Here is a 72,089-nt window from a genome sequence, read left to right as displayed (position 1 = left end):
GAGACATAAAATCAGGTAGAAGGCTGACTAGTGTTCTGGGGAAGACAAAGAGGGGGCAGAGTTGTAAGGCAAAAGGTCATGAGTACAGTTCTCACTTAGGTCCTCTATGAAACTGGGTTAACTGAGATTGGTTGGATTAATATGCAAACGAGGGACTGAAGCTTGTCAAATCACCTTGGCTCCTTTCCAAGTGAAGAATGCAAAAGATTCCCATGTCAGGATGAGAAGGGAGGTAAGGCCAGGCTGAGGGCTTGCAGCTGGCAAAAAAGTTCATAGTTTTCCTGATGAGGACCTGCATAAATTCCTCCTCTCTTATGGCCTTGCCACCCTATTTTATTTTATTATTTTATTTTTTTGAGAGAGAGAGAGAGAGAGAGAGTGTGTGTGTGAGCAGGGAGAAGGGTGTGGGGGGAGAGGGGCAGAGAGAAAGAGAGAGAGAGAGAGAGAACCTTAAGCAGGCTCCACACCCAATGTGAGCCCGATGCAAGGCTTGATCCCACGACCCTGAGATTATGCCCTGAGCTGAAATCAAGAGTCGGATGCTAACCCACTGAGCCACCCAGGCGCCCCTGACCCTATTTTACTTTTTTATTTTATTTTTTTAAAGATTTTATTTACTTATTTGGTGGGGGAGGGGCCGAGGGTGAAGGAGAAACAGACTCCCTGATGAGCAGGGAGCCCGATGCGGGACTCGATCCCAGGATTCTGAGATCATGAGCTGAGCCAAAGGCAGACACTTAACCGACTGAGCCACCCAGGTGCCCCATGACTCTATTTTAAAAGAGGCTTTCCTACCTAGGCTTGCTTGCTCCATTTTGAAGTCCCTTTTACAGTGCTCATGGTAATAATCATGAACAGAACATGTATGACTGAGACTAAGCCAGTGCTGAGAGATGGAGATGACTTGGCACTGAAACCTCAGTTTTAATGAAGAGACAAACAAACGAAGCAGATGTTGACCCTCCAGTCTTGTAGGAGCCTTCTTTCTATTTGAGCTCTCTACAGCCTTTGCACTTCCTCCATTCAGCCCTCAGCCAGTGCCCCTGCATCAGATCTGCAGTGGTCAGCTTTTGGATAGAATCTGTGGATTCTAATGTCCACAGATTATCTTGTATTGCTCTTGGATGTCTCTGTTCTATCCAAATACATTGTGAGCTGCTTGAGTGTCAGAAATCTGCTATTCCATTATTCTCCCACTGCAACCACTGTGGTGCTGTCCTCACAAGAAGTCTTTAATAAATACTTGTTGACCAATTAATTATTGATGGGGGGTTATCAGGCACTGGCAAACAGTGAGACAGAACATGAGTGCTGTCAGAATGCAATTAGCCGCTGTTATGCTATCTAAAAGTACAATGCTGTGAATGCTATGTATCATTAGTTATGAAAATGTGTATTAAAAACTTCTTGCTCTATGAAATTCACTGCATTTGATGAAGATTATCTGCATTTTTATTTTCTACTTATGTTTTATGATCTAATCAGTTTTCGACTTGCACCAAAGAGTATTTATGAAATATTGTCCTCAGTTGAAAACGTTTGATGAGAAAAATAAGTTCCTTAACATTCTGAGATACATTAAATTTAAAGTCTGCTGAGAGGCCTGTTCTTTGTCCAAAAGTTTGCTTTTCTTTGCAACACTTTCTTGCCAACCCAGATCCTATTAGTTCAATACCCATTATTGAGCACCAGCTATCAGTCAGCAACTGTGCAAGCTAGCAGGGATCCAGAGATAAATATGACACAGTTTCTGTCCTCAAGGAATTTACTGTCTGGCAACGGGAACGTCATTTCAGTAGTTACCATAAAGTATTGTGGTAGGGGGCAGTGATAGTGCTCTGCACACCGTATGGTGGGTTCCGCCATGAAGGCTTCCTAACCCCGCCTGGGAGGAATCAAGGAAGGTATGGAATGGAACAAGGAGAAGCAGAGGACACCCCCATGGAGGGCACTGATGCTTTATGAGGCAGTGGAATGTAAATCCATGCCCTATGGGGAACATCGAGGGTGTAAAATTCGAGGGAAAGATCACTGTCAGCTCGTTCTGGTGGCCGTATGTGCATGGGGTTTGAGGGAAACAAGGAAGAATGGAGAGAAGGAGCCTAGGCAAAAAGCTAGAGCAGTAGTTTGGGAAAGAGAGGGTGAGTTCTACGTGTAGTTATTTTTCATGGAACTGTAGACTCTCAGGTGTTGGAAGCACTTCTTTCATTCTTTGAATAGTTAATAGGTAATAAATATGTACTGATGCCGATCACTGGGTAAAAGGGACAAAGAGAACATTTAGTCTCTGTCAAAACAGCAAAATGCACAAGTATGACGTATGCTATGAGGTGGATATAATTAGGTGTCAGGGCAATACCAGCCAGGGACTTCTAACTCACCTTGGGAATCAGGAAATAGAGTACTGCAAGTCAGCACAGGAAAGAATGTTCAGGTACAAAGTCACCCGGGGACTGGAAATAATATATGACCAACATGGTCTCTTTAGGCGAATGTGAATAATTCTGCATGGCTGGAGTATAGGCCCTTGGGGGGCAGAGTGTGAAGGATACTATGTCATTGAGAGGAAAGTATGTTTTGCTTGAAATGTGTTTAGGAATTACAAAAGGATTTTTTTTCCAGTTTTTATTTAAATTCCAGTTAGTTAACATAGAGTGTAACATTCGTTTCAGCTGTACAATATAGTGAATCAACATTTCCATACAACACTTGGTGCTCATCACAAGTGCACTCCTTAATCTCCATCACTTATTTAACACATTCCCCCTCTCACCTCCCCTCTGATAACCATCAGTTTGTTCTTTATAGTTAAGAGTCTGTTGGTTTGCCTCTCTCTCTCTTTTCCCATTTGCTCATTTGTTTTGTTTCTTAAATTCCACATATGAGTGAAATTATATGGTATATATGTTTTTTTGACTAACTTATTTCACTTAGCATAATACTCACTTAGCATAATACTCTAACTCCATCCATGTCCTTGCAACTGGTAAGATTTCATTCTTTTCTATGGCTGAGTAGTATTCCATTTATATCTGTCATCTATCTGTCTATCTGTCACCTTTCTTTCTTTCTTTCTTTCTTTCTTTCTTTCTTTCTTTCTTTCTTTCTTTCTTTCTTTCTTTCTTTCTCTTTCTTTCTTTCTTTCTTTCTTTCTTTCTTTCTTTCTTTCTTTCTTTCTCTTTCTTCTTCTTTCTTTCTTTCTTTCTTTCTTTCTTTCTTTCTTTCTTTCTTTCTTTCTTTCTTCTTTCTTTCTTTCTTTCATCTTTCTTTCTCTTTCTCTCTTTCTCTCTTTCTTTCTTATCTATCATCTATCAGTGGAAGTGTATTCCAGTTCTTCTTTATCCATTCATCAGTCAATGGACACTTGTGCTGTTTCCATATTTTGGGTATTGCAGATAATGCTGCTATATACATCGAAGTGCATGTAACCCTTTGAATTAGTATTTTTTTTTTCTTTGGGTGAATACCTAGTGGTGCAATTGTTGGATTTTGGGTAGTTCTATTTTTAGCTTTTTGAGGAATCTCCATACTGTGTTCTAGAGTGGCTGCCCCAGTTTCCATTCCCACCAACAGTGCAAGAATGTTCCCCTTTCTCCACATCCTTGCCAAAACCTGTTGCTTCTTTTTGTTTTATTATTGATTTTAGCCATTCTGGTAGGTGTGAAGTGATATTTCATTGTAGTTTTGATTTGTATTTCCCTGATGATGGGTGACATTGAGCATCTTTTCATGTCTGTTGGCCATCTGGATGTCTTTTTTTGGAAAGATGTCTATTCATGTCTTCGGCCCATTTTTTAATTGGATTATTTGTTTTTTGGGTGTAGTAAAATTCTTTATATATTTTGGATACTAACCCTTTATTGGATACGTATTTGCAAATATCATCTTCATTCTATAGGTTGCCTTTTAGTTTTGTTGATTGTTTCCTTCAATGTGCAGAAGCTTTTTATTTTGATGAAGTCCAATAGTTCATTTTTGCTTTTGTTTCCCTTGCCTCAGAAGACATACCTAAAAAGATATTGCTATGGCCAAAGTCAAAGAAGTTACTGCCAGTGCTCTTTTGTAGGATTTTTATAGTTTCCTGTCTACATTTAAACCTTTAATCCATTTCCAATTTATTTTTGTGTATGGTAAAAGAAAGTGATCCAGTTTCCTTCTTTTGTATGTTGCTGCCCAATTTTCCTAACACCATTTGTTGAAGGGACTGTCTTTTTCCCACTGGATATTTTTTCCTGATTTGTCCAAGACTAACTGGCCATATTGTTGTGGGTTACAAAAGGATTTTAAGCAAGGATGCAACGTATTGCATTATGTTCAGAAAGATGGATGGAGTTCTTGAAGGAAAGAATACAGCTAAGGATAGGCAGAAGCAGGGATAAGGGTCTGAAAAAAGGTGGCAGTTGGAGAATAAATAACAGAGGTCAAGTTCAAGAACTGCTTAAGAGGTGAAAATTCTACTGATGAGTCCAGGGTACTCAGAGCATATGTGAGTGCATGTCCCCACGTGAGAGGGCTGCGGGCAAAAACAAGATTCACGTAAAACCAGGAGGTGAGGCATAAGTCTGTGAAAAGAGGGAAGGTGGGTTGATGAGGATTAGGATGACCTGAGCCATGGGGTAGAAGTTCTAGGAGCCTAGATGGTAGGGATGTTTGGGGATGTGAGGATGAGAGCAACAGCGAAGGGGTATGATTGAAAGGATATGAATAAAGCGGATGGGAGAGAATAGATGAGTAAAGTGGCTGCCACTTAGAGCATCATCCACGAATAACCAACCAAGTAAGTCATTCATTCGCTCGACAAATGTGTATTAATCTCCAACAATATACGAGGTACTCTGCTAGGTGTTAGGAATACAATAATGAACCTTTTGTACTGGGAGGGAGTGACTGGTCTGGTGGTTTCAGACGAGTTTGATGTCAAGTTGATCTGGTGCCCATGCTGGCTTCCGACAGTGAGAGATAGGTTGCCATTACCGTTTATGGCATTGCCTATGAGAGGCAGCATAGCGATGTCTATATTGGACTATTCATGTCTTGGACTCAGCCAAGCCTGAGTCTGCTTTGATGTGTGGGGTGTGTAGCCTTGAGGAAATAATTCAACCTGAGTCTCAGTTTTTTCATTTGTAAAATTAGGATGATGACAACCATCTCATAAGTCTACTGTGAGTATGCAAATGAGGTGCATTTAAGAGCTGAGTAAGGTACCTGGCTCAGGGAGTAAAAATAATTGTTTCATCATCATTATCTAGTGCATATATCTATAGGCACAGGTAAATCAAAGACCTGGCTACCTCAGGAAATGGAGACCTGTTCTGAATTCTCTGGGACCAGTGTGGGCTGAAACAGCACATAATCTAAGAAGCAGCTTCCTTAGTGGCCATAGAGATGGGTTTCATGCAGAAGGACCTCAAAATTGCCACTATTCTGGAACTTTGTTTACTTTTCCACTTTCAACGAGTGAGATCTTTATAATGCCTAATAAAACTAGAACACGATATTCTTTCTTAGATTAGGTGTCCATATTTCCTTTCATTACAGTTAATGAAAAATAATGTATGTGTCTATTGAATTGGTTGTAACTACCAAATGCCAGCGATCAGTTTGGTTTATGATGCAGGAAACATGCCCACTCTAAAATAACACTGGAAGAAAGCCTCATGGGATGAGGTGGGTTGGAGATTTGAGGTTCACGCAACACGTTTCTGCTAACAGACAGGGTATTCTAGGGTTTAATCAGCTGAGGAGAACAGTGGTTCTTATTGAGCTTACAGATTCTCCAGGCAGAAAGCTTCCCAGAAGACATACGGCTAGAGAATTAAGACTGTGACTCTGTGTGGAGAGCCAAAACAGTAGCAGAGGCTGGGGGACGAAGCAAAGGCATTAATTTGTCAGTTGTCAGAGCAATTCTGCTTACTTGGGTTAGATTGATTTTATGGAATTGAGGGTTTATTATGTAGGAAACATTTTTCAAAGGTAGACAACAAGTGTTATTGTAACTGCAGGAGATATTAAATCTGTTTCTGATTTTATTATGATGGGTAAGGCTTACGATAACAATGAAAAAGTAGCGTAGCAACATTATGATTTTCAGACCACTTGTCTGCTTTTTGGACCTCCAACAATGTTCCCCGTTGCTACCTCTTCCCTCAAGGGCATATGTAAACTATTGGAGTAGGTGAATCATTTCTTCATTTTGCGCAACATTCGTCTATGGAGCTATAAAATATCAAGTGTAAACACTTTATCTCTCTTTGCTCTCAGTGGAAACCCTTGACTCCAGGTTGACAGAGCAGAGAAAAACTGGGCTTTGAAAATAGCCAGACTTGGGTTCAAAATCCACTTCCACCAAATGGGTGAGCTTGGGCAAGTTACCTTGTATTTCAGACACCTTTGAAGCCATCTATAAAATGTCAGGAAACAAGCCTGTCTAGAATAGCTAGCTGCAGTCAGTAAACAGGAAAGCCTGCTCAAGCACAGAGGGCAAGGCCCAAACCTTCCTCTCCCTTGGCCGTCTAGCGCACTGCACAGCGAACTGGGAGAAACATCACCAAGAGCCTGGAATTCCAGACCCGGCTCTGCCACTAACGCATGGGGTGTCCTTGAGTAGGTCATGTATCTCAGTGGGTCCCAGCTCCCTATTGGTAAGATGTAAGTATTGGTTTCACAATCCCCAAGATCTCAGGTCCTGGGTGAACATCCTCACTGCATAGGTTTGCTCACTCCTGCCTTGAAACTTGGTCTTCTTGTAGCTGTCTTACAGTCTTCTGTTTCATCAGCCCATGGTGATCCTCCTATCTCTGCAATAGTCCTAAGATTTCCTGCATCACTCATTGTGCCCTTGATTATAAGCAGCCTTATTTTGTTTATGGACCTTTCCAGATTTTAGTTCTTGTTTCCCTATCCAGAACACAAATCTCCCTGCGTAAGGGAGTGTGCTTTGTACCCCTGGCTTCTTTCAGTTTGTGCCGGGAACAACATAGGTGATTAATGACACCTTGTTGAAGCAACAGTCCACATGATGTATACAAAAGCGCAGACGTGTTAGGTTTTGAATTTAGAACAAGGACTGGTACCATTCTGGGAAGAGCTGAGTCTGCTTCCTCTGCACCAATAATCTACTTGTTCACCTCTTTCCTTCTTCTTCTTTTTTTTTACAGCCCTCTGCAGAGACCTGCAAATTTTATCAAGGCTAACCTACACGTGTAAGTGAACTAAAAGCCTGCCTTCACTCTGAATTTCTGTGGAGTGAAGTCCTTCTCCAACTGAAGCTGTGCTGTTTCATGCTATGAGAGATTTTTAGTTCCTTTCTCCTGGAAGCCTGTGGGCAGAACCAATCTGCATGACATTATACAGTCTCTGTAGGGGACAGGCAGATGTGACTCAGAGTGAGTTTGATTTCCAAGAACATCTTTCCTGGGGGTATGGCTAATGAGCTCACCTTTGAGTCTGCCAACAAAAGAGGCCCACGGAGACACCCAGATCAGTGGAAATCCACCAGCCACAGACAAGGAAGATGCAGGACACCAGCATGGGCTATGAATGGCTGCCAGGCTACCATATAAACAGGAAACCACCTAACTCTGAGAAACAAATTTTACTGCTTGGGTCCAGCTAAATAGCAGCGAATTCCACAAGTAAACTCTTAGTGGGACTAACAACAAAAAGCAAGGGTCATACAATCTATATTCATGACGTCATAATCTATGTTAGGGTTTGTCTTAGGGCTCTGTTTTTATTTATTCATTAAATATTTGTTGTGCAGGAGGTACATCAAACAAAAATCACTACTCTACCTCCCCTGGACTCATATGCTGTCATTAGACTTAAAAACAGCATCTAAATTCATACAGGGCTGCACCTATTTAACCAACATGAACCTCTTTTTCCCTCAGTGTTCCAGTCGCCTTAGGGGTGTTAGCAAGGCTCTATGTCATGCTCACCAAATGCCCAGTCAGGTGCTGACTGCTCAGGTGTTGATTTCAGTGAAGTTTAGAGGTCATAACAATAACAAAATTGACATTCACGTCCTTAGGATGGAGACATACACTTTCTGAACATGTAAGTGACAATTGTGACTGATTGGTGTATTTTCCAACACACCCATCATTAGTGAGTAGCTCTTTAAAAGGATAAAATTTATGGTCACCTAATGATGCTGGAGAAAGGGAGTGGGAGATGGCATTAACCCTCATCAAAACCATCATCATCATTCCATGCCTTCTAATAGAATTTCATAATTTTCAAAGTGCTTTTACACATAGTTTCAATTATCCATTGCTCAGAGCTTCGATAGAGGTCTTCCCAGTAAAAACTGAAAATCAACCAGAAATCCAGATTAATTTTAAAATATATGTCTTGGAGGTCCACTATGTGTAAAACACCTCACTAGGCATTAGAAACCTACCAGTGAACAAGAGAGACAGGAGAGAGAAGGAAGACAGTACTGAGGGAGCAAGGAAGGGACCCTGGGCAGGTCTTAGAAGGCGTAGGCAGTTTTCTGAGGAAGCTGAGTGTCTGCTTGGCCCTGAAGTATACCAAGGACTTCGGTGAGTGGAGGACTTTTAAAGGATAGTTTCCTATTGGCCATCTGACAGACTGAACATCTGTTCCATTGTCTCTGGGGTTGGTGAGCAGCACTGGAAAGAGCAGGTACTTCTGCATATTAAATTATAAGCCACCAGGCAGCTGGTTAGATGAAATGGTTTGGTTTTATAATCTCTTTTCATGAAGTCACCATATGCTCACCTTTTGGCTGGAACGAGGTTCTAGGGCTCAACTGTTTGACAGTTGGTGACTGTTTTTGTTGTTGTTGTTGTTCTTTTTTTTTTAAAGATTTTATTTATTTATTTGACAAAGAGAGACACACAGCGAGAGAGGGAACACAAGCAGGGGGAGTGGGAGAGGGAGAAGCAGGCTTCCCACGGAGCAGGGAGCCCGATGCGGGGCTCGATCCCAGGACCCTGGGATCATGACCTGAACCGAAGGCAGACGCTTAACAACTGAGCCACCCAGGCGCCCCTGTTTTTGTTTTTCAGTGATACAGATACATAGTCATTCACACTGATAACTGACTCCTTGTGGATGCATCAGGGAGGGAAGAAGGAGGTCACACAGTGGTAGATTTCCAGCATTAGCAAGGCACCTCAGGCTCTAATAAATAGGTTTAAAGGACATGAGGAGTTTTGGTTGGTTTTTAGTTTTAAGGAGACAATGGACATTCCATTCTGTTCAAAAGTTGTAAATTCCATGAAATCTGAGCTATGTGTGACTATATTATTATTAGTCATTAAAAATGACTTTTGAGGTAGGCGTGTTTCTTATCCTTGCTTTACAAAAAGGAATAAACTGATAAAAAGAAATTCAGCAGTTCAATAAGTAAAGGGTAACACACCCACGTAGGCTTAGGCACGGTTTTGCAAAGGTTTCACTTACCTCACTGACTCTGGATCCCAGAATGGTAACCAGGTTCAGCTATCACTTCTTAACAAAGTGTTTTAATTTAACAGAACTAAACAGAAGTGGTTTAGGGCGCCTGGGTGGCTCAGTCGTTAAGCGTCTGCCTTCAGCTGGGGTCATGATTCCAGGTCCTGGGATCGAGCCCTGCATCGGGCTCCCTGCTCGGTGGGAAGCCTGCTTCTCCCTCTCCCACTCCCACTGCTTGTGTTCCCTCTCTCGCTGTGTCTCTGTCAAATAAATAAATAAAATCTTTAAAAAAAATAAACAGAAGTGGTTTAATTGAAATTGATTTGAGGTTTTGTAAGGAGAGTGGATGCTATTGACTATATATGACCTTGGTTGTGTTGGCCCACCTGTTTGGGTGTGGGCTGCTCAAAGCAACATTTTCCCTTGTTAATAGGGGGAGAAAGATTGGGAGGGTGAGGAGAGAGCCTAGCTGGCTGGGGGCTAGACGGAGACCAGCTAGAGAGAGGAAAACCCCTGCATAGCAAGGGTTTGCATGCAAGTAAGAAAAAACCATAGAAGAAGGGTATGTCTAGGTTTACCTTTTTGAGTTTGTCCATTCACTAATGCATTTGTAAGAATACATTCTTCTGAAGGAACTAAAAAAAATGTTGTTTCATGTCTGGGTCAAAACAGTTGATCATAAACACAGTATGTATGGATGAAGACCCAGCATGGAGAAAGGACTTCCCCAGGCCATGGCACAGTGTGTGGGGAAGGAATGGGGGGTGAGGAGGAAGCACTTGATGAATTCCCACTCCCTAGATTTGTAGGAAGCCCCAGCTGAAAACTGAGTTCCAGACAGAGACAATATATTGCAATTCATATGCCCAAACAGTAGAATCCATTATGGTGCTCATGTGAGCTACCAATCCCTCCTTAGGTCATTATGACTGTGTGTTGGGCCTTCTAGACTCCGTTGATGTCAGGGTTTCCTGGGGATTCTTTTCCCAAGCCCATCCCTCCTTTTGTGCCTTCTATCATATTGTTTCCATTGCCTGAAATTCCACAATCCCCTCTCTACCCCAACCCCTGTCCACTCTCTATTGAAACGCTGCTTATCCTTGATTTCTGAACCTGGACTTGAATGGTCTGTTTGCTTGTCTGGCTTTCTTAGTCTATAATCTCCTGGAATGCAGGAACAGTGCCTGGAACAGTGGTTGGTATATGATAAGCACTTAAAAATTTATTGATTCAGTGACTAAGTAAATGAAGAAATGATTGAGAGCAAAAAGGAAGTTCTACTTCTTTGGTAAACCGTTTCTATTGTTGACCTCTACTAATGTCCATGCACCTGCGGAAGGTTATTTCTAATACATACTAATAATATTTCCATTCCCCTTACTATATTTACTGGGTCCTTATGTGCAAGACACTATGAAATCTCATGTAATCCTTACAATAAGCTGCAGGTCCAATGATTATCTCTACTGGTAAGAAAATCAACTGGGAAAGGTAGGTGACTGGGCCAAGGCCATTAAGCTGGTAAGTGTCCAGGATTTGTGCCTGGACAGTCTGAACAAAATCCCACGTGCTCTTCTACTTACCTCTACTTTCTCTTCATCTCTTGGGACCATGACTTGGTTCCCTTAGTAAACTTTCCTACACCTGTGTCTTCATTGTCCATTTTCTTACCTCTCCCTATTAGGACTGTAGTCCCTGGGAGGCGGGAATCCTGTCTCTCTTCTTCCTTCTTTGTGTGGCCACCATCTTGTGAGATTGTCAGGAGAGGGGCTCCTGTCTGTTCCAGGAAGATGAGGAAATGGTGGCCTGGGGGTTTGTCTAATCGGACAAGGCCACCTTCTGTCAGAGTCAGAGGTCAGATTTCACTTTTCAACTCTCATCCCAGGCTTCTAATCTGGAAGAAAATGCCTTAGCAAGGGTCCTTCTAAACAATCTGGGGCCAGCGATAGAGTTCACAGAATTGCAAGAAACCACAATGGTTACCTGAATAAATGTCCTCATAGAATGGGGAGGTGGCTTATCCAAGGCTATGGAGCAAGTGAGTAGAAAGATTGGAGCAATGAGAACACGGAGTTAGCTCCAGGCTGACTCTTAGTTCTTTCTGATTGACATATGATATAAAGTATAAATTACTCAGATTTGAACCAAGGTGATAATATCTTTACTATCATTGTCCTTGGCCTATATGCAAAGAATAGTTTTTTTCTTAGTAAAAACCTATTTATTCTACTTGGTGCAGGCACTTACTGGATGGCTTTATCAGGTGTTTTTTTTTTCTTTTTCTTTTGGGCTTTGCTCTCTTGCAGGCCCCTGGACTGCCCCTCCCAGCTGCAGCCCTCCAGCTGGCACCCCCCTCCCTTGTGGACCCTCTCACCGGCCCTTTGTTTTCCTCATGGCTGCCTTCCAGCTGTGCTCCACACGCCCAGTTAAGGCCATTTCCTGGCTGCCATCCTGCACCAGTGCTGCAACTGCTAAAATATTAATGGATCCTTTTGTGAAAAATAACACAGTAAACCTTGCTGTAAATTAAAATTGCCAGGGAGGTGGAAAACAATGAAATGGAGGGAGTAAAGCAAAGCCATATTGTGAAAAATTGCCTTATAGGGCAAAAAGGAGGCACAGGAGGACATCTTAGCTCTGCCTTCCCCTTCAAGGTCCCAGGATGTCACCGTGGGAAATGCACCTGCACTGGCCTGGATTCACCATCTTGGCCACCTGGATTGGGTGCATGACAAGGGTGATAACCCCTGTGGTTTTGCCCGGCTACCTGCTCTCCTGGGTCCACTGGAGGAGAGGAGGGGGGGAGGGGCAGCACAGATTTGAAAACAAAAGGTAAACTGTGTGGATAAAGGGAACAGGGGCTCCCTGTGTCAAAAATGCGTGAGGACACTACATTAAAAACTAACGATGTACTATATGCTGGCTAATTGAACATAATAATAAAAAAAATGCACGTGGCGTGCTGGCGGGAGGAGGGCTGAAGGATGCTGATGGCAAATCAGGTTAGGTTCAACACCAAAAAATGTAGTTCTATCCTTTGTCCAGTCCTTAGTGAAAGCACTTAGCACTTTCTGTTTTAATCATTAGACCTGCTAACCATACTCTGTCATCACCGCTGTAGTCCTGGTGCCTGGCACGGCGCTTGGCGCAAATCACAATGCTAAGCTACATTTTCCGAATGGATGGGATGAATAATTGGAAAGGGAAGGGGTAGAGAGCAAAAATTGACCCTTAACATTTGCAGCATAGTGAATGTTAACATTTTTATTCCTTTTATGATGAAGAGAGTACAAAGGGCTGGGGACAGAGACATCACAGGAGGAAAGATAGTGTTACCTCTGCAAAAAACACCCCTGAACTATCAATAGAAGGGAAGTGGAGTCTCAGGGCAGCCTTTCCCAGGTGAGTTTGCCAGTAAGTCCCATGGCTGCAGGCATATGCTAGCCTTCCTGGGAGTCCTGGACACAGCTCCAGGTGCCAGTGACTCAAACTGCCCTTTCTATGCCCAAAGCAATCTGGCCACTCTTTCTTTCCCTCTAAGTTCCTAACACGAGTCCCATGCTCTCTGTCTTCTTCCTTGTTCCCGTCTGACTTGAGCCAGATTTGCATAGGTTTCTCTGAGTTCTGCATCGTTGTCATTACTGGGTATGCCTACAATCTTCCTTCAACTCAGGAAATTCTTCCAATGCTAAGGTTTTCAGCTCTGCCCAGACTCTTTTATTCCTCCATTTTACCTCCCTGTCTCCTCCCTCCTGGAGCACAGAACTCTGCACTTTGGACTTCCAGACAAGCATGGCTGATGTGGTGGGGGAGAGTGGGCACATATCCCTTCAAGGCTTGGTGAGGACCCCTGGTTTCATTCGAACACACTGACCTGCTAAGAACCTTCATTGATTGCCACTTTCTTCAGTTTCTGCCGTTCACACAACTGCACTGAACCTCTTCACAGATATTGCTCAGCCCCAGCCCTGCCTGTAGCTCACTTGGTAGCAAAAGCTGTGACAGGTGCTCTGGGAACCAGGCTTTTTTTTCTGGCTGTGAGCATGCACACTGTCTATGCAGGGTGCAAGAAAGCCATTGTCAGTCATATAAAACAGTTGCTATGGAACATGTTGAAAGTGAGAACACGATTTCATTGTGGATTTTATTATAAGTGTGATACTAGTCAGAAAGGCCCAGAAAGCTGGTGCTATAGCCACTAACCAGCTCAGGGAGAAGAAAAGAGCAACAGAAACCACATCGGAGCTCCAGCTGATGTTGATGTCTGTGGACATCCTCAGGTCTCCTGGCCCCCTTCCCCTCACCTAGATTTGGTAAGTGGCAGATCTAAGCATTTGCAAATTCACAGTCATAGTCAGTCATCCGGCACATTATGAACTTCCACTGGCGATCCCTGTGGGGAGAGAGTCAGAAAGCCAATGCCAGTGAGAAAAATCGCTGCTGAAGGAAAAGCAATGAACAACCTCTGGAGAACTTAGGAACACAAGGGGCACCTGATCTCACTTTGTTCTGTAGGAGGTCTCTGGAAAACCAACAGGAAATCATCTGTGAAGTCAGGAGTCCTAGAACCCCTCCTCCATCAGTGCAGGTGGCACCTTGCAGGTGACTGATTAGGTACCTCGCTATGTGGAGATCCTATTGGTCACTCAGGGTCAGCTGGCACTACCCTGAGTACCTCAAGGACAAATAGGTTAACAGCTTGGAATAAAAGCATTTATTTGACATTGTCTCCATTCCATTGTAAAGAATTTTCTCTTAAATAGGCCACCCATTTGCTCATTTATTCTTTTACTGAGAACTTACCATGTTCCAGGCTCCATACTATACATGATGTGTAGCCCTCCAGAAAACACTATTATAGGGAAATGAAGTGAAAGGAGACAACTCTAAAAGCCCCTAAAGTGAAAAAGAAAATGCCGGCCAACAGAAATCGAATTGCATGTTTGTTCTAGAGGTCAGGCACGTGTATGAAAGTACATAGAATTGCTCAGTCTTGGAAAATGTGGTGTAGATACATTTCAATGAATATTCTTTGCTAAGGGGAAGCCATTGTTCTTTGTTCACCCACTGAACAAAAATTTATTGAGTGCCTACTCTGCATGGTGTTCTTCCAGTGTAACATCGTTTAATGGCGATATGTTGATCGTAACCACTGTGCTCTGAGTGAGTTCAGTATATCAAGCATTGCAACCGTGTACAGAGGTATCTCCTAGATACCTCTGTACACCATTTAATCTTCACCATGATTCATGATTTGGGTGGAGAAGCAGACTCAGAGAAACATGTGACCTTCTTTAAGATAATGAGGTGACAACTTCAGATTCCAAGTGTGTTGAACTGAAATCTTGCTCTTTGTCTTATACTACAATATCCCCATAACTACTTGCCCATAACCCCATCAGAGGACATGGCTGTCACATCATTTGCAAAGTCCCAACAAAGGGCAAAAATAAAGAGTCATTCCATATATGATCATGCAAATCCTTCCAAAGCACAGCTGGGTAAGTTAATCTTTGAATTACCCTTCTCCCTTTCAACCTGCAAGGCTTCTTCCTAGGTTGGTTTATCTTAAACAACAACCAATACCTAGAAGGTCTCCATCCAGCCTCTGATCTGGAACGTGGGACTGACCCCACTTAGTTCTAGGAGATACCTCTTGCCAGCAGCTAGGGGACATGCTGGTCAGCCTAAGTCAGGCTTTGTAGTTCTGAGTCTGCTGCTCCAAGTCATTTGTTTGCAATGATTAGGAAGAGGGTCTCCTGGTACAAGTCCTGAGAGTCTTGGTGTCCAACTACGTCTTAGTATTTATTCCTACAGCTGTCAACAGAGGACAAGGCTTCCTTTAGATGGAGATTAGCAAATCGGTGGCGTGCATGTTTATCAGATGAATTTCATTACTGTAGGCAAGTCTTACTTATCTGTATACCAACAGACTGATAAGTAGGCTCTTAAGCCAGGCATTCACACTACTCTTTCAAGAGACTGTTAATTGATGCTGAGCAAATTTTAAACTTGGTCCTAAGAGAACCAAGGGACTCAATCAGGCTCAGTCTTTGATTTCTTTCCAGGACAGTGGTTCTCAAGCAGGGACACTTTGCTCCCCAGGGGGATTTTATTTGTTACAACTATGGGGGAGGGGAGGTTACTACTGCCATCTAGTGACTGGAGCCAAGGATGCCGCTAAACATCTGGCATGACAGGACAGCCTCCTGCAACGGAGAACTTGCCTGTCCCCGATGCTCAGGCTGAGCAACTCCGTTCCAGGAGGAACCCCCTCTGATTTGCATATGGAAGGAAAGTCCCTGCCCAGTAGGTCCTGCACTGATGCTATTTTCTCCGAGGCGGTGGCCTTAGCATCTTTCAGCAGAGCTGAAGGAACACATGCTGTGGATCTTTAAGCCACCGAATGTTAGTGACAACAGCAAAATCACAAGGGCATGTTCATTTTAAACAAATGCATGACATGATAGCTCAGTTTTCCAAGGTTCTGGGTTAATCTACATAACTGAAAAATTTCAAGCCACTAGGAATTGGATATTTTGATATGTATGCAGTGAAAATATCTGATTATATATATGCATATATATGTATATATATATATATATATATATATATAATTTTGGATGGTATCCTTTATTATATTCCTTCTTGCCTTCTTAACCAGGCAATACAGAACTGATTTTCTTATTGACATGGAGACATCATTAAGAATTTGAACGCCCTACTGCACTGTTTTCCAGTCTGCCCTTGGGGGTGACACACTTGCTAATTATCTCCAGGCTCCCATGGTTTTGAGTTCTTAAGTCTTTCCTTTTCTTAAATATATTTTGTGTGTGTGTTATGTCATTTAGCTATTCTCACTGGTGAAGAGTTTCATTTTATGTATTATTTTCCCTGTTCAAATTTTAGTTTTCTGCTTCTAGCAAATAGATAACTAAGCTACTTAAAAATGGATCTAAAATAAAAATGATTAATGTGTGAGACATGAGGGGCTCTCTTAGGAATAAATATAAAGGTCTTTGTGGAGCCTGCACCATGTAGTGTGCCTTTTCAGAGCTATTTAATGTTTGTTCTATTGTTTGTTTGTTTTTTAAGATTTTATTTATTTATTTGACAGAGAGGGACACACAGAGAGAGGGAACACAAACAGAGGAAAGGGAGAGGGAGAAGCAGGCTTCCCATGGAGCAGGGAGCCCAATGTGGGGCTTGATCCCAGGACCCTGGGATCATGACCTGAGCTGAAGGCAGACGTTTAACGACTGAGCCACCCAGGGCGGCCCTGTTTTTGTTTTTTTTAAATTCTGGGTCATGTTACTTTGGTTAGGTGAGATGTCATTTCACTTGAAAACATAAATATCCCTGAAAGATAAGTCACACATTCATCATAGTCCATTATTTAAGGAGTTAATGTAACTTTTGTTCTGTTTGCAAAACGTTTATTGGTGACTTTTCAGGAATTCAGGTGCTGTGTAAAGTGATTATCACCTGACTGAAAATACCTGAATTTATCGACACCTCTGTCTATACTAGTTGGGAGAAGAGTTCTCATGTTCTTATTGTTTTGTTTTGAATGTTTGGGATATGATTGGGGAGCTTATTAGGAAAGGAGATGGAAGAAGTTTGTTTTGCCTTCAGGTTATATAAATCCTCCCCTTTCCTTTCTAAGTATGGTGGAGTCCCTTCCCCTTCTCTTCTCTTCCTCCCTGCAACCCAAGATGGGGGTCATCTAGAGACCAGCATCGGCATCCGTGGGGGTCCAATTTGACAGTGGATACTCCTTCAACCATTTTTGCCCTCTCCTCCTAACATTAGGTCAGAAAAAGTGCTCTTTGAAATCGAGTGAAGGACAGAGCTTAGAACATCACGGGAGACCAAGCTGAGGCTCTTCTGCTCTGAGTGGCCTGGAGCCCATCCTCATCTCCAAGGGTGAGCTATTCCATGAAATGGGTTTATGAGAATAGCTCCATTCCCATGGCCTTTCACCACCCAGGAAACTCTCAGTGAATTCTAGACCAAGTAGAAATAAAGTAGGGACACTACATCAAAAACTAATGCTGTAATGTATGGTGATTAACATAACATAAAAAAAAAAGAAATAAAGTAGGGAAAATCCCGGATATAAATTCCTGCTGACATGGTACTTGCTCAGAGCTGATCCCTGGCTCCTTTAGCTCCTAGCCCCTGGGAAGTCTCACCTTTCCACTGCAGAGAAAGTGGTGGTTGCTCCTCGCATATAGTAGTCGTAATTGTAGGAAATCATGTCCATTTCTTCCCCATAGTGGCCTGGATATTCTGTGGTCAGCCTATGCAGGAAGAATAAAAGTTTAGAGAAAAAAGATCAAACACACTATTATTACAAAGAAGAGATGGCATTTGAACTTCACGGGAAACGCAAGCCAGAGTTAGATGGCCTCCACCAAACCATTTCAGGCTATGAAAAGATGGGTGGCTTCCTCTGGCTTCTCCTTTCTTCTTGTCATTAAACTACACACTGAAAAAGATGTAGCTAACTCCCCAGGCCTTGAGGAAATATTAATTAATATCAGTATTAGTCCATGCCATTTAAGTCTGCTGGAATCATGTTTCCAAACTATGGATTGTGATTATTAGTGGATCATGAAATCAATTTAATTGGTTCTTACCAAATGAGCTTTAAAAAAGAAAAAGTAGAGTAGAAAATATCAGAGCACACACTAAAGATAAGTTCTTGTGTATGTGTGTAAAAACTTTGTTTCAAATATACTGTATATGTGTATTTATGATGCATATATGGTGTGACAGTTTAATATGTATTTTTTACTGAGTCATGATTAAAATGTATGAAAAATATTAAAGTGATATTTAATCCCCACAAAATTCCCCTTTTCCTTGCCCACCATTGTTTTGTGGCACCTGAAATAGTTCCTGCTACGTAGTATTTGTTGAATAAATAAATGGCCTTGGGAGAGTCACTTAATCTTAGTTTGCCGGTCTACAGAAGAATGAAAGTTACCTTATAGATCTGTCCTTGAGACTAGTACCGATGTGTGTGACGTGTAAATGGTAGGTCCCCTTTAATATTAAGTCAATTCCAGGCATCTCTCTAGGTTTGCTGTGGTCCGCCTGGAATAAATCTAGAATCTCTTGGTTCTCATAAGGGGATCTTTGGGACCAAAACAGTCCTTTCAGTGTGATATGGGTCTGTCAAAGTCTTTATCTGTATCTCCAAGGCAGTTATCGAGCATCAGTAATTTCAACTGATTTGGGTTCACCAGGTCATTGTATGTTGTTGTTGTATATCTGTTGATGACAGAAAGATGTTCCGCGATGTAGACTTAATATTGCAAGGATTGTCATGAAATCTTAAAAAGACTGATTTATAAACTGGAAGTCTCCTAGGAGGATCTCAGTGCTTAGATGCAGCAAGATCAATGGTTAGCTCAGGATAACATGGAGTTAGCTAGAGCCCTGAAAGCCCATTCTCTAGGCTTACAATTGTTTCTTCACATTTTATAGCTGTCCTTGTTCTGAGACTTTTCCCAATACATAATTATGCTTTATTAGGATGTCAAGCCCAACCCAGATTGGGTTATATGTGTTTTCACTTAATGTATTCATGAAGGGAAATAAGGCTCTGCTAATTCAGAAATCTATTTTGTGCTTCTAAAGAGACCCAGAACAAGGACTTCTTCTTTCTAATAAAAGTGTTAAATGACTCATAAATGGACTTAATAGGGCCTCACTTGGATCCCATTGATTTGTGATCCCTGAAGATTCTAACAAGTGCTAGACTAAAGTTTATCCAAAGAAGAGGCATTGGTGGGAAATGTGAATAATGCAAATTAGGATTAAAAGACATAGGGTAGGAGGTGTTTTCCTTACTTCATGGAATACAAAATATTTTCCAGAACTTGGAAGCACTCTTGGGATTCAATGTATAAAAGCTAATTGCCAAACATTTTGATATGTTCTAAGGCAGAATCTACATATGGCAATACTGCACTAAACTGAATATAATTGCCAAAATTATTTGGAAATAACCAGCCTAGATATTTATTTTTTAAGTTTTTGCTGATTTGATGTCAGATTACTTGGTTAGTTAAAGAAATTTGGAATAAAGTGGAAAAGAGAAGCTTGCATTAAAAAAAAAAAGCATGAAGTTTTAAGCTTCAAAGGGGAATAATTTATCCAATACTTTAACTGGCATTCTCTATTGCTTCATTTTTGGCAGTGATCAGATACTGGCCCCCCGATTAACTGGACAGTTTGTCTGGAAGCCTCTCTGGGGGTTACTGCTATTCAGTAGATTTCTAGATTGCCCTAGAGAAGGTGTGGTGCATGCTCATTGGTACATTTCCAACTTGGTCTCAGCTGGGTTTTTGTTTTACTTGATTTTTGGTTGTTGTTGTTTTGTTACAAAACTGTGAGATAAGTTTAGCCTATCTTACAGAACCTTGGATTAAGGGGACCAGGGAAGGAATTTGGATATTGACAGAAATTATGCCTACTTTATGAAACTAAAAACAAAGAGGAAAATGGCCCAAATCATTAGTAGAAAGTGAACCTCGCAAAGACCATATATAGAGGGGACTGCTGTTTCAATATGATCTAAGATTCTGAGTTTTAGAGCCAGATAGATATGCCTCCATTCAGTTCTTGACAACATCATGCACACACAAAAGTTCTCAATAAATGAAAGCCCCAGTAATAGCACCTCTGAGAAAAAGCAGAATTTAAACGGTCAGCTAGACACCGAGACAGGGCATAGGGACTTGTCAAGAAATTAAAGGAGGCTACAAGGAAGTAGAAAATCAGGGTTTAAGAGAGAAAATAAAAGAAAATCAGGGTTTCATAAGCGGTGGCATTGGGCTTCCTGAGGGCGGGTGGGGAAGAGTTCTGTGTGGTTCCAGCTTCCTTGTGAATTACTAGGTCACTCCAGGCAGCTTTTTGGCAAAGTATACTTCGTACTAAGCATTGTCATACATTCTTAGACCAATTACAACAATTGAACAAGCCTTCAGCTTGGTAAGATGAAGGGAAGGGTCAGTCAGTAAGGCGCCTTTATTCAAAACACTGAAATGGGTATATAACTGAAGCTCTTCTTTTGGGATCCTTACATACCCTTTTCCAAAGAACTTGTGTGTGTGTGTGTGTGTGTGTGTGTGTGTGTGTGTGTGTGTGTGTGTGTGTGTGTGTGTGGTGTGTGTGTGTTCCTCCTATCACTTCTGGATGAGTGACTATTGGGGTACACTTTCTCACCCCATAATATTTTCTCTGCCAACTGCAGGCAAGACAAGACAGACAGAGAACTTGAAAAGAGCTTGAGAAAAGCTTAGCAGGAACTTGATAATGTAGAACCACTTGCACAACATCTTAGATGGGGTTGAATGAGATGGAAGAAAAGTAAATAAATCTTAGGAGCTGAAAACAACCCAATCAAACTGAAGTGATTTTTAAGACTGATAGAAGATATTCTCATCTAAGATTCTTAATGCACTGAAATTATCAACAGATCCGACTAGAATCAAAACATGGCAGCTGAGCGGTCTGTTATCAGAATCGGAGCTGCCTGCCGCTGAGAGATGACCTAGCTCCTATGCTGTGAAAATGGGACAGAGCCAGCCCAAATATATGTTCTCACACCCATTTTAAAGAAGGGAGTAGAGATACAATTTAGTTGGATAAAGAGTCCAGTTTTACTTGTTGTCAGAAGTTTGATTGAAGACCAGTCTTAATAGTTGAAAGAAGGGGTGTTAAATCTATTCCTCAGAAGAGAGCAACTCAGTGTAAAATGGCATCAAAATCCACCTCTAGGGTGCCTGGGTGGCTCAGTTGGTTAAGCGACTGCCTTCGGCTCAGGTCATGATCCTGGAGTCCTGGGATCGAGCCCCACATCGGGCTCCCTGCTCGGCAGGGAGTCTGCTTCTCCCTCTGACCCTCTTCCCTCTAGTTCTCTCTATCTCTCATGCTCTCTCTCTCAAATAAATAAATAAAATCTTTTAAAAAAATCCACCTCTATTAGTGATTAAGGGGCAGTTAAACCTAGAGTCAAATTTCACAGCAGCAGGATCTGTCTGCCACATGCCTGATCTGCTGCCAGTGAGGACAACTGGATTACAGTCAGCTAGGGTCACATCCTCCACCTTATTCTGCTTCATGGGACACCAGAGAAGCACACCCCACAGCCTCCCTACTGTAGGAATTGGAAGAACATCCATCATTTACACGTTAACAAACCAGAATGGGGGTGCCTGAGGAAGCTTCAGCTTTTCTCTAAACAAGTATAAACTGAGGATGTTTTCTGACCCATTCTTTGGTGAGCAATCCATGTTCAAATAACATTTTTGAGAAGCTTCTTCTGGTCAACCCAACCTCTAATTCTGTTTTGCCCCTATTTTCTCCACTTCCCAATCAGCACCTTATTTTAAATATCCTATTCTAATGTCCTGTTACTTATCAGCACCACGTATGTAGCATTGATTAAAAAAAAACAACAGGATTCCTCCCCCCCAAAACAAAACAACAACAAAAACCCCCAGGATCCCATAAAAGCATCTTGTTTCATGATGCTGACCAATCTGGTGAGCTCCTTAAGGGGTCAGTGGTACCTGGCAGCATATAAATCTTAACAATCTAGTTCACAGTGGCATGGACGAGAAATTCAGCCTTCGTAGAATTGATGTGTTGAGGTTGGCTCGCATTCTACTACCAGCTACAAGGAGTATGTCCCTCTCGGACAGGCAAAGCAGTGAGAAGTTCTTAAATAAACAGAATTTGTTCATGATTGATCCTCTTGCATACTGCTTTTCCAAGGAAGCTAGCAGGAATGAGCATATTTCAGGTTAGGCTAATTTGCTAATGGCCTGGCATCCCCAATAGGAGCTGCATCAGAACCTGTTTGAATTATTTTTGCAAAGGTGAGAAAGATAAGACCCAAATGCAGTTATGCATGAAGGAAAGCACCTGCAAAGGAGCAGCCACCTGGCTTCCCCCGCCAGAGAGCTGGGGAACTGACCCCGTGGGTCTGAATGACCAGGTCTCTTGTGGCCACCAAAGTGCCCTTCTCTGCACTCGGGAGAGACCCTAGACCCTGGGGGGATGAGAAAGAACCTTGCATGTTCATGTCTGTCTTCTTGCAGCATTTTGGAGATTTATATTTCAAATGGTTCAAATATGTATCACCACAGAGGAAAACATACTTCCAGAGATATCTCTGACTTAAATTAGAAGGAAGAAAACCTCTAAATATTTTCCAAATTGCTCTCTTGGAACCAAGTTTCTAGCTCACTGTCCACGCCCAGGGCTGCTCAGCAAGCACATTTGTTTCCATCCCTACTGGCTTTCATCAGCCACATTACGTCATGGTCACCTTGCTCCTAAACACTGATGGGGACAACTCAACCTCCAACATCTCTGTTCCAGCTGAAATAACGCCTTTCTTCTTTGTTTTCTCCCAGATGCCTACTGTGTTGCTACCTGATACTTCACCCGTGTGGGTCTTACTTTCTCCTCTGGATTGAGAGAGCTCAATACCGTGTGGAAGCATGCAGTTGGGAGGCAGACAGAACTGTTTGAACAGAGTTTGGAACTTTGAATGGGTCACAACTTCTGCACCTCACTTCCCTCATCTGTGTGAAAGTGCCATATTTTCTGTGTGTGAGAAGTGAATGAGCTAACACATGAGCACATGCTAGGTGCTCAATAAATTAAAGTATCACCATCATCATTACAGGGAACAAACGGAATCAAAGTCTATAAATTGTCCTATTTTATATCCATTCACATTGGCTGGCTGATTAAATATATTAATGAATGGAGGAATGAATGATTGTCTCTAGATTCCAGTAAAGGCAAGTAGCTAAAACGGAGTGTGGGTGACTTTATCTCTATAATAACAGCTTCCAACTTGCTCAGAGGAACCATCATAGAAGCTGCCCTTCTTACCAGCCTCTGGGCACAGTGCTGAGTGACACCTGACCAGGGACGGGAGGCAACAGAGACAGCCGTAGGGGTGCCTATGACATCATTCTTGTCCCTGCCATGATATCATGGGGGACTGGTCATGCAAACATCACCCATCTTGTATTAAAATCGGAGCCATGAGGTGAGGAGTTACAGATTAGCTTTGATCGAGTTTTGGGGTGGAGAGAGGAGAAGAATGTTCTAGTTAGCTGATTTTGTTGTTGTTAACTAGAGCTACCTAGGAATTAAGAAAAATATTCTCTGGTGTAGGACTTGAGCTTCAGGGAGAGAGGGGAGATAGGCAGTGGAGGAAGTGATATGCAAGAGTCATCAGATCTCAAGGTTGGTTGGGAGGAAACTGAAATGTCATCTATGTTGATTCTGAGGAATAACATTCTTTTTTCATCAAAACATAATATGTAATAAATGTAATGAAAGGCCACAGGTCTGGAGAACCATGGAAAAGGAAATCGATGCTCAATTCAAAACCGTCGGTTCCCAGAACCCAGAGCCTGTGCCTGGCCAGCCCTGCACGCCGGTGGGGGACAGTCTGGTGTGGGGCATGCAGCAGCTGCAGCTGCTTGGAAACTGGGGAGTTATTACAAAAAGGCTCTGAAGGGTTGCAGCTTCTTCAGTGACATGTGTTTGTGGTTTGTAGACGACTGGTCTAAGAATGTGAATTCTCATATATAAATAAATATGTGTAAAATTTACATATGCATCCAACCCAGTGGGGACTGTTTAGTGACAGCATGTTTGAATCTATCAGAAATTCACTCTCTGGCCAGAGTTCAGCGAGGCTGTAATATCCAACGAGAAACTTCTCAGTCTGAAGTGAGAGCCGCACCTTGGTCCCCACCAAACAAATAAATCTCGTACTCATTTGGGAGTTGGTTGGATGATTTGTATTGTTTTCCTGCCAGAGCAGTGCCATTTCTGAATCCTTAAATGTTTGCAAACACAAAGATGATTGATGCCCATTTAGCTAGTTCAAAACACGGTCAGGCTCAGTGCTACAGAATGGCTTTCGAAGTGGGAGAGAAAAATGTCCCCACCCACACGTGTCCAGTTCCCTGGGAGGTAATTCAAGCCAGTTTAAGTGACATGAGGGAAGGCTTCAAATAGGAATGTTATCAGCAGTTTTCACAGTGGGAAGCTGTGGGAAAAAAACTTCTCACTCTGACGGGCTGTTAGAAGGATCAAACAAAATAATGCTTGTGAAAGAATCCTTTTCAACTCTAAAACATCATCATATCAGTGTCAGGTTTCACCACTGTTACTGTTCCTACGGGCCTGCAACATTCATTCAAGAAATTTATTAAGGGTCTCTTTTGTGCCAGGCAGTACGCTGAGATGCTGAAGAAATGAGACTTAATTTTTGCCCTAGAGGTTTCATGTAGTTTAGAAAGACATAATATAATGTCATGACTCAGGCAATTTAAAGATGCCACTAAAACGTCTAGACACTGCAGTGGGATAGTGAGTCATGCACTGCATACCATGGTGCATACTGCAATCTCATTCTGCTGCTTCTCCAAGTTTCCCTTTGAAAAAATACCATTTCCTTAGATAACCACAGTGGCTCTCAGCTCTAACACCGTGCAGTCAGAAATAGATGCAGCTAAGCAAAGTCTTCCTCAGAGGGGACTTGCTTCCAAGTTGACTTGTTGTGTCTTTCTGAGTAATTCTCTCCTCTTTCCTCCCATGGGTTCTGCTGACTGTTAATGACATGTCTCAGTGGTGGAGTGGGCGGGGGGGAGGGCGAGGCAGGCCATTGCAGACCAAGGCTCTGGGTAAGTTGTGCCACTGGGCTCTGAATGTCTCGGGTAACTGAGGAAAAGATGCTCATCTCTAACCTCAGGACTTTGTTCCTACGTATATATTTCCATGTTCATTAAATTCTTAACATCTTAGCAATTGGTGGGCTGCATCTAAGAGAACTTGAAAAGTCATTTCTAAAGTATGTGAGCCGAAGGACATCCAGTGCTTGTGGGGAGCAGGAGGAGCCTGGAACCCACCCTGCAAATGACCAGTGGACATCTGGAGCATCATTAGAAAATCAGTGGAATTTTGAGACATAAAATTCTGGATGTCTTTTGGGTCTCAGCATTCAAAGAAACAGGGTAAACTTCAAACAACAATGCTCGGGATAGTGATGCAGATCACAGACTCCATAGAGTCTAGGGACTCTGGGAAGATGAGCTATTTCCCCTTCATCCCACCCTTACCTCCATTCATCCCCACCTCTGCTGTGAGGCAATTTCTCCAAAATGAGTGAGACTCCGTTTCTTGCCTGCCTTGTCACCAAAAACCTTGGGCCCTAAGTCCACTTCCTGTTGTTACTCTGTTTGGCCAGAAGCCAGGTGACCAGCCAGTGACTGCGTGACCAGTAGAGGGGCAGACTCTCCCACCTGTCTTGGCAGAGAAGTTGGTCCTCACAGTGATGGAATGGGCTCCCTCCTCTTCCGCCTGGGGGGCAATGAGTCAGTGGCCCCCTAGTAGACTGTCCAAGTGGACCGTCTCTTGTTTCTCTGCACTCTGTGATCCAGCCACTGGTTCTGCTTCCTGCAGGGCGATCCCACCCCTGACTGTGATGATCTTGGGTAGAATCAGCCTTTGAAAGGCCTTTCAGTGAGGAGGCTGGGTCTACCCTGGAGCTGGGAGGGCTGCAGGGGACAGGTCAGCCCTGTGTGATCATAGCCAGTGGCAATACCAGACATATACTATCTCATGTTATCCTCGCAGAATTAGGAAGTAGGCCAAAGTTATTCATTCATTCAACAAATGTTATTGAGTGCCTAATAAGTGCTTGTTACTAGTTAAGGGCTTGTAATATATCAATATAGAGATCTTTGCTTGTGTAGAGTTTACATTCTAGGGCAAGGATGGGAGAGTGGGATTTAAAAACAGAGTTAAAAAAACAACAACAACAAACTTTTAGAGTAAGTAAGTAAATTATATTTTCTGGACCTCTTCACCTTATTCTGCATGCCCTTCAGAATCATGTATTCCAGTACTCATTCAATAATTATCAAGCAGACACCACATTCCAAGTATTACACTGGGCACTGGGGATGCAAAGATCAATGAGTTCCCTGTATGCTCCAGAGGCTCCCAGTCTAGACCCAGTGCAAATGGAGTGCACTAAGAGCTGTAACACATCCATGAGGGCCAGAAGCTAGGGTCCCCAGACACCTGGTCCTCCCACTGCCCTTAGGCTGTGCATCCCCCCCACAGCAGCCCTGAGGTTTTCCTTTGGAGCCTAAGGGGAAGTCTTGCTAATGTGGTAATGGATTAACTATTAGTTTGTTGCTCTTTCAGATAATTTATTTACATTTTAACTGACTTTTAATGCCTCTCAACAAGGGAGACAGATTTCACCATGGGGGAGGCTTTCTGTTAGCAGACTGGGGACAGGAAAATTGGGGAAAGCCCTGCTTCTCAGGTCACAGTGGCAAGGCAGGCTCCTACGTTCTCTCCCCACTCAGTGGTCCCAGTCATCTTTAGGACCTTCACCCTGTCTTGGAAGTCAGTTCTGGGCATCTGGATTGCCTTTTGCAAAAGCACCTTTGGCGTCAAGGAATTTTTAGGGCTCAAAACAACCTCAAAGATCTTTTCGTGGCCTTCAAGGAGTTTGAGGGCTCCTGGAAATTCTGTGTAAACTTTTGTCTAAATACGCTGAAGTGGATTTTCTTTTTCCTGAAGACAAGAGTTCTAGCTTCCATCAGATTTTCAAAAATCTCAGAGACCCAGCAAAGTTGGCCATCATTTTAAGTGATGGACTTGAGGCCCAAAGAGAAGGAAAGTGGCATTCCAGAGACAGCACAGTTCTGTCCTAACACCCTAGCCATGCCTGCTCACCTGCCGTGGTGGGGTAAGAACTGCTTTACGAGGGCAGCTTTGGAGAGCTGGAGCAAGCCCCTGCTCTATCCTACAGCTACTGGCTTTGAGCTCTGAGTTTACTATTTATCATTACTTTAAACAGAAAACTCTTAGCTTTTGGAGTTGCCTATGCCGAGAGCCATGGTGCCCTGCTTGGGCATCCGTGAAATAATACTGTCTGGTGGCAGAAGAAAGCATAACCCACAAGGCTGTCCTTTCTAGCACCACACTGCAGAGAGATAAATCCCTTGAGTGAGCCACACTTCAAACACTTCAAAAAAGTTGACACTTAGGATCCCTTTGTCCAAGGCAGAAATGCCTGGCTTGTTTTTAGACTGAAGAACTTGGGACAAGTTGTGTTGTCAACACCCATTGGAAGTTATCTGGGTAAATAAATATATACACATTCTCCCAGTCAATTTGAAAGCTAGGTCAGGGGATATTTGGTATCAGCCCAGGGAGCAGGAAAGAGCAAAATTATACAAACTGGAATTACAAATTGATCTAGAAAACACTAGCCTCTTTCTTTGGTCTATAATTATAGAGTATGTTTGCTACCCTGACCGGTGACAAGGAAAAAATAGGTTCCCAAACAGGTCTAACAGCCTTGGATGTGACGAGAAGTTATTGTGATAGAGGGAAAGAGTACTGCAACAGGAGTCAGTAGATCTCAGCTCTAGGGGTGAAACTCCCACGAAATGGCTGCATAATTTTGGACAAGGGACTTCCTTGTTCTATAGTTCTGTTTGTTTCTTCCTGCCAAAAGAGGGGTGTAGATGCATTGGCCTGATGAACTGTGAGGTCCCTCCCAGGGAGAACATTCTTCTAGCCTTTTCATGAATTTTGTACATTCGTTTCCTTCTATCTGCTGCCTGCTGCATTCCAAACTTGTTCGTGACAGCCCAGGCTCATCTGAAGTCAGAAATGGGGACCGGAGCACCCCGCCCCCACCAAGCTGCCCTCCAGCCCCAGGAGTCTTGAGGCGTTGCTTTTGGCTGCCAGGCTCACCAGCAGGAATACGGACATCTCTTGCTGTAGCGACAGCAGTAAAATTGCCATTCCCGATCCAGCACGGACTCAAAGTAGCGGCTCTGGAACCCTGCCACCAGCCCGTTGTTGGAGCATGTCTGGTACCTGGAGAGAAGAGAACAAGTGAACTAACGGCAAGGACACCCAAGACCCCAGCTCCCACAGCTCCTGAGCCAGGCCATGCTTTGAATGACCTAGGTTCCTGACAATTTATGCCTCTTGTCTTAGAGAAGGAGGGGGAGGGGCAGAGGGAGAGGGAGAATCTTAAGCAGGTTCCATGCCCAGCACTCAGCCCCATGCGGGGCTCAAACCCAGGACCCTGAGATCATGACCTGAGCCGAAATCAAGAGTCGGACACCTAACTGACTGGGCCATGCAGGTGCCCTAGTTTCTTCCGTTTCAATGCAAATAATGAAGACTTTGCTATATTTCTGGAAATAACATATGCTCACCTTTAAAATTCAAATGATTCAGAATATTTCAGCTGAAGGAAATTGGGAAGCTCAGCTCCTGGTAGACTTCTATGAATTTATAGTTAGAAGCTAGCATAAACGGATGGATGTAGAGGCATCTAGACTTTTACAAATGCAAGATTGTATTATTTATGCTACTTAAAAGAGAATACACTTTTACTTGAATTTAAAATAAAAAGAAGACAAAGAGAAACACAATGACTTGATTCACTTCAAACAACATTTCTTTTGCTCAAGAGCAGAGCCCTGGGAATTTGCACGGGGCACTCATTCACTCAAGCCCCACGTACCCGCAAAGCCCAGGTGGGCGTGGCACTTGGTCCAGGGCACCCGCTGGGAAGCTGGGACCACATCCCCAGGTTCTCACCACTTACCCAGGAATCTTCTTATTGCCCACTTGACTGTAAGCTCTACGTGGTCGGGGCGGGTTTTGCTTGGATTTATCCTAGTGCCCACAGTGGCTCCTGGCATACGGAAGCGCTCCTTACAGGGTGGTGACGGGACAACCGACCTCCTCAAATTCCCTGTAGGGGTCTTTTTTCTGTCTTGGATGCTCTGTTCTAATTCTTCAAAGAAGGTGACCCTTCCTCTCTGGTCTACAGACCCTCCCTGTGGCCACGGGCATTGTCACTCTTTGTTTTTAGCTGGGCTGCTGATGCCTCTGGGGGTCAGCCCCTTTTATCTTCACAGCGCCTTCCTAACTAAGCATTGGCTTTGGACAGTATGATCATTTCTTCCTTTGTCCCACCTTCAGTATTACTTTCTCCCATCCCTGCCCCAAATCCCACCAGTGCCCAAAGCTTGCCACTTTCTGCTGGATGATGAGGATGCTGTTGTCCACCCGGCCTTATGCGGGGTGGGGGGGGTCTCTCATAAGTCCTTCCAAAACCAGTCCTTAGCTCCATCAGGTTCTCTGCATATTCCCCCCACCTCCCCAGCCATTGATCATGTTCCGTCTCATGAGTGAGTGGAACAGGCAGCTGCCTATGTGTCATGGCTTGAAAACTTCTGGAACACAATCCCATTTTCCAAGTACAGATAAATTCCCAGGAAATATAACAGATAAAGTAAGAATAAGTGCTCTGTGCTGATAGGTGACAGGGACCTTGCTGACACACAAACTATAAAACCATCGGTGGCTTCCTTGTAATTGCCAGAAATGCTCTTGTGGATCTGATGAAACTAGGTATTAAATATATTTCATGACTCTGATCGGAAGGCACCTGTCCTTTTCATTCATTCACTATTCATTTGTTTATTCATGCATGCTTACACTCAAATATGCATGTATTTATTTGTTCACCCACTCAACAAGCTTGTACCCGGCGATTCTTCTGTATCAATCACCATGCTTCCAAGCTGAGGGCACTGAGGGATGGGCTTGGTATTTGGCTAGTCACACGTATTAGCCGTATTAGCCCGAGGTGCCTGTCCCTGGGACTTGTAAGAGGTTCTGACAGACCCTAGAGAGCTGAGTTACGGAAGATCAGGAATGCAGATTAAAATGTGCATTGAGACCCATGCCCTTGACGCACTAGCCTTCTTTGCCCTACCACTGCTCACAGCTCACCAGGAGTGGTGCCACTTTGGAAAACATCTGGCACATTTGGGAATGTGATTGGAATGGAGTGTTTGGGTCCAGGACAGTGGATAGTCCAAGATAGTCTATTATATCCTAACTCTAGCAGTGTGAGTGAGAGCTTTTCAAGAGAAAGCACTAAAAGTTGTAAATGAAGTTTCTGTGATCTTCCTTCTTACCATCATGACAATTCTGGCTTCCTCTAAAACAGCCCTTTCAAAACCAAGCCAGTTTGCAGTTTCCCCGTGGTTGTTGTTCCAATTGTTTGGGTTTGTTCTGTGCACTCGGATCACCACAGGGGACAGTGTTCTCAGGGTGGTAAGTTCCCTTAAGTAAAAATACGTGTAGCAAGATAAGCTGGCCTGTTCCATGGAGTACCAGTTCTGAAGGAAATCCAAGTTCCATGAATTATCTGCCAGCTGTCAGCCAGGCAGCCTGCCCCACGATCCTGTATGGGAAGTGTATGTGTCACTCCCTCACACACCACCTCAGATAATGCTGCCCTGTGACGATTAGAAAACCAAGCAGAGTTCTCTTCCAGCTTCTGTCCCATGGTCATCCCGTTTTGGTAGAGCAAGCATGCACTGGAGTTTGGCAGTGCATGTGGCCAACACAATGAAATCCAGAATTGGATTTTTGTTGGGGTACATTTTCACACTCATGTAGGGATCAGTAGAGCAGAATGGCTAAGAGCATGGACTGTGCTGCTGGACTGGCTGTGTCACCTTGGGCAGGCTTCATACTCTCTATTGGCCTCAGTTTTCTCATTTGTAAAATGGGCATCATTATAGCACATACTTATTTAAGTTATTGTGAAGACCAAATAAGACAATGCATATATATTCTGGTGCTTAATAAATTCTTTATTATTGTCATCATACTTTCATTTTGTCCACTCGACAATTGTGAATGTACTTGGCCAAAGCTGCCTTGGCTCCCTAGTCTCCAGTCAGAGCAAAGCTGGTGGACTCCAGTGTATTCCCTGAGCTGCTGTTTCCCTAAAACCAAGCTCACGGAGGTTGGCTGTCTTAGTTGTGACACACACCCACTTCGTAGCATAGATACTTGAGTGGATGGTAAAGTCCTTAAGGGAAAAGATCACTCAATCTTCAGTTTGAATTCCCCATGGGGCCTGAAAAGGTGGGTCTAGCAGATGTTTAACAGAAGAACGAATGAACGGATGACTGGTCAGGCGTCCTCCAACACCAGAGGCAGAGTTGACATTGAAGAGCCCATCACTCAGATCCAGAAAGGGCCCTGACACTCCCCCCCAGAAGTTTCCAGGATCTGGAGTGAGTGATGATCTCCCCACATCCACCTTTTCCCTCAGGAACCAAGCCTGCTCCGGCTGAGGGTGTGAAATGAGCAGAGCTTTGGGCCTTCCTCCCCTCCATTCTTGTCCCTTTCGATCAACTTTTTGTAAAAGCACCTTATTTGGCGAGACTCACTTAGACATTTGGCCACATCTGCAGGATCACAAACATGGGAGCAGGCAGGAGAGAAGAGGGGTGAGGGCAGCTGTGAACACGAGGGGCATGGGGAAGCAGGAGAGGGCTGGCATCACTGATGGGATTCAAACTCAATTTTTAAAAAGTGGCTGGTGATGAAAAGACACACCGAAGGCTCTGCTCCACTTCTCAGCACCAGCTCGATGCTCCTGAATGGGCCCGCAGAAGAGTATGGACCCAAGACTGCAGGCTTCTGGGTGGATTGTGACAGGACCCCAGCGGAGCCGTGGGCACGGACTCCCTGAGAACGTCCCCTTGGAATCTGAGTCCTTGGGTGCCCTGCTTCAGAAGTTGTCTACTCCCCATTTCAGAAGGCAGACTTTCTTTCTCACCATCCCTTTGAAGGCTGAAGGCTCAATTTTGTTTCACAAACTGGATCATTGTTGGCCCTGCTCCACCTAATAGAAGAAACTTTCTAGAAGGCAAATCACAAGGCAGTTAGTTATCCCTTCCCTGACAAATATTCAGGGACCTTCTCTGGGAGGGTGGCCTTTTGAAAGTGGCTTATCTTGGGACCATCCCCCAGAGAGCAAAGACAGAAAACCTCCTGTGTCTGCAGCAGTAAAACAAAGAAGCGACGGGGTGCAGACGAAGAGCTGTTGTTGAGGAAGCAGCAGACCCAAGTTCTGTCCCCACCGTGTCATTACCACACTGTGTGGAGCCTGTCACTCTTGGCCAAGATGGAACCAGGAAGAGCAGGATCCAAATGCATTTTTCTGAGGCCAAAACTGTACATGAGCTATCAGGGAGCACAAAGGATTGGTCGAAGACTGTCTTCTGCTTCTGGTCCATTCTCTGGCCAGGCTTTCTCTCTGTCTCCTGTAGTCTTTACTGGGTCCAGGGCTCTTGGTCAGACCAAGTGATGGAGGCGGGGACTGGAAGGTGTGCATATGTCTGGTCTTGTTGGTGAACCCTTCTGTGGAGTTTTAGTGCTTCCTTCCAGTCTTTACTGGTTTTGGCCCAAACTTATAAAAAGTTCAAACTTATGGCGATGGGCCTGGTGTAGAACAGGGTAAAGCAGCGCCATCTTGGTCAAGCTTTCATAGTCACATCAAATGGGTGGGCTGGTTGTTCTGGTCTCTTTCCTCCCAGTTCCACAGACATGCAAGGTGCTCCAGGCCTGTTAGCCAGTCCCCAACCACACAGCAGAGATGGAATAAGAGCTCTCTGGATTGCGGAGACCATGTGACACAGCCTCCATTACTCCCCCCCCCCCATTTTTTCCCCCAATCCAGCTTGATGAGGGCTTAAGTTCCACCAAGAGAGATTCTTTATTTTAGAATAAAGCTTTGAGTCCTGTTAATTCTCTTTTCCCCAGATTAATCCTTTGAGTTGCTCTAAGGCATTTATAACATAGAGCACAGGGTTTTAGAATGTTCCTTAAATCTTCTAACAAATCCTCATCAGAACCTACTCTCTGCCTGGTACGATGCTTGGTCTAGAATTCTTTCCAGAGGGCTATACCAGTTAGCCAAGGCTATGGCAATACAAGGGATTGGAGAGAAGAAGTAGACTGGCCCTCCAGTCAGAGAAGAGAAGCAAGAGACCGGGTGGGGACATTGGGCCAGGGAAGTGGCAAGAGGCAGAGACAAACCCAGTTTGGGGGCAAGGTGCGATAGTGCAGAGTTTCCGGAGGTAAGTGCTGCGCTATTGAGCGCTGGGCCTTCTGCCACTCAGCTGGGGACGTGAACAATCTGTTTGAAGAGCGCTGCACTGAATGCAGTCTCTTCTCTGCCTGCCCGCAACTGAGGAAGAGTTCTGTCTTCTCTGCGTCTGGTTTCAAGTCTGCCTGCCTGTCTACCAGGTTTCCAGATGGTGACGCACAAATGGCCTGCCGAATAGCTTCTCTGGATTAGAAAAACAACAACAAAAAACAGCGGGACAGAGAGAGAAAAACAAATTCTCCCCAAAATACCAACTCCTGCCCCATTTTGGAAAAATACAAGCAGTAGAGACTATCCCAAAGGTGTCTGAGAAGATCCGGATTATCTTGTGTGACGTAGTAATGTCTTGAGATCAGTTATGGCCTGAGAGCAAATCCAGGTCACGGAGGGATCTCAGCCTCAGCCACAGGAACCCACGAACATCAATTATCACAATATTTGTTAACCCAGAGATCTAACGCTGCCTCCCTGTCTATCTGAAAATGTGACTGATATTCAAGACACTCATAACGTACGCTTAGATATTTATAGATCATAACTGAATTATATGTTCCCCAAACAAAGTGGTACACATACATCAGGGGCCTTTGTAATGTAGCAATTTATATTTGAGCTCCAGCTTTAAAATGGACTGTGTGATATGTATCTCTTTGAGTTTCAGTTTCTACAGGCTAGTCATAAGAGTAAAAATAAGTAACCTTTGTCAGGGACTTAACGGCATGCCAGGTGTTGTGCTCAGCACTCTAACCCGGGCTCATTATTTCGGTCATCAAAACAATGTCATGAAATGGGCTCGCATAACCAGTTCTCGCCACCACCAGAGTGTGACACATAAGGAAACTTGGGTTTAGAGATGTTATGTGATTCTTTCAAGGAATGAGAGAATGAGAGAATGCTTATATAATATATAATGCCTATATATTATCTCATTTACTTCTCACTACACTTCTGTCTTTGTAGAGGTAGAAACTGGGGCTCAGAAGGTTGACATAACTTCCATGAGCATTAGTGGGGTGGCATTTTGAGAATTGCCCTGTTTGACTGCAAAAGTTATCTTTCCATTACTTCAAGATAACTTGAAGAAACACACACACACGGTGCACACGCACACGCACAGAGGAAGATATCCTAACTCTGTGGAAATCCTTATTTATTGGGAAGATTATGTCTGGCCGGTAACCCCCACAGAAGAAAATCCCCTACCGGGATTAGTGAAACTTTGCCAATCTTATCAGCACGGCCAAGAGCCGTTTTTGCAAAACTCAAGTTCCCCCAGACACCTGATTCCTAGTACTTAGAAGAAGAGTGACCTTGATGGAGAGTTGGCAAGAATCCTGGAGCTGCCATAGCCCTTCTCCCACACTTGCCTTCTTGCCCTCAGAAGTCACTCTTACGTGGATGTGATATCTTCTTCAGCCCAGCTTTATCCAAGAACAGAAACGACACCAACATTTCACATCGGCCAGCACTGGGGCATCAGAATGTCTGGCTTGGGCCCTGCCCTCTACTGCTCACCAGCTCCCAGCGGGCAAGTCTCCCAATGCTCTGAGCTACAGTCCCTCATCTGTAAAACAGAGAAATAGTAGTGCCTGTCTCCCAGCAGCACCATGAAGATCAAATAAGATTAGACTGCAAGTAACTCAAGGGCATAGACCATATGGCATTCAGCTTCATGATCTTGGAGTCTGGCACAATTTGTGATCAAAAGCATTTGGTAGTGAATGAATGAGCAAAGGAACATATAAATGGGGAATGCTTATAAACTACCAAGCACCGCAGAAATTAGGCGTAGGGTAATAGCACCTACATGGAATGCACCTATCTCATGGGTTCTTCAATTGCTGACTCTCTTGGCCTTCATTCCTCATCTACGATGCAAGGACATTGGTGTGGATTTTTCTCCAGGCCCCTCCTGGCGCTAAGCTTCTTTGATTCTGTTGCTGTTTGCCTTTTAAACTACAAGTATGTACTCTACTAGCCAGCATCCTTACTTTTAAAAATCATTTTAGTTTGAAGTGATTTTAGATTCACAGAAGAGTTGTTCCCCTGATCTTATCTTTCAGAACTCTGGTTCCTTGATCAACGCTAAGGAATTATCACTGGTACAACCCTAAACTCCAGACTTTGTTTGGATTTCATGTTTTCTTACTAATGACCTTTTCTTGTTCCAAGATCCAAACCAGAATACCATGTGGCATTTGGCCCATGTGGCTTTTGAGATAAAGAGCTCACTGTTGCATTTTTGAAAGCTTATTGGGATAGTAAGATTTGGGGGGTAGTGGGATGGAAATCTAATTAAGAATTCATCCTGACGTAAGTGTGTCCAACATCCTCTGTGCATGTTTTAGAGAACTTCAGGAAGTCTCAGAAGACCATCCTGCAGGGCAGCAAATGCAGCTAGCCAAAATGAGAGGTGAACAATAAAGCTGGGCCCTATATTGTAGGTAATGGGACCCTGAAAACCAAAAATATGAACAAAATGGTTTCCCCTGCAGGAAAATCTGCAGGCTTCTTTGTTGAGTGGCGGGGCGCGGGGTTGGGGGGCACTGACTGGGATTTGAACTACCCAAAGCACTCACTAGTCTGATTTAGTCTTGCATACATATTTAGTGGTGCTACCATGCACCGACATTATTCTAGGCCCTGGGGAATATCCTATGCAGCGTCAAATAAGACAAAGTCCCTACATTTGTTAAGCTTGTTTTGAAGGAGACAAACACTATACAAATACAAATCAGCTAATGACAGGTGCACCGCAGCAAACATAAAGCAGGTTGGGGAGTAGAGGGTGGGAAACTTGGGTTTAGACAAGGTGGTCTGAAAAAGACTCTCAGAGGAGGGGGGCGCTGTGTGTCCTGAGTGCTTAGAACCATGAATCAAGGGGATTGCTCTGTATGACACAGAGCCCTGCTCTCCAGTAGAGTCAGATTATGGCAAACTGGGTTTCTGCCCTCTATTCTCAGCTTCAGATTGACCTTAATGCTAACACAGCTCTTGGGACAGTTTTCCTTTCTCCTCTTCTCCGTCGCATGACTGGTCTTTTGTGAATTCATAAATTTAAATTGTCAGCTCTAAGAGAAGCTGCCATTTGAAAACACCTTCCTGAGATCCTTTGAAACCCAGGGCCCTCGCCAGGGGAGGTTAGGGAAGCAGGTAACAACAAAACAGAATGCTGTTCCTTTGAATTCAGGCTCCATGTAAATCTGGCTTGCCCCAATACCAGCCTCATCCAATTCCAGATTCATTAAACCTTTATTGACCACCTGTGATGTGCCAGACATTTCTTTACATTGAGATTTAGAGTCCCCCCTCTATACATTTCTCCTGCACACACACAGTGACACCCCCTATGGTGAGGCGGGTGCTGCACCCTCCTTTTTTCGGGAATGAGGAATCAAATGCTCAGGACCACAGGGCTAAGAGATGATAGAAACAGGAGCTGTGAATCAAGATTTCCTGGTTTTAAGACCAGAGCTCCATCTACCACATGACAGCTCAGCCTCACTAGCAAATTCCAGCTTCCATTTTGCTCCACAGAGGACCCACCTGTCCTCTAGCCTGTGCCACATCGAGTTAGAGATTCCCTGAGAACAACCGAGGCGTGCCCTGAAATGGCAAAGTGCCACTCTTGGGACTCAGGGAAAGCCTCCTGGTGGTCATCAATAGGGGAGTCAGCTTGCACACTCCAGAATATGGCACCCGAAGAGGTGGTTTTCTACAGAGAAACCATAGCGAACAGCAGTGTTACAGGCCACCCAGCCCATGCTTGGAACATCTTTTATTTTATTGATTTATTTTTAAAGATTTTATTTCTTTATTTGAGAGAGAGTGAGCAGGATGGAGAGGGAGAGAATCTGAAGCAGACTCTGTGCTGAGCGCAGAGCCCAATGCGGGGCTTGATCGCAGCACCCCGAGATCATGACCTGAGCTGAAGCCAAGAGTCCGACGCTTAACAGACTGAGCCACCCAGGCGCCCCGTGGAGCACCTTTTAAATCTGTGCTTCAGTTAGCCTGTGTCTTTAGTAGGTCCTATGTATCATTGTCAAATCTGTGTTTTAGACTCCTCCTCCCTCTTAAAATAAACCTGCAAGCTGATTCACTTATATGAGGCAGCCAAATTCACAAAACCGTCCACAGCTCTTCCCCCAGAGCAGATTACAAGCTTGCAGCCCCTGGGGAAGTCTAACTGCCCCTCACTCAGCCTATGAGCAAATTCTTTCCTTCCAGATTTTTCACTGGGACTGAAGTCTAAACTCAAAGCAATAATCATCTAAAAAAGTGTTTCTGGGGTAATTGGTATCAGACCTGGGGCAGTTGAGTTTTACCATAAAGTAACTGTTTTTCATGTTTGTGCATTTTTCACTCTGTGATTAGCAGAGTAGGAGGCAACAGGGGGTGGAGAGGAGAAGGAAAATCGTTTGAGTCAGCACAGCCCAAAATGTGGAGGAAGAGGGTGGAAGAGTGATCTTGCCCATCAGCCTCTTACTGGACTCCCATTGGCCAAACAAAACCATCGCATGTCCACTCCCTTCCTCTTTTGCTTTGCTTCAAACAGTCTGGGAGTTAATGACAAACCAGATGCAAGTTGGCAAGTTTAAAACTAAACATCATTTGCCTTCTCTCCCTAGCAGGGATAAACACAAGGATCAACAGAATGCAAGAAAAATCCAAATGCATTTTCAAGGCCAAACAGAGCATGCGGTATTGGAGTTGCGGATTCTTCTGAGATCATGTAGTGTGACCACTCATTTTCCAGATGAGGTGGGAGCCTAGAGAGTTGAACCCCTGGGGCAAGGTCACGTGGTCTTTAGAAGCTGGGTCCGAATCCAGGCCTTCTGACTCCGAGCCCAGGGCTCTTCCTTTGGGGTTAAGAAATCATCTCTGAGTGTTGTTTTACTATATGGCTTTAAAAAGGGGCCCCACCCATATAACGGCCCCCTAGATGGGTGGACTAAGGTGGTGCTGTGCTCCATGCCAGGCAATGGGCCTGGCTAAGGGGATCTTTGAGGTAAGGCTGGACTCTGAGTTGGTCACCTTTCAGAAGGAGTTTTGAATAATTAAATCTTCTCACCAGAGGCAGTGGGGTAGACAAGGGAGGCCCAGTAAAGGGCCCCACCTGCAGCTGCTTATTTGACCCACTCCCATTCCTTCCACGGGCTGAGTCCCTCCTCAGTCACAGTAACCAAGCTGGTCCCCAAACCTCCCGGGCTCGGCTTCCACTATGACCTTGCAGATCCCATCCTCCCAGGATGAACCACTTCCCTGAGTCCAGTCCCGGCCCCTGGCTGGGCCGATGGCCCACATCAGGCGGGGGCAGCAGGCTCTCGAGAAGCTCATCACTGTGGCCAAGCACATACACTTTGGAGTTAAGACTCACGAGATCCAAATCTTGCCTTTACCGCTTTTGGGCTGAGGAAACACTTGGGTGTCCAGACCACAGTTTGTCTACCTATAAAATGACTTATAGATTTGTTTTAAGCCTTAATGAGATAATCCATATAAAGCATCAGCATGAGGCTACCTCAGGGTAAGTACTCAATAAATGGCAGTTGTTTTGACTACGCAGAAGTCCCCTCTCTTGCCCAGCTCCTGCACACACGCGTCAGTGTCTTTCCCTCCCAGGGTCTCATCATGGTTCAGTCTGCTGATTGCATGGTCCCCCAGAGTTTGACCGCCCCTAACCCACTCTCCACCACGTGCTGCTGGAACCCTCACAGAGTCCTGCTCTCCAGAAAGCCCAGTGGCAGCTGGGCTTCTTCTTCGCTGGACCTGCCTCCCCCAGAGCGCACATCCCCCATACCACCCCCCAGGGGTCCTGACCCCCATCCAGGCTGCATGAATAGCCAGTCTCACAGGCAGTAGTACTGGGATGGGCTCCTGACCAAGCTCTGGGGCTACGACTGTCACACCCCACAGCCAAGCACTGGCTTGGACCATTTCCATGCCATTGATTGTGGCAGAGCCCAGTCAGGTAAGAACAGCATTTCTCCCTAAAAGTCTTTAGTAAACTATTTTCTGGCAGTGAAACCCACTTTAAATTCAGACAGAGAGAAGGACCTTGGTTCCTACAACCAAGAGAGCACATTTTACCAGGGCAGTAGAGAGGTATTTCATTTCCCTTCTTTTTGCCTAAATTTCTTTGTCCCCTCTCCCGCATCCACTTGTTTTAAATCTGCATTTCTCAAACTGTCCACAGTGAGGGTCCAGTCATTTATTGTCCCCAAACTCTTGTGGACCAATACCTTTGCAAAATAGTAAAAATAAATTACTACAAAACGAAAATGCCATTTGGACATCACAACACTGTAAAGTGTCTTAAAAACTCTCAATTCCTGTACTGATCTTTTTGCAGGCTAGTAAACATTTTGCAGACCCACGGTAGTTCCTGGACGAAATTGAGAGGAGGGCTGCTTCTGGAAGGAACGAAACCACAGAGGAGCCCATCTGCCGTGGGCGCTCCCCATCCTGGGTTTCTGTCCTGTCATGTAGGCTGCTGGGCAGCCAGCCCTGCCCCCTGCCCTGAGAATGAGTTCCCGGCCCCGTCTTTAGAGGCTGGGGTCAAGTGGCCCCCGGGGGGCGACGAATGTGCTGTCATGGCCGTGGCCCCCGCCCAAGAGTGCAGGCTGCCCTTACCACTCCATTCCAGCTCTGTTGATTTCCTCCCACCAGCACTCCGTGGGTTCCCCGAGGTTCTGTGGCGTGGGCATGCAAGCGTAATTCCACTGTCTGTCCGAGCCTTCTTTCTTGTTGAAGATGCTCCTTACGGCCACCACCACCTGCCCATGGGGACACTGGTAGCTGAAGCCCTGCCGGTTCAGATTCACCCACCCATCATCACTGTAGTCGTGGTACTGCTGGTACGGGTACCCGTAGTCTCCATACTGGCCCCAGGCCACGGTGACCAGTGGCAGAAGCACCCAGAGCAGAGTGAGGTCCATGCTGCTGGGCTTCTGGCAAACACTGTCACCCTAGGTCTGCTGGGCTGACCGTTTTGTACAGCTGCCGCTGACATGTGGCTTCCAGATGTGGGTGAGCAGGCTCCAACTGCAGCGTGTCATCGTTCAAGCAAAACTTTTCGGCGTGGAGATCCTGGCCACAAGTCCATCCAGCTCATTTTAAGGTGGAATTCTAGGAAAATGTAAGGAACATACAAATGAAAGAAACTCCCTGGAGAAAGAATAATTCTGCGGATAGATTATAAAAGCAAACGGCTTCACACCCCTTAGAAGTTTTCACCTGAGAGAACCACTCGTCTGCCCCTCGTCTCTCAGGGCCTTCCTTCCCTCTGCTCCCCTTCCCCAGCAAGCCCCTGCATTTTTTTTTTGTCCAAATGAGCCTTCCAGGACCCCACAGATACCCAGAGTGATTCCAAAACGCCAAAATAATAAGATGAAGGGATAGAGTCATTAAGATTTCTGCAGGGCTAGATGCCTGGTTTAAGTTCTCAGCCCACTGTCTTTTGACCGTGAGTGTATATATGGTGTGCCAGTTTGCAAGGCTGTTCTGTGAATTATTAAGTCACACATGGCAGTGGTGTGGGCCCATGGGAAGAGAAGTTAGGCACTATCTCTGCCCTTGCGCATCCTCCTAAGCTGCTGAAATTGGACCCAGCTACATCTACAAGCTGTTCTCTCTTCTTAAGTGTGTAATGAGTTTAATCTGAATAATCTGAATTCATCCTTCAGTGGTTTTTTTACTCCATGTGAGGGGTTTTCTTTTTATTGAAGTATAATGTGCAGATAATAAATCATCTTTTAAAATATTTAGCATATAGTCATTTAACCAGTACCATAAATGAGACATAGAACAGGTCCATCAACCCCCCCAAACCCCATTTATATTCCCTGGTAGTCATATCTTCCCCGGCACCCTGTTCCTGGTAAACCCTGATCTACTGTCTGTCACTATAGCTTGGCTATTTCCAGAATGTCAAGTAAATGCAATCGTACATAAATAGTCTTTTGTGTCCGACTCCTTTCCCTTAGAATAATGCTTTCAAGATTAGTCCACGTTGAGTGGTATTCTATGGTATGGCTGTACTGTAGGCTGTTTATAAATTTACCAGTTGAAAGATAATTGTTTTTGTTGTTGCTGTTGTTTTGTCAGGTTTTGGTAACTGTGGAAAAAAAGCTGCTATAAACATCCATGTGCAGGTTTTTTCTGTGTGAACAAATTTTTATTTCATCTGGGCAAGTACCTAGGAGTGGGATTGATGGACCATAAGTAAGTGTATGTTTAAATTTATAAGAAACTACCTGATTTCTAAAATGGCTGAGCCATTGTGCATCCCTACCAGAAAATTGCCATTTCTTTCTTTATTTTACCATTTTAATGGGGTAATAGGTTTCTAGTGGTATTTCAGTGAGATTTTGATTTGCATTTCTCTAATGACTAATGATTTTGAACATTTTTTTCATGTGTTTATCAGCCACCATATGTCTTCTCTGGTGATTTAGCTGTTTAGATCTTTTGAGCCCCTTGGGTGTCTCCTAAGTGCATAGTATTTCTCATTTTTCATCAGGATTGTCCTTAAAAACGTTTCTTTATAGGGTGCCTGGGTGGCTCAGTTGGTTAAGCGACTGCCTTCGGCTCAGGTCATGATCCTGGAGTCCCGGGATCGAGTCCCGCATCGGGCTCCCTGCTCGGCGGGGAGTCTGCTTCTCCCTCTGACCCTCCCCCCTCTCGTTCTCTCTCTCTCTCTCTCATTCTCTGTCTCAAATAAATAAATAAAATCTTTAAAACAAAAGTTTCTTTATATTGTGGTTGTAGACCAATTATCTCTTAGGCCCCTGTGAAGCTTGTTAAAATGCAGATTCCAGGGCTCCACTCCAGAACCTATTAAACCACAACCTCACAGGGGGAGCCCAAGTACCTACAGTTGAAAAAAAATTTTCCAGGTGATTCTTATTCAAACCAAGTTTAAGAACCACTTTCCTAACAGAATGTGGAGCTAGGGAAAAAGAAATCACACTATAAATCCCACGCCTTGTCCAACCTATAGCACATTTACCAGATGGCATTCAGGCTAGATTAATCAAGATAACCTTGAAGGAGAAAGAATGTCCCACATGGGAAGAAAGCAGGTGTGTGTGTGTGTGTGTGTGTGTGTGTGTGTGTGTGTGTGTGTGTGTGCATCTGTGTGTGTTTGGGGCATGCAGTTTGCTCTGAGATTATGGTTACTAAAGGGAGGGGAAGAGTCTCTGGGCTGAACAGGTAAATGGGCCTCAGTTTTCTTTTTAGCATCATCTTCTCCTACCACTTTATCCCTAAGTAACTCCCCACAGCTGACAACTGGTGTCCTCCAAGCTTAGGGTGACCACTTTGATTTTTAATATGCTAGAGCACTCATTCTCAACCCTGTCAAAAATCACCAGGCAAGAATAACCTGGGGAGCTTTTGAAAAACACCAAGGTCTGAGCCTCCTCCCCAACCCTCCAGACCAGAAGCTTTTGATCAGGGCCCAGACAACAGTAGCCTTTAACATCTTTCTGTATGATTCTTACATACAGCCAACATTAAGAACCGCTACTATAGAGGAATAGAGAACCACTATTATAGATTGATTGATAGATTGATTGGTTGATTGATTGGTTGTCCTCCATCCCTTTTCCCTAGAGGTTTTAAGTTCCAGCATCCTGATGCTCAGGAGTTACATCTTGCATTCTGGGTATGACATATGAGTAATCTTAAACCTTAAGGAACTCCCAGAGACAATGCAAGTCATTGAAGCACTTATCTTTTTTGTACATTCATTTCCCAACCATTTCCAGGCCCCGCCTGTTCCCTGTTCTGGGCAGACCTCTCCTGTCTTACAGCTTAGAGATACCATGGCTGGACTCCCTGCAATGTGCAGAAGTAAACATCTTGATAGTTTAGGCCAGTTTGGGTGTAGATTCCTGTTACTTAGAGCTGAAAGCATCCCAACTTATGCAATGGCTCAGGGGATTCCAGAAACTGCTGAGGGCTTTGAGCGAGTTGCTGGAGGCCTCACAGAGAATGGTTTTCCTGAGTAGATGTTAGGAACCTGTTTAACACATGTGCACTTTACCATGCATTTTCAACTAGGGAATCCTATTATCTTTCTCACAACCTTATAACATATATTAGTGAGGCCTTACTGGGGTTCATTTTTCACAGATGAGGAAACTGGCCAGGGAACATTTTGGCTCAGATTGCTAGAGCTGGGAGGTTATGACCTTCAGGTCTTTTGACTCCATTCTGTGATTCCTTTCCTTATTTCATCAAAAGTGCAGTCACTAACTATAAATCAGCACTTAGAACAAATTGCCACATAAAATATTTATGAGGTTATTTATATGAACACAGACACACACACACAACTAATTTGTACTATGGATTTCTGCTGTTATTGACAACATGTGCTCAGTAATCTGAGGACTTTCAAGAACTAAGTATGAGATCAGCAGTTTTCAAAGTGTGGTTCTAGAACCTGTGGCATCAGCGGCACCTGGGAACTTGTTAGAAATGTAAATTCTCTGGCCCCACCGCAGACCTAATGAATCAGACACTCTGGGGTGGGAACCAGTAATCTGTGTTTCAACCAGCCCTCCAGGTAATCTGATGCACACTGAAGTGAGAACCATCACAAAGAAGATATCTCAAAAAAATCTACCCAAATTCCAGGATCACTTGGTAAGGAGTAATTGAATGATACTGAAGCCTATTTGAGTCCAAATCATTTATTTTATTCCGGAGCCCACACAGTAATCACTGGACTGTATCATTTCCTAGTAGCAATGAACCTGAGATGTTTTGGAGCGACTCAGCCATTGAGCTTTCCAAAGCCTGGATGATTCTTCTTTTTCCTTTTCCTCTCTTACTCTTCCTCCTTCTCCTTCTAACAGCTTTGTTGAGATACAATTCACAAAGCAAACAACTCATCAGTTAAGGCATATACAATGGCTTCTAGTGTATTCACATTGTACCGCCATCACCGCAGTCAATTTTAGAATATTTTTGTCACCCAACAAGAAATACTGTATGCATTAGCAATGACTCTGCATTTCTTCCCACCCGTTAGCCCTGGGGAACAACTAATCTACGTTCTGTCTCTATGGATTTGTCTAATCTGGACACTTCATGTAAATAGAATCATGTGGTCTTTTGTGACTGGTCTGACACTTAGTGTAACTATTTTCAAGGTTCATCCATGTTGTAATGTGTCAGGACTTCATTTCTTTTTGTTGCCAAACAATATTCCATTGTATGGATATACCACATGCTATTTATCCATTCATAAGTTGATGGACATTTGGGTTGTTTCCACCTTTTGGCTATTATGAACAACGTTGTTATGAACATTCATGTACAAGTTTTTGAGTGACCACAGGTTTTCATTTCTCTTGGATATAAACCCAGGAGCGGAATCGCTGGGGTATATGATAACTCCATGTTTAACTTTTTGAGGTTCTGCTTTCCAAAACAGCAGAATCATTTAATGTGCCCACCAGTAGTGTGCAAGTGTTCCAATTTCTCTACATCTTCACCAATGCTTTGAGTAGGCCTGGCTTCTTCAGAAAGCTGCAGAAAGCCACAGACACTCTGGTGACACTTTTAGGGGTCTGGATCCACTCCAATCTGGTGACTTCCTCAAAGATATAATTCCTTCTTGAGAAATACCGAATATACTGTTTTGGCCTGATCTCAGTGGTGAGCCCTCAGAATGATCCTAGAATCAATTTACCCCTCTGAGTGAGTTATTTTTACACTTTCTGGATTGCATGTTGGCAAGAAAATCAGCGTATACTTACGGCGTCACTCTCGAGCACACCGAATCCACTGCAGTATTCTGGGTGTGACCTGTTGGCTCCATGGACAAGCTATGGGAAAGGCAGAAGACATGGCTCACTGCAGTGCCTGGATGAAGGTGGTAGCCCCAGATGAGTGAGCAGATGCTTAGCCTGAAATATTGGTTGGAAATTATGCGAAGATTCCATTTTTCCACACTTTCTTTTTTCCCTTTTAACTACTGTCTATAATCAGGATTTAGCTTCAGCTCTATGTACAGGGTCTTTACACACATACTATGAGGAACTCCATGCCACGTGTCTGCTGAACCAGCCATGTTCTCTCCCCAAAAAGAACATTTCTCAGCTTCAGAGTTTAGCTGAGGAAGGTCTTAAATAGCTTCTGCATACCCAGGCTGTCTTGTCCCTCAAGCTCGCCACTGTTTGCTCGACCCATTCTGGGGCATCCACCATTATGCCATTTGAGGTGAGGCCTGAGAGCTACCAGTGAGGTTAAAAATGCTTGTATTGGAGGCAGCGGGAGAAAGAGTGAGAACCAAAGTTAAGGAGAGTGAAGAGGGAAGATTGGGAAGGGTAGAACACGGTGCACCTACTGTGTGCTAGTTACTCTGTTATGACTTCACATGCGATTGCCCAGTTAGTCTTCCCACAGTTCTAGGGTAGCCATTTTATGGTTGAAGAAAATGAGGTTGAGAGAGGATTGGTAACTCACCCCAATTCTTATAGTTGGCACAAGACACAAAGGGGACTCGACTTCGTCCGTCTATTTCTTTTAGTGAGGCGATTTTATTATCCCAAGTACCGAGCAGTCATGACCGGACTTCAGAGCAGTGGCAGATGATACTGAAACGAGCAGAGGTGCCTGGCATCCAAATATCTGCATCAAAATCCTGGTTCTACAAGTAAGCTAAATGACATTAAACCAGTTTCCTGACGTTGGCACTACTGATGCTCTGGGCCAGATAATTTTTTGTTGTCCTGAACGCCGTAGGATGTTGAGCAGCATCCTTGGTCTCTATCCACATGCAGCAGTATCTCCCTTCCCCACAATGTACATGACAACCAAGAATGCCTGCAGACATTGCCAAACATTTCCTGAGGGACAGAACCATCTCTGGTTGAGAAACACCGAGCTAGACAAAACCTGTTTGATCATCTGTCAGATGCAGATGATAATCACAGTACCTGCTCCTCTCCCTGCCATGAGATTACTGTGAGAATCATACCGAATAACGGTCTTGCAAAGCCTTTGTAAATTGTAAAGCTTGACACAAATGTAGGTTGTCATTATCACCTCAGAGAAACACTAGACCCCGGAGCAGAGGGTCTCATCATGCAAATCGGTGTAATGAGCAGCCGGCTCTGCAGGCAACGAAGTAGTCCTGAGCCCACGAGTGCCAGGAGGAATTCGTTTGGGAATGGTGAAGCTAGGAATGCACTGCTTCACCACTCAGGGGCTCCACTACTCCACGCGGATGAGTGTGGATGGCAGAGCTCACTGAGACAGTGAGTTTGCAGATGTCAGGGGGACAGGGCTGGGCACTAGAGGCAGGGAGTAATGGAGGAGAATTCGGGAGGTCTGGGAGAGACAGGCAGGAGGAGGAGCCTTCATGGTGGAGAAGGAGATCTTAAGAGATGTCATTCCAAGCCAAAGTTCCTAGTTTCAAATCGGCTTTATGAACGCTCAGACCTGGTATATAAATCATGCCATCTAGCAGGTGGGAGACCCCAGTACATATTTGTTCTCTTCTACTTGCAGGGCTCCAACAAGAATCAGTTCGTCTTTGCATTGATGGAGGTGGTGAAGTCAGCTTCATTAGTTCTCTTGCCAATTTTGAAATGGAGGCTTTGAGAGGTAGAGTCATGTCCATAGTTACAGACGTATGGGTGAAAAGTGTGTGGATATAAACCCATGTCTCCCGGTTTCACATAGAGGATCCTGATGCACCTTATATCACTCTGACCATCCCAGCAAGCCCTACCAGGTTTCTCAGGGCGCTGGAGGACTGGACAGAGACCCGTGAACCTGACTTGCATGGAAGCAAGATGACCCATCCTAGAGTGCTTTGGAAGATCCACTTATGCACATTTACCAAGCCCTTCCCTCTGACCTTCTGAAGGCTATGGGCCTGGGTTTGAGCAGCAGAAGTAGCCTCCCTGAACAGCCCTTCTCCTCCAGATTTCCACTGTCTCTGCCAGGTGCTTCCCCCAGCACTGCTCCTATCTGTTGCTTCCTCTTATCATGCCTGGTTATCCTTCAACTAAGCTCCACGCTCTTGCCCGCATTGCTGCAACTACACATTGGTACTTCCATTTGGTATTGATCAGTCCCTTCACCTCTAGCTTTGGGTGCTGGACATGGTCACCGAGGAAGCCCACGGCCTTTCCTGGGCCTAAGAACACACTCCCACCACAAACCAGCATTTCTGAGTGAGGTCCACAGACTGTAGCATCCCAGTCAGGGAAGGATGTGCTGAAGCAGAATCTCTGGAGACGGGGCCCTGGAATCCGTGTTTGCAGCGAGCTCTCCCCTGTGACCTCTATGCATTCCAAAGTCTGGAACCATAGGCTAAGGTGCATTTTCATTCCCTGAGAATTTTTCTGATTTTGTATTCTTCCCAAATAGGAGGCAGAACCAGGCAAGTCTCCTCTGCCAAGTACCCAGCTACCGGTCCAGGTCCAGGTCCAGGTGTGCCCCCGGCTCTGGGGTGCATGGGCAGTGTGGAGGGCTCTGCATTGTAATCCCACTTTTGTGGAGCCCAGACTGTCTCCTGCTCACACGCAGACCGTGACAGGGCAGAACTGAGAACTGCAACTCTGCCCTCCTCCCATCCCCTGGCAACAGTCTGCAGCTGAGCTAATGACGTTCATTCTCCATCCCAGCTTTTTAAATGCTGCAATATTAATTCAGTTAATTCAAAATAATTCAACTCTCTTCAACTGTGGGCTTGCTTCACCTAAACAGAAACACTAAGAGAGTTGCAGCATTTCTGCTCCTGCCAAAGCCCTGCAGTGTGTGTGTGTGTGTGTGTGTGTGCGCGCGCGTGTGATTGTGTGTGTGTGCACATATATGCATTCACACATTACTCTTCACCCATCATGAATATTAAATAAGGAAATACGTGGAAAGTGCTTGAACGTAGTCAGGTACTCAAAAAAGAAAGATTTATCATTTTCCAAGATGTTTCACTTTCTGGATCTCTTATTTGCACTGTGCTGGGGAAGATTTTTTTTTAAAGATTTTATTTATTTATTTGACAGAGAGAGACACAGTGAGAGAGGGAACACAAGCAGGGGGAGTGGGAGAGGGAGAAGCAGGCTTCCCGCCAAGCAATGAGCCCGGTGTGGGGCTCGATCCCAGGACCCTGGGATCGTGACCTGAGCCGAAGGCAGACGCTTAAGGACTGAGCCACCCAGGCGCCCTGTGCTGGGGAAGATTTATGTGCCACATGGTTGTGCCTCTTGCGCTCTGGTTCCTGGTCGGGTTTGGTCAATGGGAGGCACCCGCGGAATGCCAAAGGATGAGAGAAGAGGCTCAAATTATTAACTCCCCTGGCTCCCTGCCTGCCAAGCCCTGGTTGGCAGTGGCTGGGTTTCTCTCCATGAAACCTTGGCTTCTGCTGGCTGGTCCCCCTTCCAAGGCGAGGTTCCAGCAACATCACCCCCCCTCACCCTGCCACTTCAGGCCTGGAGTGGTATTCAGCAGTTTCTAGCCATAGCTGGCCCCAGGATGTTCCATCTTAACCCAGCTCCCACCTTTGCACACAGTTTTTTCATGAATTCTCTCCAGTCACCCCTCTTGAATGTGTGCACCTGCTTCCTGCCAGGACCTGACTGATCTAAGGGATACCTGGCTGGATTCAATACAAGGAAGATCCTGAAACAATGGGACTGTCCCCAGCACTGGGCATCTGTCTCCAGCTGCTGTGGTGTCAGCTACTCCCAGGGAGAAGAACGTTCTCACCAGCTGGGTGAGGTCAGTCTGACTTCCGCCCATGGTTCTTCCATCCTCAGCTCTTACATCACTCGGTCCAAAGGCCCACCTTTGCAACCTGTTCCCTTCAGGAAGTCAAAGATAAATCTTGTCCTGACAACACATTGTCCCTCCCTTTGGTTCGTCCTTATGTATATGAGTCAGGCTTCTCCCCTAGGCAGTCTGTCCCTGAACAAAGGAAAATGACATCTGGCTGAGCTGCAGACTTACAGGGGCATTTCTGACTGTGCAAAATGTTTACCCTCATTATACTGGATGTCTTCTTTGTACTCTTTCAGGAACGCCTTGCCACGGCTTTAGAGGGGAACTTGCCTGAGGACACCCAGGTCAAGTCTGTTTGAACACAGAGCTTGTGCTCTCAAAATGACGGCTCTCTCAGGATTGTATCAGAATCACAGAGAGAGAGATCGCAAGAAGTACAGATTCTTGGCCGCTCTCATGGACTCCTGCAGGCTGGGAGTCTGCAGTGAGCTTGCCGGCTCCCTCTGCCCAGTATGCTCCTCCCGCCTGCCTGCTTCTGCAGAGCTTCTCCTGTGAGACCCAAGCTTAAGGCTACTTCCTGGGAAGACTTCACCTTCACAACTTCATATTTATTCGTGTAATTATTGGGTAACATCTGACCTCTCCCATTGAACCGTATATGCTCCAGTAGGGTGAGTTCTGTGCTTGGGTTTACTCACTGTTGTTTCTGCAGGGCATAGTATTGTACCTGGTACATTGCTGACATTCAACAAATATTTATCAGCTGTCTGTTGAGTGAAATCAGGAGATTGGATCAAATGCTTCCTGAAGTCCCTTTCAGCCTTTGACCCTATAAATACCTTTAAGAGCAAGGGGTGAATTCTTTTTGTCTGATGCCTCTCAAGACATCAAATTCAGATCAAGGCATAGCTCAGAAACTCTGGTTTTTCTGACTTATTGTTGTCTGAGGATATCCAGGCAGCTGCTGTCTGGTGAGCTGGATGACTAGCCAGCTAAAAGCAGGGATACACCTGTGTGTGCTGAGCCCAGTGCAGGGACTGGTGCATCCACTGTGGGTACTGAATCAACATTTTCTTGCAAGGATGAGGTGAAATAGGCCAATGTCAATGAAGTAAGGCGCTCTCCACTCCTCCCTTCTCAAGTCATACTTCTTATCCCTCAGAAATGCTTCCAGGAAGCAAAACTGGAAATCACGTGGCCATCTGGCTAGTGACATTACAGAGAAAATGACCAACAATACAAAGCACACTCTGTTGCAAATTCCAAAAGGAGATGGACTTAGGACAAAATATAATTCATGGCATGAAGAGACAACAAAATTTCACACTTTGTAAAATGAAGTAACCAATGGCATCAACTAAAAGAAAAGCCTCCAACTGTACACAAATGCAAAGTGCTTTGGGTCTTTTTGTCTGTTTGTATATAATAATACTGGGAGTAATGTCATATCAAACCTATTCTTTCTATCATCTATCTTTCTATCAATTATCTATCTATCATCTATCTATCTATCTATCTATCTATCTATCTATCTATCTATCTATCTATCTCTGTGTGTGTGTATGTGTGTACAGATGTGTCTGTGACCCACTTAGATGACTTCTACATCAAGTTATCCATTTTTTGTGACTGTGTCGCTAGATCACACAGCTCATTTCAGTTGGGGATGCCAAAGAATATGTACTTTAATTCAAAATTCTTAGTAGCTATCAAGTGGTTTATTCTGATAAGCTCAGTAAACCAAATTATCCATATATTCTGAGGTATTTTGATTTTAAACATTTGGCTCCATACTTTCTAGAGCACCAAATGGACCTTGTTCTCTCTTAGGTAGGGGCATATTTATTCTATTTATTTCACCGAAACCAACAGCAGTGATCGTTTCCTAAAGCCTGGTGAAGTGGATGAAATAGTGTCCCCACAAATTTCTGTCTACCCTAAACCTCAAAATTTGACCTTATTTGGAATAAAGGTCTTTGCAGGTGGAATTAGTTAAGAATCTCAAGGTGACATCATCTTGGATTTAGGGTAGGCCCATGGGCCAATGACTGGTGTCCCTATAAAGAAAGGACACACAGACACAGAGAAGGGGGTGATGTGGAGACAGGGACAGAGACTATAGCGATGCATCACAAGCCAAGAACTGCCAGGACCCAGCAGAAGCTATACAGAAGCAAAGAAGAATTGTTGGCTGGAGCCTCCAAGGGATCATGGCTCTGATAACACCTTGACTTCAGATTTTCAGTCTCTAGAATGGCGAGATAATAAATTTCCATGGTTTTAAGCCACCAGGTTTTGGTTATTTATTGCGGCAGTCCTAGGGAAAAAAATTCCTCTAGGTTCTAGGAGTTTTGCTACTGGAGTGTTGTCCTCCTTGCACGCCTGAATGAGACAGGATTCCACCAGTCTTCTCAGTTTCCCTCAAGCACCTCCATCTTCCTCTCCCTCTGACAGCACCCCACCTGCTGCGAGTGGCCCTTCCACATTGCCACTTGGATGGAACATCACAGTGTTGGTTTCCCGAGCAGCTGCTGAGCTGAGGGACTGCGTGGGGTAATGAGCCCTGGAGGCGAGGGGCACCTCCATCAAAGGGGAGCGAGCAGATGCAGGGAAGGGGTCCTCCCTTCCATTGACTGCTCTAAGGTACACTTTCTCCTTGCAAACGTTCTGGAGAAGTCCAGACTCCCAGGGAACATGCCTGCCCATGCTTCGCCTCATCTCATCTCACTGTCACTCAGGTTTGCATCCCCTGCATGAAGCCTGGACGTTTTAGTGCTTGCCTCAGGCTCTGAGTTTTAGCCAATCCTGGGAAAACATGGTGGCATAACCTGAGCAAATTAATGAATGTCTCTGTGCTTCGGTTTCCTACTCTGTAAAATGGGAAAATTAATAGTTCCTACTTCATACAGTTAGTGTGAGAATCAAATAGGTCGGCGGATATAAAGCACTGGAAATGTGTCAGGTACGTAATAAGAGATGAGTAATGCTAACTGTTACAGGCTATCAGGAGATTTGGGTTTTGATACCAAGCTAACAAGAATTCTCCATTAAACTTTAATCCTTTAGGAACAATCTGATAATTATATAAATATCTTACTTCAAAGATGTCAGCAAAAAAAGAAAAAAAAGGAAGACAAAAGATAGAAAGCTAGCATATGGGGGAAGACCTATTAGTGGCAAAGGACCTGAGAAAGTAAATACTGTTTTTGCTAGGTCTCAGTTCATAAATCTTTTTTTTTTAATCCTGATTATCATAACGGAGAAAAAAAAATTTCCCGTTGCTTTTTACAAAAGCAAAGGGTCCTTGGCTTAACTCCGTGAGCAAGTCTATCAGCAGCAACCACTATATGGATGGAACAGAAGCTGCCATCCGTATGGTTCTGTGCTGGACACAGGGCTAAGCTCTTTATGTTCACCATCACATTTAATCCATACAACAACCCTCTGGATTGGGATTGTACACATTGTAGAGGTGAGAAAACTGACTCACAGAAAGAAGCTAAGAAATCGCCCAAGGTCACACAGTCGAGCACATGGGATTTGAACTCCAGAATTCTGACTTCAAAGTTCACAGTCTAGACACCAAAACCAGATGCTAATGACAAGGATGGGAAAGTGCCCAAGGAGTAGAGTCTGAAATGTTAATTTCCCCATAGAAGTAATTTCCCCGTAGAAGTAATCTCTTTTCTCCAACCACATGGACACCCTGCAAATAAGATCGCATGGTTCTGGAAGCAGGTCCTTGAATGATAGATTGTCCCCAGCACCGATCTTGTGGGGAGCCAGAGCCTCTTTCAATGCCACCACCTCAGCGACAATGTCCTACGGCCTGTGGAGGTCCCTCCTTGGCTCTGTCTTGGTTTGCCTTCAGGGTGCAGGAATCCCCTCTCCTGGCCTGGAGATGATGACTTAGCCTGTGTGTGGTGTCTGGGGAAGGGCAGTAATTTTCCTGAGCAACAAGAACTGATATTTTCCCATGGGTAATCAGAAAGGAGCTAAGCACTGTAATGTTAGTAAATCCCTCAGAGCTCCTGGGATAAAAGACATTATACAAGCATTCATTATTATTGCAGTTGGAAGGAAGAAGAGCTAATACGGTATTTTCAAGGGCTGAACGAAGGCTTTCAGTCAGGGATCATGGGCACCACCTCTGCTGTTCTCCTTCCATGGCAGACGTCAGCACAGGCTCACCTGCAATCAGCTCACCGGCCAGCACACAGATTGATGGGCAGTGCCAAGGATGAGAACATTCCCCTGGGATGTGTGTCTTTAACATGTACTCATATTCCTTAAAAGTGGGATATAACATGAGAAAGTAGCTTGTGTGTTAAGAGGAAAGGTTTCATGTCTCTAACATTCTACCTTTCTGTCTAGAATGTCCTGTGGAGGGATGCCTGGGTGGTTCAGTCGGTTGAGCAACTGACTCGGTTTTGGCTCAGGTCACAATCTCAGGGTTGTGAGATGGATGCCCGTGTCAGGATCCATGCTCAGCATGGAGTCTGCTAAAGACTTTCTCTCCCTCCCCCTCTGCCTTTTCCCCTGCTTGCTTGTGTGTGCTTTCTCTCTCAAACAAACAAAAACAAATAACAAAATGTACTATGAAATAGACAATTACCTCGAATGACTGGAAGACTTCAGTGGCACTGATTTCTAGAGTGATTTGGTTGGATTGTTTATGAATAATCCATTCATGAGCTGAATTGGGTGTATGAATGGTATACCTGGATCTGGAAAACGTATTCACTCTGACAATACATAGTCTTCCCATCCAGGAATGGAATACACTCATGCATTTACTAAAGCAAAAGCATTTATTAAAGCTTGTTGGGGACCTTGTATAAGTCATCAAACCTCCCTGAGCCTCAGTTTCCTCACATGTTAAACAAGGGGATTGCATTGGATGAGAGGCCCTTTCCAATCTGGAAATTTATTTACAATATAATCTTGAAAAAATTAATATTTTGTTTTGTGTTGACAAAGCTTCTGTTTCTAAAACTTTGAAGTCACCATTAAATTACTGGTTATGGAAAATAATCAGTGATTGAGAAGCTAGGAGATGTCATCTGATGGTCTGCTCCCTGCTTCTTCCCCAGAGCTGTATGATTCAGCCACACAAATGACTACCAGTTATCTAAAAACACCATGATCATTCTTATGTCCTGGCCTTTGCACAATCCTTCAGTGGCACAGGAAGGACACTCTCCATCTCCCCTTCCCCATTCACCTGGCCCATCCCAGTTCACCCTGCAGACTTTCGCTCCGGTGGCACCTTTCTGGAGAAGACTTCCTTGACCCTCCTGTCCAGATAGTGCCCCACCTGTGCATTCCTGTTTCAAGTGCCCTTATTATGCCACGTCCTGAACTTTAGTGTACTTGCTTGTTTGTTTTTTTAGACACTTCTAGATTGTAAGGTAGAAATTTTATGTTATTCACCCTTACATCCCATTTCTTACAGAGTATCTGGCCTAGTAATAGGTGCTCAATAAATATGTATCATTGCCATTATAGTTAAACTCTGAGTGGTTTTCAATCACTAATAGTTGTGTAAGAGTTTAGTCCCTCTGAGTAAGATTTTCGCATTTGTGGTTGTCAGTTGTTTCCTCTGAGGGCCACGGTCTTCAGAGAGCCACTCCATAAATCATCAGCATGGCATAGCTAACCACCCATGGCATTTGGAATTTACCCTATGACCAGCTGAGAAACATGCTATTTTTGTTTTTCTGGGATGGAGAAAGAAGCACATTTTGCAGAGTCTCCCCCATGGCTATGGACTCATGGGGACTTCCTTGCCTCCTTTGTACAGATGGCCTGTGAAAGGGGCCTCAGATGGGGCCTGCTCCAACACTTCAGCAAAGAACTATAAAAGGTAAATTCAATACAAAGCTCCCCAAACCCCACAAGAAATAGAACACCCCAAATCCAAACTATGAGGAAAGAGATCCATCTACAAATTCTGACTTTGCATCCTTTAAAAGAATAGTCCGAAGAGGCTAAGATAAAAATCTGAACACAAAGCATCTTACGTGTTGCTAATCTCTGTAGCCAAGGATGACTCCAACCCTACTGACTCTATATAATACCTCTCTGATTTTAAACAAGGTTCTTCACTGAGTATAAGTTCTTTCATGTGTAACATAGAGAATGTAGTACTTATTTTGGGAGATTACAGCGAGAATTAATGTACTCCCGTTTCTTTCCCATTGTCAGTTGATAATCCAACCTATAATATTCCAACTAACAATAGGAAGGCAACTTGATGGAAGGGATCTAGGATTTTTTATTTTTTTTATTTTTTATTTTTTTTAAAGACTTTATTTATTTATTTGACAGAGAGAGAGACAGCGAGAGAGGGAACACAAGCAGGGGGAGTGGGAGAGGGAGAAGCAGGCTTCCCGCTGAGCAGGGAGCCCGATGTGGGGCTCAATCCCAGGACCCTGGGATCATGACCTGAGCCAAAGGCAGATGCTTAATGACTGAGCCACCCAGGCGCCCCTAGGATTTTTTAAATTTGCCTTTTGGTCCTGGGTTGGAGAAAGGAAGGAGGCAAAGGTATAGTCATGGTTAAAAGCCTGGAGGTCTTTGATCAGGTTTGTGGATACTTGTCTTCCTCTAATGGATTAGGGAGGTCGGAAAGGACTCACTTTCAGGTCAAGGTCAAGGCCCTACTCTTTGACATTCTTTGAGTCTCAAGGAAGTAATTTCAACTCTCTGAGTCTTTCCAATTGTAAAAATTGGGATAATAATATTCAGTTCTCAAGATTATTATGAGGATGAGATGATAATGGTGTCTATGAGGAGCTCAGGCAAGCCTGGCCCAGAGGGACTGCTCTGGGCTCAAGAGGCATTCCTATACTATTTTCCAGGCTGCCACAGTCTTGTTCTCTGAGACTGCATTTCTGCTGTCTGTCCTATAAACAGGGAAGGATAGCCTGGAATGCTTTCCATCTTCGGTGGGTTGGAAAGCCTACTCAACTAAGCAGGCATGGTGGAGTGGTGAGGACAGGGGTTCTGGGGTCAGCAAGAAGTGCCTTCGCTAGTTGGAGTTATTTGAACCATAAGCCTACATTTTCCCAGTTGTAAGTGTCTACTTCATAGGATGTTGTGAGTGCGAAATGAGAAAATACACAATGCTTGGTAGTAAGTACTCCATAAATGAGGCCTATTAACTATTTTAGGCAATAAGAGCTCAATTCAAGCACATCCTCTTCTCTGAAGATTCTCCTGATCACACAACTAAGATGCAATTGCTCTCTGAGTTGCCATAACACATTGCCTGTGTGTCTTTCCAGCATGAAATTGTCATGCTGCCATGTGCTAAGATTAATAGCTTACACGAGATTTCCATACAATATCGTGTGCTCCTCGAAGACAAAGACTGCTTGCTTCAGCCATGAGTTCCTCACAACCAGTGGAGGTACGTAGTAAAGGCTCAGAAGCCATTGTTGAACAGAACTGCAATGGTGAATCAAAACAGAACTCCTGCTGCTGGACACGGTAACGAGGAACAGAGGAGCCATGTCCCCCAGACAACAGCTGAAACAGCAAGAAGCACGTCATGCTTAACAGTTGCCTGATGTGGGTCGTCAGGAAATCGGCTGCAAGTGAGGAGTGATTGAAGCCTGCAAGTGAAAGTTCTATTTTACACGAACATCGAGACAAATTCTTATGTGTTGGAATGAAAGGACTTCATCAACTCCTAGAGTTAACGATAGTAAACAGATTGTTCAGAGCACACTGAGGTGGATGATGGGGGTCGTTTTCCCCAGGTTTGCTGGAAAAGGGAGTCAAGGTCACTCAAATCCTGGCAGTTTAACCCTTCAAATCCAGCTTTGCTGCCTCCCAACTGGCTTGGAACAAAGCAGTTTACACTTTGTGCTTGCAGAGGAAGTGTTACTTGATGGATCACTCACAACTAGTACTTGCAGACTCTACAGTTTGTAGTACCTGTGCAGATAGGCAGGGGGCCCAGGGCCAGACTTGGAAGGCAGTGGAGACAAGTGGAGGGGAGCAGAGAGTGCAAATTCACCCCTGTAGGTTTCCATTCACACCACTTCCTCCTTATCTGTGAAATTTTATCTTCTCAGTTTTTATCCAACAGACTGTTTTGCAAAGGCCTCACGCTTGAAAGACCTGTTGGATGAGAACTGTGGTATGAGGTTTCAGGTGTCAGGGCAGATGTGGGAGTACTTTTCCATGAAACTAAAGCAGACAGCATCTCCCCAGTCAAAGGAGCTTCATCAGAGGAGAACAAACACTTGCCAAGGCACCAAACACGTGAGCAACTTGCAGTTCCGGAGAAAGGGAAGGGGGTAGTGTTTGTCCAAGGACCTGTGCAGCCCCTGTCCTAAATCAGAACCAAACGGGGTGATGGTAAACCCTAGCAATGCAGTGTTTCACTGATCTGGTCCCAGATCTCCATCAATGTTAACGGGCCATTTACAAGTTATGGTGCAAATGATATTTTTTAAAAACTAAATTTAGTATCTATTGTTTGCCTGAAAGGCCCAAGGATGTTGGTGCTGGTGGGGATGGTTTTAATTCTTATGTTCCTGGCAGTCCATGCCTGAGATCTGCCTTCCACTTGTGGAGAATGTTAGGCAAGTTGTTTAACCATTCAGATTTGGGAGGGGGTGGGCAGTTGCCCAACTGGTAGAATGACGGTTGATGTAGCTTACCTCCAACACACTGATTCTTAGCATTTGGAGGATCATAGACAAGTCTGAGGATCTGGTGAAAACACTGAACTTTCTTTCCAGAAAAGAACATGCACATTAGACTTTTAACATACATTTCTGGGGAATTTGTGGATACTTTGAATCCATCCACAGACCATGGGTTCCTGCTTTAAAGGATTCTCTCCTAACATTATTTTTCCTCTTCTAATGTTTTATGACCATGAATTCATTCCAAGAGGGAGTAAATCACAAGGGTATTAATTCTGCCCTTAAGACACTGATTTCAAATTCAATATTCCAGAGGGTATCAGGTTAAAAATTTGAAAATCTGGTATTTCCTGATTTTTAACCCATAGAATATTACAAGATTTTAATCAAACAGGTTCCAATTAGAAGCCTTAGTTTTCTTTCTGTATATTTGTAAATTAAATTAAGTTTTCCTAATAAATCAATCTTTCTACTTGCATTATGATTTGAAAGATTTCCCCAGGAAAAATAATATTTTGACCCCAGGCTATGAATGTAAACAAATAAAATAATCACATGTTGATGAAAACTAATATTCTCCTGTGAAACCCCTTTGGCCTGATTAGGTTGAAGGAACCACTCCATGTGACCATTGTTTTAAAATGTCAGGAAGGTATGTACTATGGTGAGCGCTGTGAATTGTGTAAGACTGATGAATCACAGACCTGTACCCCTGAAACAAAAAATACATTGTATGTTAATTAAAAAAAAGAATGTTGCTACTCGAATAGGTATATCAGGGTCTAAAATTAATTTATCACAGTTGACTTTTGTGATGTTTCAATAAAATTTTTTTTTTTTGTAAAAAAAAGAGCCTTATAAACAGCATAAAGCACTGTATGTGTGGGAGGGTGGATGGACAGAGAGCGAGAGATTGTATATCATTATATTATATAAAGTGTTATATATGTGTATATTAAAAAAAAGTCAGGAAAACAGACTTAAGGATTGATCACTTAACGAAGCATGGTGTTGACACAATCACAAATTCCCTTGTAAAAACCAGCTTAGTGGACTGGAGGATTTTAAGAATTGATCCAACAGGTCAAACAGGAGACAAGTCAGGTGGGAGGTGAGAGATGACAAGCCCTGGAGACTTCAACAGAGGGGAAAATGTCAAGAAAATGTCACAGTCATAACATGGCTAAAGTCTCTATTCGGAGAAAAAAGCATTAGGTATCTTAGCACCTTTCAAGTCACATAATTTTTTCCTACTTAAAAATTTGTTCAGACTGTCTTATTCATTTATTTATTTCCAAAGCCCAAGTCAGCATCTGGCCCATTTTCTTCCTGCAAATTCTTTTCTTCCTCCTTCTCCCATCTTCTGGCAAAAATGTCAGAGTAGGAGGCAAAAATATCTTATGTACCTCGTCTTCTGTTTTAGTGTCTGAAATCCTATTAGAGTCAGTTCCTTAGGCCAAGGTGCTAAGCGCCCAGCCTGTTCTCTATACTGTAAGTATTTCTAGAATGATTAAGGCTTCAGTTGGATTATAATCATTACTATAATGTAAAATATTGTCTCTCAGTTTAATTTTTCAGAACTCACCGAGGCTGGAACATTGAGGAAACCAAAGATAGGATGAGCAAGGATAGGAATCTACTGATTTACATGAGGGAGGGAGGGAGACCTCAAGAAACAAGTGAGGACCTTCATGCCCAGATGGGATGTGGGGGGCGAGGAGGGCTCCTGGAGCAAGGAGGGTGCTGGGAGAGCCAGGGCGCACGGAACGGGGCAATCAGCCTTCTTTTTAGCATCACCCCACATGCTTCTGACTGGTTAACAAGAAATTGTATGTACCATTCTTGTCTGAATGTGGCAGTTACTTTATTTTGAAAACTTTGCACATGGTAGGCAGTAAAAATATTTGTGGAATGAATGAAATTATCACCAACACCCCTGAGCCATATGATAACTAAGTTAAAAATCCTTCTCGTTAAAATGCAGTTCTAAAGCTGAGGCCCCCTTAGAGCCAACTGACTTTTATTGGTTACCAGTATGGCCATCTGTCAGAAATAAATGCCTTTAAGGTCATTCTCCATAATTCTGCATCTCGTGGTTCTTTCTAGTCATGGAATCTCTGAATTTCATTCTGACAGGCACATACGTGCACACACACTTTTTTTTTTTTTTTTTTTGCTTTTCATTATGACCACATTGATAATAAAACTGTTCACTGACCAAACCCCATGTGCGCATTCACAGTATTCGCATTTTACAGATGCGGCAGCTGAAGTTCAGAGGGCTGAAGGTGGTTCCGTCAGTAAGCAGGGCAGCAGGTTTCCATCGCGTGCTGTGTGCTCAGTCCGGACCCCAGTGCCCTGTGGGGTGCCGCTCGAACTCGGCAGGGAGAGGGCACTCAGTCAAGGTCGCTGACAAGTGAGAAACAGGTCACCATATTAGTTGTAAATTACAGTAGAGCCGAAGGCTCCCGAGGAATAATAAATGTGGAGGCTCTGGTGTCATGTCAGCTCCATTCAGTCTGGAATCCGGAGGCTCTCACTCTTCCAAAGCTGAGCCAGGGGAGCCCGCTGCTCATCAGGCAAGATACACGGAGGTCATCTGCCAGGGGTGGGGACTGCTGTCTTGCTCTGCTCAAAATTGTGGGTGACACAGGGAGCACCTGAGGCTTGCAAGAGGCCTTGAGAAGTGTGTGATTTCCCTTTTACCCCTTCCCAGGCCCTGTAGGCCTCTCCAGACCCCACCAGCAGGTTGCAGCTCTCTGAGCAGAGCAGGGCTGCCTGTGCCCGGGGGAGGTAACCTGGCCTCGGGCAGCTCCTGTACTCACGGTCTCGTTCTTCTAAGTCAGCCTGGTGGAAACTGCCCGCACCAGCCAGTGAACCAGAACCACACCCCCAGCCTTCCCGCAGAGCACTCAAGGCCAGGGCTGGGTCTGGCTTATGCCGGTAACACCAAACCAGCCTGGGCTGCCCTCGGGTAACACCTCCCCTCCCCCCCTCCGCGAAGCAATTTGGCTCTCTGAGTCCTACCCATTCCAGAACTGGAAGGTCAAAAGTAGGAGCCAGTACCTGCTCTGGGATTGGCGCTTTAAACGTATATTCTCATTTCATCTCTGTCACGCACCCTAGAGAAAGTGAGTCTGAGACTGACACCTGGTCTGTTGGGATGTGAAGACCACGCTAGCTTCCCGCCGCTCCCCGATGCTCTCTCTGCAGGACGCTCGCATGAAGGCAGCGGTGCGCACTCCTCCAGCTGAGGGCTGGGTCCTTGGACGGTTCACCCCACAGAGCTGGGGCAGGTCCCACGCTCCTTCCTCACTGGCCCGCGTCCCACGGCAACTCAATGACGTTTGCTGCACTAGGAACACCTGGTTTTGCAGCAGCCTTCACCGGAGGCAACATTCACCTGTAACCATGTCCCTGGCACTCTTCTCTGAAATCCCCACACTCTGCTCGCAAATCTTTCAAATGCCAGTGCTATTCCCCTACCCCACAGCCACCGACCAGAATGCCTACGCATGAGGTAGTGCAAAGAACCCGGACTTGGAAGAAGACAGGCAGGTCCCAAATCCTGTCACTTAATTGCTGTGTGACCTAGGCAAGTCACTTAACCTCTGAACCTCAGTGTGCTAATATTTACCTCCCAGAGTCAATGTGAAAAGCAGCAATAGTGTTTATAACAACATAGGCCTGACAGTGAGGGGAATAGTGGATTCTTGATAGCTCGTAGCTCTTTTAATCATTTCCACCACTTCATTGGTGTGTGGCTCAGGGGGCATCTGTGCCTGTGCCTGCCTCAGTTTCCTCCTCCGTAGAATGGAAATAATCTGAGTGCCCTGCCTGTCTCATCCATTCTTACAAAAGCTTAATAAGATATTGTACTTGATTACTGTAAAAGACTGGGTCCCCTCAGTGGCTAAGGGAGGAACATTCCAGACACCCAGACACACATACTTGGCCATTACAGACTATGTAACTTCTCTTTCTCCAGAGCTAATTGTTCTAGATAAGCATCAGTTTAGTCATTTTCTCATCTTCCCATTTAACACCACACACTGAGGACTTTGGGAAGCCAAACTGCCGGGAACACACCCCTGAGCTAACAGAACCCTTTGCTCATGCTGGAGGATGCTGCAGTGCGACCCCAGCATCATTAACTATGATCATCATTGTCTCCCCAGGCCGTGGGTGAAATGAAGCTAGGATAGACTAGAATAAGACAGAGCGGGGACAGGGCCACCAGGGACAAGATGAATGGTGACTTTTCAAGGTCAAGACAAAGATCACTGAGAAATGCTGTGAATATCCACTAGACCGTAAGCTCCACGAAGCCGGGGACTGTGTTTGATTTTGCTCACCGACCTACTGCTGTGTGAGGGGAAGCTGTGAGGCATCACCCAGGCTCTGCCACAGGATGGCCACAGTTTCCCCCAGCTGCAGAGAGTTTAGGCTGCTGCTGGTCCACAGGTCAGTGCCTCCTCAGGAACTGCCCTCGGAGGAAGAAAGTTCCTTGCCCAGAGTTTTGTTCCCACCACAGTTGCAGCCCAATGACTGGTCAATACCGTAGTATAAAGGGTGGGCCTGTTGCCTCAAATTAGGACAACTCCGAAGGGCCATCCTCTGCTCCAGAGTGCTCTGTGGGGCTAGGTGGGGCCTTGGTTGACACTACATAAACCTTCAACTTCTCTCTTTGCCCAAGTCTGCTTTCCTTACTTACAGATGCTGAACCTAAAAGCACTTCTCAGTAAACCTGCCCACAAATCTATATTTCACAGTCTTTCCTGGGGAGCTCAAGCTAAGATACTCATTGTAGGATTCACATAATATTTGTGGAAGGCTGAATGAGCACTGGAAGGAGGTAAAGCTGCCTATGGAGTCAATTCCATTTAATCTAAACATTCTTCAAGGGAAGAGCAGGAATGGTGACCATGGCCCCTTTCCATAGTTCCATAGGTGAATATTTCATAAGATAGAGGATGGCCACCAATTAGTGATGCTGCCATAACGTGTTATTTCTTTGAAAGACAGGTTTTTGAATGATTGCTGCAGGGCAGGGTAAACAAAAATGTCCAAAGTGACCACAATCCCATAACCATCAGTTAACAAACTTTAAAAATCCTTTAAAATTAGAGATGCTTTGCCACATGTGAAATCCAGTAGACCTAACAATTTTCAAATGGACGTTAAGTTTTCATTAATTTTCATCTGGACAAATTAAGCAAAAGGAGAGAGGGCAGTCTGTGCATGACTCGGTGTCTATCAGGCCAGGTTCAAATTACATTAGTGTAAGTGGATCAGGAATATGTGAATTAAATTACCCTTTGGATGCTGTGGATGTAATCATTAGGACCATCACCTGGCAGATGGAGAATGCCTGCTTCACAGCCCAAATACCACTGAGCTAATACTCTTGTTGTTTTTCAAGATTCTGTTTAATGACAGTAGTTGGCTCTTTGGTTGAGATTCTCCCTACCCTATTTATTGTTTTCTTTTCAGAGGCAATCATTTGTACATCAGACAAGGTGTCATTTTTGCCACTGGATTATTTCTGATCGGGACACAGAATGATATATACAGAAGATGGAGAAGAAGATAAATCCCCTTTTCCACCACCCTCACCCCCAATGTAAAGGTACCACGCCTCTTCTTTGTTATTCTCACTCTGGGCTGAGTGGGCAGCAGGCCTGTCTGGAAATGGCCAGTTTGTAGTTTTTAAAGATTTCAGGACATTTATCCCAAGGGAATCTGCTAACAAAACTTGTAATAATTACAACTGGTTAAGTGCCATTCAAGATCTCTTTGTTCTAGCCACTTTGCATTCATTATTCTTGAGTCTGCATAAGAGTCAAACATGTATCTCAGTATTATTTATTCATGTTTTCCAAATGACAAAACAACTTCAGGAAAGCAAATAGATTACCCGAGTTTGCACAATAATTAAGATAGCAGACCTGGGATTCAAACCCAGGAATAGACTAACAGGCACCATTAGGATGTTCCGATCCTTTATTTTTTATAAGCAATTTCAGCTTGTTGAAAACAAATTAAGTACAGGAATCCAACAGGAGATAAACTTTTAAACCACCAGCTATCCTGGAACAATCCACTCATTCCTGGTAGCCTTGGTGACTACCCATGTTGTAGGAACCCACTCAACTAAGGAAGGTAAAGAAAACCAGAATGCTAAAGGGTCACCTATTCTTCACAGAAGAATAGACTAGGTTAAAAGGAAAAAAAAAAAAAAAGAAAAGAAAAGAAAAAAGAAAAGAATTTCACAAAGAGGATCTACAAGGAAAAATCATCTGCCTTAAACTTAGCCATAGAGGGAGAAGGAAAAAATCTTGTCCCTTGAGAATTTTTAACTAAAAGCTGGCTTTCTTGAAGGTTTCATACCAAATTTATATTACCTGTTTAATTAAAAGAAACCTTCTTGCTGAAATTTTATTTTCAGGTGGTATTCCGTCAGTAGCCCTCCATCGTCTGGCTAAAGCAACACAAGTTCTTTATGGAAGAATATACTTTCAGCAGGACCCTCTTTCCCATAAAGTTAAATCAAACAAGAATTCACTGAAAAACCATGGAAGAAATGAGGTGCCATGCATGAGAGCTAGCCGAAAGATTATAGAATCAGACCCACAAGGACTTCAGATACTGGATTTATTAGTTGCAGTTTATAAGGTGTGTATATTTGATATGTTTAAATATGTAAAAGGAGTGCCAGAAGTATGAGCAAGGGATAAAAGACTATGAAAATGACAAGGGACAGTCAAAGAAGAGCATATAGAACTTCTCTAGAAGAGAGTATGATACTTGAAACCTACAAGCTCACGGGCAGGCGAAACAGCAGATTCCATGCAGCTGAAAGGAGAAGTGAGGAGCAATTTGCAGAAATGAGCCAGGACGCAGCTCAGAGACACAGTGGGATGGAAAACACCAAAGTGTAGACAATGGAGACTAGATGACTAGCTGAGGATCACAGATCCAGAACGGAAATGGAGAGGAGGCAAGGCCACTTTTAAGACCTGATGATTGACATGAGCCTGCAGGTTCAGAAAGCCTAAATGCAACCCAGGCAAGCTTCAGCCTTTGATGTTGCTGTGGTTATTTTCAGGTGCCGCCAGCTTCAGATTCTTCTGGCATCATCCTTGGTGAGGGATGACCGCCTGAAAGTCTTCCTCAGTGTCCCAGCACCACATGCACCCCTGCACCTCCTGCTTTTCTGTGTGCTTGTGCATCGGAGAGCACCTCCTTCCTTGCTTCCTCCTCATCCCCAGCACCAGACTGCTTTTGCTTCTTACCACTTGCTCTTAGGCATGTCCTGGGGCATGGGTTGTTAGGGTGGTCCTGCCCCAACACCAGCAGAGGATGCTTCTACTGATGTGGCCCAGGGATGCTTCCTTCTCCTTCACCCCGGGGGTGGAGCTTTTTTCCCCTTCTCCCAGCCCTAATGGGTCTTCACTCTTGATCTGGGGGTGACAGGGATAGCTGTCCTCCCACAGGCAACTTAAGGCTTTTGTTTCTTAGGGGAAAGGGTCTGAGTGATGTTTCACGGTTTGTCTGCTGTTGGCCTGCACCACTGAGAGATGATGCTCTCTGGCCCCTGGCCCTGCCTCCGTCCTTCTCATGGCCCCCAGTGGATGTTCATAGTGAAGAATCCTGAGTGGGTGGAAACTCCTAGTGTCTGTGGTTCCCAGAGGCTCCATCTTTCCTAGTAGCCTACACTTGACCTCTTATGAGTTATTAAAGAAACACAGGTGCTTTCTTATACACATGTGAGGTAGCCCCATCTGCCGCCTGTGCTCTGCCACAGGTGACTCAGTGCTCATGTCCCATCCTTCCTGGTAGTCCCTCTCTCCAGCTCCCATCAGTCCAGGATTGGTCTGGTCCCAAAGCCCCATTGGCCAGTGGCCAGTGATGTGATCCTTCCTGCTCTCTGCGCAAGTATGCAGAAGTAAAACATCCGTAAAATGAGGATAATGATAGTATCTACCTCATAGGATGGATATGAGGATCAAAAAGGCAGCCATAAAATAAATCCTAAAAAAAAAAAAAGTACAAATGCTCAGGCCCCATCCCCAGAGATTTTGATTTTCTCCATTCAACTTAAGGTAGAGGCCTTTTTAAAAGCTCCCAGGTGGTTCTAATGTAAATCAGGGCCAAGAACTACTGCACACAATAAATTCTCCAGCCTCAACAGGAGCTATTTGCCTCTTAGCAGTTGCAAATAATTTGCACCTGGATGAATGGAGGATCTTCTCTCAGGTTTCTGCCTTTCCCAGTTGCTGCAAAGGTCTTTCTCCACGTCTCCTCTTTACCTTGTCCAGCCAGTCCTTCCAGTCCGTTAGCACTTGTCTCTGAACGCAGTCCCTGCAGAACTGGACCGCAGTTCTGCAGTTTTCCTGCAGAACCTCACTGCAGGTTTCCCAGCATGCCTCTCGCTTTCCGCCAGCGCAGCCCTCATTCCCATGCGCTGTAATCGTCCAGGCAGTCTTCGCTCATGTATTGTGAATCTCCTCAGGTCACATATTTTATTTTTACATCCTTTGTGTCAAGAGTAGCACTTGGAGGAATGACTGGATCCTTGCTGGAGCAACATGGGGTATCAGCCAAAACGCCAACCTAAGTTTGAATCCTGTCTTCAACACTGCGTAGGCAACCTTTAAGATGATCCCCAGTGACCCCCGTGTCCAGGTATGGGCAGCCCTATGGAACCCTTCCCTCTTGAGTGTGGCCAGATTTCCCGACTCCCCTCTAGTGAATGGAACGCAGAAGAAATGACAGATGCCACTTTCAAGACTAGGTCGTAAAAGACCGTGGCTCTGGGCTGGGTGTTTGCCCTCACTTTCTCACTCTCTGGGAGCGGCCACTGCCATGTTGTGGCCTAACAAGGAACTGAAGAAGGCCTCTGACCAACAGCTGGTGAGGAACTGAGGTCCTGAGTCCAACAGCCTGCAGGGAACTAAATCTTACCCCAGAATGGGCTTGGAAGCTAATCCTCCCCGAGGTGGGCCTTCAGCGACAGTTGGACCACAGCCTCAGGAGAGATGCTGAACCATAGGCCCCTAGCTCAGCTGTGTCCTGATTCCTCACACATACAAACTGTGAGATAATCAATGTTTGTTGTTTTAAATGGCTAAATTTGGGGGTAATTTGTTACACATCAATAAATAACCGATACACTGGCTGTATATCCTTAAGCGGTGATTTAATCCACTACACTCCAGCTTCTGCCTCTATAAAAATGAAGATTATACCACCCGCTCCACAAGGCTGTTGTGAGACTCAAATGACATGCAAATTAAAGTGATTTGTACTGGAAAGTGTGACACAAAAGTAAGATATCCACTCCAGAAACATCACAGTTCAGACACTTAGAGGCTTCAATCTTAATTGTTTAATATCACAAATTATGAGCTCCTAAATTAACAAGCTAGAGGTGTATAGCTAACTTCATTTTATCTGCTGGAATGATGCTGTAGTGCCCAGCTGTGCATTTAATTAATTTAATAATAAATGCCTATGAACACGTAACTTTCTTCATTTGTCAGCTGATGATTAACTCCTGTAGTAAAAATCACAGCATCCTCCATGGGTGTTTTAGTTCTCTAATTATGTTAAACTTAAGGGCTGCTTTTGTTCCAAGAATGCAAACAAGGAGAAAGCAAAGTAGGTCTTATATTCAAAGCCCTAGCCCTGTTTCTGCTTGGAGCCCGGACTGTTGCATGGGTTGCACGATTGTAGTCAGCAACTGACACTCAGTGAGGGCCTTCCCTTGCCCCGCATCGTGCTGACCCCTGAGAACGTGAAGAATGTGAATGCGGACTCCGTTCTCATGGAGCTCAGCGTCTAACAAGGGTGATAGAGCCTCAGAAGCCTTCCGTGCAGCGGAACCAAACAGTGTGTAATGGGTAATACAACCTACGGTCTTTAGAAGTGGAGGAAAAAGTCAGGAAGAACTCAAGGACTGAGACCTGTTCACTGGGCTCGAGAACAAGGAAAATTGGATGACATGATATTTAGGCAGAACTTGAAAATGTTTACAGTGGTTCCTATCCCTTAATTACCCGCTAATATTTTTTAAAAAGTCAGCCATTCCTTCAAAAATTGTATTTGGGCACCTATTATTTGCAAAACACTCTGCTTGATGCCATGGAGCACAAAGTTCATGGGAGAAGATGTTCCCAAAGAGAAAGTAGTAATAGCACCACTACCTACCACCACACAAAGTCCTGAGGGCCAGGCATTGCATTAAGATCTTTTATACCCTGTCTCCTTTTATCTTCACAAAAACTTTAAGAGGAAGGTAAAAGTGTTGCTATCAAAGATGAGGACTAAGGCCCAGGAAAAGGGAGCAATTTTCCCCAGGTTATACAAGCCTACTTGTGGAAGCCACTTCCTAACGTGGCCTCATCAGGACCCAAGCCAGGACCTTTCTCTGTACCTCGCCACCCAGCCTATCTACTGTGGCTGTTGATAGCATCAAGTGACATCCTATAGAATATTTTACAGTTTTACAAAAGCATCTTCATACACCATCTTATTTATTTTTATGACAAATCTCTGACCTAAAAGTGAGAAAATAAAGCTCAGGCAGCTTCGGTGACTTGTCCAGGATCAGTCAGCAAATCTGAGGTCACCCCGAGATTCAGTATGAGATTCAGACCCAAGATTCAGACCTGAGCATACAAGAGTATTACAACTTAAGGAAGGAATCCAAGGTCAAAGGTAAGGCCAGAAGGCAGGCTGCAGATGCTACAGAGTGGGGTAGAGAGAGATCATGGTGGGAGGAAATGAGGAGTTATCAATGGAGGAGTTGTGTCTTTAAGGATGGAAACAGCAGGTAGAGAGGTACTTGGGGGGGCTAATCCTGTGAGGGGGTCTCCCTCACTTCCACAGAGTGAGGAAGGCTCTGGAGGTCCAGGTGCTAGATCCACCCTGCACCTTCCCCTCAGAATCAGTTCCCTCATGTCTAATACCATGTGATGCTCTTTATGCCTGCATAGCCCTGGTGTGAGAGCTTGAGGAACAAGGTAGGAGTAATCTGAAAGATGTGAAGCATTTTACAAATATCCACCCTTCTTATCCCAATTTTAAACAAGATGAGCCTGAGGTTTGGAGTCTTGAGGAGCTTGCCCAGGATCACACAGGAGGCCCAACAAAACCCAGGCATCAGCACCAAGCTCTTGAATGACCAGCCAGGACTGCATGCTCTCAGCCTCAGTCGATATTTGGAGAGACACCAATTGCTGAGCTTTCTGTCCATGAAGACCTGCTGCTTTCTGTGATCATGAAGACATAAGCCAACTGAAGAGAGAAACCTATCTGGTTGGAGCAAGGTAGATGGAATGAGTTTGTCAAGGATGGTCTGAGGTCAGGCCGCCTTGCTCTGCAGAGTTTGGGCAGTCTTACCCTCTCTGTACTCCGGCCCCCACCTGTAAGGAAAGATACCTCTAAGGCAGGGCAGCAGTTCTCAAACTTTCTATGGTAAAGTCCATGGGTGCACCTCAATAATGGTTCAAATACATAAAATAAACTGCATAGGATTACAAGAGAGACAAATTATATTGAAATGCACTTACCAAAATATTGAAATATTTGTGATATAGTAGTATATCATATATGCTTCTTTTTTTTCCAGGTTCATAATTTGTTGTACAAATTGAGTATCACATGATGAATTGACATTAGCTTCTCCAGGCATGGGAACTTAACTTAAAATCCTTCTATGTTGCTTTCATAGCTGGTGTTTTTTTTAGACCTTAACTTGAAGTATAAGGGCATCAAAGCAATGCCTCCATATGTGGCCAGTACACAATTCATTCTACCTGTGAGAGTGTAAGAGTTGAAATATTTTTTGATACCAGTGAAATGGAATTGGGCATCAGTTTCTGGACCTGCCATGATTTCAATCTTGCAAAAGGCACCAATTCTGCTCATATGCTTCTTTATTAAATATTAAATAAAAGGTCTGGCAGTGGGTCTAGTAACTATTGTATTTCCAAGTAGACATAAGCATAAATGATATTTTAAAACATTTGTCATACCTGTAAATAATATTTTTAGATGTGCAATTTCTATTGGTGACACAGTTAGATACTTCTAAATATACTACAGTAGTGTGTTGGCAATATTTACAAATGAAAAATATTACATTTCAGTTAGAGACTAGTGAAGCAAAAATGTCATTTTTTCCTATTCAAATTCAAATCTATGTATATCCTCCATTTTCCACCCAAGAATTCTATCCACGAATCCTTTGGGACCCAAGATTAAGAATCCCCAGTTTAGGGGCACCTGGGTGGCTCAGTCGGTTAAGCATCTGCCTTCAGGGTCCTGGGATCGAGCCCCACCTCAGGCTCCCTGCTCAGCGGGAAGCCTGCTTCTCCCTCTCCCGTGCCCCCTGCTTGTGTTCCTTATCTCTCTGTGTCTCTCTCTTCAAATAAATAAATAGAATCTTAAAAAAAAAGAATCTCCAGTTTAGAGGAAATAAAAGAAGGCATTTAAGTAGAAGGCAATAAGTTATGGAGGAAATGACACTTATGATATGATTGCACTTACTGTTAATTGTTTTTTATTTACTAATAATATACCATGTTCCATTATACTTCACTGCAGATACTAATTATATTAATTATTACTCACCATAAATATTAGTAAAATGAATGGCTGGACTATTAAGCAAATGTTTGTTTTTAAGTCATAAATTTATCCCAACTGTTACCTTAATGAATTAACATTCTGTGCCTCAATTTCCCCAGATCATTGACGGTCAGCATAACAGTAACAAAAAGTGCAATGTGAGGGTCAAGAGTATGGTGTCTGGAGTCTGAAAGAATTGGTTCTAGCACCACCATGCACCAGCTGGGTGGTCATGGGCAAATGCTTGACCTCTCTATTCTGTTTTAATTATATAAAGTAGGAATAATGATAACAACTTTTGAGGGTTGTTTGGAGGATCAAGTGAGATGAGATTTTTTTAAAGCATTTGGTGCTGCATCTAACACATAGTAAGTGCTTAACTAGCTGTTGATATCACTGCAAGTACAATTATTATTATCTGTTATCATGGGGCATTTTGGTGATTGATCGAAAGTCAGTATCTCTGACCCATAACACTGACAAGCTATAGGCTCTTTCTCAGGCAGACTTAGAGGTGGTGGGCAGGCATAAAAACCCGTACCTTGCTTCGGTACCATCAGGCGTAGCTAGAAAAATGGCACAGAGAACAGCCCTTGTGGGAGTAGTGTGACTGGAAAAATAGGTTACGTTTGCCGCGGAGAGTCTGTTATCACCCTTCCCGAGTGTCTGCAATTTTGTGTTGCCACCTCTTCTGGAATCCAGTCTCTGGTGTCCAGCCTTCTCTCCCTAACATTCCCCGGTGCGCCTTGTGCCAGACAGGACGGGAAGGGGGTTTTATCGACTGGTCCTCTCCCGTGTGCTTGTGCTCTCCTTAGGTGGTGAGTGTCCCAAGTGTGGGAGCCTTGTTATTTTTCGGTGCTTCATTCTTTTAAGGTCCTGCTTTTGAGGCCACATCTGCCTAATTTGAACCAATGAATAAGACCGAGGTCCTGAGGATGACTCAGTTTCCAAAATGCGGCATAAAATACATCTGTATCTTAACAGAGGCTTTTAATACCAATATGGAGATGGTGTAAGGCTCCACACGTGGACCCACGTACACCTGAGTTGCCTCTTGGGTCTGCTGTATCTTAGCTGTGTCACCTGGGGCAAGGCAGGAACCTCTCTGAGACCATTCTTCACTTGTAAACTAGGAACGATAGTAGCTAATTAGCCGTTTTGTTAAAATTGTGAAATGAGATTCTGTTTATAAACAGCTTACTACCTTAAGATACTGAAAATGGTTGAAGAATAGAATTAATAAGAATAACGGGACTTTCAGCTTATGGAGGAACATTGGATGTGCGATTGGCAGGCCTTCCGAGGCCTCTTGCTACCTCATGGAGGAAGCTGCCTGCTCTGTCCAGGAGTGTTGTTTGCCCCACACTGCAAAGTTCTCACCAACACAACACTCACGAGGAAAATTTTCCCCAACTAATCATATCCAGTATGGAGGAAGGACAAGATCTAAAACAAAAACATAAACTATCCTGGGTAGTGTTTCACCTCTTGCTTTTGAAATCCTCCTAAGCACCTGGGCAGCCTATGAACGGACAAAAATCAAAGTC

At 44.3% G+C, this 72,089-nt stretch overlaps 1 protein-coding gene across 1 annotated transcript; it reads right to left on the bottom strand.

Moving 5' to 3' along the window:
- Nucleotides 1–12,672: 12,672 nt before the first annotated feature.
- Nucleotides 12,673–40,494, bottom strand: DPT (dermatopontin). Its single transcript, XM_027609737.2, has 4 exons — nucleotides 40,133–40,494; nucleotides 28,255–28,380; nucleotides 17,619–17,726; nucleotides 12,673–13,816 (listed from the first exon to the last, which is right to left on the bottom strand). Exons 1-4 carry the CDS (start codon nucleotides 40,435–40,437, stop codon nucleotides 13,750–13,752), a joined length of 606 nt encoding a protein of 201 aa, XP_027465538.1. The 5' UTR covers nucleotides 40,438–40,494; the 3' UTR covers nucleotides 12,673–13,749.
- Between the last annotated feature and the right edge of the window lie 31,595 nt (nucleotides 40,495–72,089).

Source organism: Zalophus californianus, chromosome 10, assembly GCF_009762305.2.
Source record: "Zalophus californianus isolate mZalCal1 chromosome 10, mZalCal1.pri.v2, whole genome shotgun sequence".
In the NCBI taxonomy this organism is placed as follows: domain Eukaryota; kingdom Metazoa; phylum Chordata; class Mammalia; order Carnivora; family Otariidae; genus Zalophus; species Zalophus californianus.
The sequence above is the reverse complement of the archived record's forward strand: the minus strand, read 5'-3'. Positions and strand labels throughout refer to the sequence as shown.

Coding starts and splice junctions, on each gene's coding strand:
- DPT (XM_027609737.2), bottom strand. CDS start 40,437: ATGGACCTCACTCTGCTCTGGGTGCTTCTGCCACTGGTCACCGTGGCC. Junction 28,381..40,132: donor AACAGAGCTGGAATGGAGTG/GTAAGGGCAGCC, acceptor TCTTCTCTCCAG/GTACCAGACATGCTCCAACA. Junction 17,727..28,254: donor AGATGTCCGTATTCCTGCTG/GTGAGCCTGGCA, acceptor CTTCCTGCATAG/GCTGACCACAGAATATCCAG.